Genomic DNA, 69747 nt, shown 5'->3' with positions numbered 1-69747 from the left:
GTGATGATCAGCCACTTATATCATGTAGAAAGCCCCCCCAAAAAAAAAAAAAAAAAAAAATCAATTCCATTCCAAATTATCTATTTTACTTTTGGTGGCAATACTTATGATAATAGGATTTTTTTTTTCTTCATTAATATTTATGCACTATTTTTCTAAAAAAATTTACAATAAAATATTATATATTTTTTTCACTTTTTATTACAATTTAAACATATAAAAAAAATTACTTTTTTATTAAAAAAAAAAAAAATCAAAACTTTATATTTATATATTGCATCAATACTTTCTAGTGCAATAATAAAGGCAAATCCATTTTCCAAACAAGGCCTAACCTTTCTTCATTGAACGAATTGGATCTCTTCAGCACCGGCTCAGCCACAACTCGGTCCTCACTCATGGACTCAACGATGCTCCCACTGAAGTACTCCTTCTCCTCCGCCTGCAAATTCCCGAACCTTGGATTCTCAGACATGTATCTGATCATATCCTCCTCCCCCACCATCACCGCGCTCTTGCATAGAACCCCTCTGTGAAGGCTGTCACTCTTCTTCACTGCCACCGGTTGCCTCAGACTCTGCGCGCTCTTTGATTTCGCAGCCGCTGAGCCACCGCATGCAATGAGTTGGAGAAGGACCGAGTTCCGACTAGGTGCCGACTCGTTCGCAACTGGGTTGCCAGCTTCGAATCGTTTGGAGTTGTTGCCGCGCTGGCTGCCAACCGGGTCACCGTCTTCGACGACTCGTTTGGAATTGCTGTTGCTTTGGTTGGCTTTGTCAGAGTCTGTGGAGGATATTGTGGATGGCGGGGAAGACTCGTTCAGAGACAACTCGGCCGGGTTTTTCCGGATTTCGGGTTGTCGGGTCTCGTTGTCTTCGATTTCGTCGGTGGATACCCCTCTGGAGCAGCGAGACTGGGGTGTGGTGGAGCTGGTGTAGCTTATTTTTTCTCCATCTTCGAATTCTTCCCCTTCTTCGTATTCTTCAAATTCTTGGTCTAGTTGTTTTCGCTTCGAGTGATAATTTGGTTCTTGAATTTGCTGAATTTCTTGCATGTTGCTAATTTGAATCTGCTGGAATCTCTCTGCATAAAACATCAAACAATCAGCTAACAATCAGCAAAATCCCGAACACACAGTTATGAAAACGAGAAATTAATGGTTTGTTTGGAGACTGACCAGAGCAGCCTTCGACAAGTTCAGAGCCTTTAAGCACAAATTCAGCTCCTTCTGCCGGGTAGATTATGTCATTCTCTGCCAAATCGTTCCACACATACCCGCTCTTATAGCTCCTGAAAAAAGCATAACTTTTAGCCAAACTATAAACTACAAAGAAAGAACATTAACAAAGAGATAATATAAAATGTGTACCTTTTGCAAGACCAGGAATAAAGGGAGGGCATGCCTTTGCCTCTGAGCACCGTAAGCCGTTCCATTACATCTATTTCAGAAGAAAAACATAACGGTAACAAAAAGGGTAATGACAGGTAACTAAAACAGAGCAGTCAATAATTTTGGTTTTACCTCTTAAACGGAGAGGCTGATTGGGTAAATGGGTGACTTCCATGTAATGGGGATGCTCGAGATGGCCATTTCTTGAAAGGTAGTAAACAACTTGGACTTTTTTGATGGGTTTGACCCTTTGTTGCTGCTGCTGCTGCTGCTGCATCATGTAAACTTTGACCCTGTCTGGACTGGTTTCTCTGGCTCTTCTGGATCGAACGTCCATATTCTTCTTTCTCCTTCTTGGTGGTTGAGAGAAGTTGAGGAACCCCACCCACAATCCTCTTAAATTACCATATAAAAGAAAAAGGTTGGGGACAAAGAAGGGTATATGTAGGAAGAGAGACAAGGCCTCAAAAGGCGTAAAAATTACTTTGGATGCTTTTGAAAATATGGTAATGTGGAGAGAGAGAGAGAGAGAGAGAGAGAGAGTGTGATATATTTTCATTTGACTTTGGTTAGCTCTGATCCCGAATTGAGACAAAAAAAAAAAAAAAAAAAAAGAATCAAACCGCTTTGCAACCAACGTCGGAGCGCTCAACGTTCGAGGAAGTAAAAAAAAAACCTTCTTTCATATTCATTGTTCAATGCCTTTTTCATACCTTTTTTTGGAATTTAGAGTCTTGCTGCTTGCACCAGCTCATCAGCTGATCTTTTTCTTATCTTCTTTTTCATTTTTTATTGTTTTTGCTTCTTTTTCATTGCATTGATGTTGTGATATCACGAGCTTTGATTTGATAAGCTGGAGCAAGTCAGGTGATCAGATTGACAGCAAGGACGATGAAGCAAAAATATTTGAATTTGATCCATTTTAGAGTTTTATGGTAACTTTTTTTTTTTAATATTAATAAAAATTAATTGATGTGATAAAAATATAAAAATAAATTCAAACTTTTTTATAAAAAAGTTTGTTTGATAATAAAATAAATAAAAGAAGGAAGAGTGTGTTGCCAAACATAGCCAAATTGTTTTAATTGATCATATGCAATGAGTAGATGCTAAATTTGATTCGGGATGTACAAATTAACAGAGGTATGGAAAAGAAAAAAAAAATTAGGGTCAAATCAACAAATTTAAAACTTAAATATGTTTTAGTACGGAAGGTTGGAGAGGGAATGATCTTCCTTCGGTCCGTCACGAAAAGATACACATGTATACTTAGAGCATTTACATCTAGCTTAACAAATATTTAGCTAAAGAATTAATCTAATACTGCTTGCAACAAAGGTTTTGGATTTCAATGAGCTGCCTAATGATCGAATAGTTCCTTTAATTTGGTATCAACCAAATTCCAAGTGAAGAGCAGCTGCGTGGTGGTAGCAATTAAGGCAAATTATAGTGCGACAAGGGAATGAGAAGATCAATAGTTAGGAGAAGTTATTGAAACACATGAAGGTTGCATTCTTTCCCCATAATTATGTGAGAACCAAGAACCAACAATTGCAGAATCTCAGGCAATGAGCATGGTCAGTGATGATTATACGACAGAGTTCTACAATTTAGTGGTACTTGTGAATTTGGTGGAGTTAGATGATCAATTGGTCTTGAGGTATCTTGGATGTATGTGACAAAAAATTTAAAGATTATTTGAACTTTTTGGATCCTATTAATGTTTTCAAAGGGCCTTACACTAAGAGCAGACGTTGTCTAGGAGTCCTTTAGGACTGATAGGAGGAGGAGGAGGAGATAGTGAAGGGTTAAGTTAAAATTTTTTTTTTTCTATTTTAACTACCTATTTTTTCAAAACACCTACATGGAGTTCATCATTTTAGTTATCCACTTTTACTTTTTCATTTTAAATATTATTTATTTATCAACTTTTCTTATTCTTAAGGAAGAAATAGAACAAAATTGTTCTTTTATTAATATAACTAAGGATTTGTTGAGCTACAATGTTCAGCAAATCTGCTAAGCACTGTAGTAGTTCAACAAATTTTTAATTTTGTTGAGTTGGATGTGGAGCATTTTTTGATATTAAGCTAGCTAAAATAGTTAAAAAGTTATTTTGTTAATCTCAATGTGAATGCTCTAATCCCACACCCCTAATCCACCACCAACGCATGAGAGGGCAGCCAAATGTACAAGTGTACAACCTAACAAGACGGCAACGACTAGCGCACCATCACATTGCTCTAAATGTGATGAACTCATAGAATGATGGATGACCAAAATGGAAAATGCCTATTTATTGAATCTGAAAATTTTGTGGATGATACATTGGTTGAATTTGACCTAGGGCTTGAATTTGATGATGAGGAGGCCATTGATGAAGAGCTTGTTTGTGGAGATGAGAAGTTTTTTGTTGGTTATTAGGAGGTCATGCTTTACACCCCATAAACTGAAAGGGGAGACTCGAGGCGTAACGTCTTTCAATTTATTTTTTTTTAGAGGAAAGTTTATATATCCCTATCAAATTACTATTTAATTGACAATATTTTTACTAAATTTTCAATTAGGATAATGTTCCTCTCAAACTACAAAAAATTGTCAATATCCCATAGTGACGAAAATATCCTTAATAAAAGTAAAATTAATCTTTAAAAATAAATTTAAAAAAAAAAAACTAAAAAAACTAAAACTAAAAATATTTTTTAAAAAAATGAAAAAAGTGTTGTGGGAATTTCTTTTTTTTTTTTTTAAAGAAAAATGGGGTTTTTTTTTTCCAAATTAATAAAAGTATTTTTGTCTTATTGACAAAAGGATAGGGTCATTATTATCTTTCTGCTGGGCTCGGAGGAACTTTATCAATTTTTTAATAGTTTTAGAGGATATTATCCCAATTAAAAATTTGAAAGAGACATTAATAATTATGTAAGTTTGAGGAAGGTACGTATGTATGTGGACTTTTTTTTTTTTAATTTTTTTTATATATATGTAAATTTCTATAGAGTGATGAGTATAATAGCACAGAACAATTTCTTTCAATTGTTTACTTGTTTGTGTTTTTTTCTTCTAGATCTTCATTGATATGATATTACAAATTTTTCATGAGTCTTTATAATCAAGTTATACCATTTACCTTCTAACATAAAGCATATATACTGTCATCATTTGATCAAGAGGAGGTTTTTTCCCGTTAAATAAAAGGACAATAATTAATAGGGCAAATAGGTCCATAAGTTGAATGATTATGAATCTATGATTATGCCTTTACCTTTCGTAGATGGACGACTTATTGATTTATCGTCCATTACAATTTACAAAGCACCAAATAGATATGGTTCCTCCTCGAATCTACTTGTTTTTATATATATGCCCCCCACCCCCATTGACAATATTTCAAAATGATACAAAAACAACCTTAATTAAAAGCAAATGAAAAGGAAACATCAAGCTTTCGTCCTCGAATATTATAGAGCTGGATATATGTTGGACTCTTGTGCTCTTGTCTTTTTTTTTTTTTTTTTTTTGTTTCCTTTTTGAATCTGAATTTTCTCCTTGACCCGTTAGCAAACCTCCATGTCAACTGCAGCAGCACAAGTCCGATAAAAGCAGGAACATGTCTGAGTCCATTGGGTGTAAAACTGTCACGGATTTTGACTCCTCAAAGTTAATTAAAGGTATGTTCCGTCCAGCGGCAATATGGCATGTCTTTACCAACCCTAATAATTAGACTTTTTTATGCACGACATGCCTTTATTTTTGCTATACGTGAAACAAATATACAAATATAGTCCTAATTTCTTCTTCATACTTGAATGATTAAAGATGATATGATGCATTCGTCATTTACCAAGATATAAAAAAAGTGGTCTTTTATATATAACTTTTTTTTTTTAAAAAAAAAAAAACATTAATAAACATCTTTCAATACAAAACACTCATAAAAAAACACTCAAAACATCTTTCATCTTTTAAAGAAAATCGACAAAGTCAAGCCCCGAGACCGGGAGTGCTTCCCATTGGTTTTTGCTCATAAACCTGGCCCGCTAACCCTAACTATGTGTGTTTTATTGCAAATGTGCATAGCGTTCGAGATTCAACCATCTTTCACTTTTATATTGCGTCAAAATATATTTTAAACCCAAAACACAAAATACACCTCTTAAAACAAATATCAAAACAAACCCAAAATTCTTCAAAGATAAATCATAAGTTTAGAAGTATATGCAATAGAAATAGAACCCCTGCCCTAGACACAAACAGCTAGAAATTAACACCGACGTATATCTTCATATACCTTCAAGTAGAACAGAGGTATCCCATTATTGATATACGAGCCCTTAACCCATTTGAGTGCACAGCACACGCAAGAAATCTCGCAACCCAAAGCCCCTGGTTCAGGCTAAGGCTCATAGCTCTAACCTCCCTCATTAAGGGGGTCTGGAACTGACTCCCAACCCATGTATGGACAAAAACGTGTATGTAGTATTCTGCACGTGGATGGAGCAGTGAGCTAGGCACGAGAACTGAGCCTGAGTTCCTGACTGGTTTGTTGCAGTTGCCATCCGTAGGTCCGTCCCCAATGGGAAATCTTAGAAGGTGCCGTCAATTCACAAGCCTGCAGCTACTTCTTTCTCAGACCCCGCCTGCTTTTTACTGCACCATACACAAACACTACGTTTTCACCGATGCATGCACCCCCCATCGCTTTCCCCTCCTTAACTCTTTTCTTCATTATTGCTCCATCGGGCGTTTGTATATGAGTTTCAAATTATCTGTTAATCAATATCTGATTTATTTTATTAAATGAGCGAGCTTTTCCAATCTTAATCTATTAATTTTATTTTGAGTTTGTGTTAAGTTTGAGAAAACTGATGATTTAACATGGTATCAGAGTTAAAAGTTCTAAATTCGAACCTTCACTCCATCAAATGACCTCCCATTTAAATTAAATATTTTATGTGTTGGGTCTAACCTATTAAAATGAGAATTTGAACCCAAACGTGAGGAAAAATGTTAACTTAATGATTAAGTGAGAAAATTTACCTCTTCTTATCAACTTTGGAATAACTAGTAATTTAACAGTGAGTAGTGTAAAAAATTGCCATGCTCTTATGTCACATACGTGTAAAATATAAGATTATATAAATCAATCATAACCTAATTTATTTAATTAACTTATCAATCATAATATATTAACCTCAATGAGTTGACTCAAGTAATAAGAATTTTAAACTTTGTGATAGCTTCATGAGGTTTACGGTTTAAATCTCTTTGAATATAAATAATTTCTTGGAGTCGACCCGTCAACAAAGCCGGAATACACGAAAGAGAAATTTTCCATCATTAAAAAAACAGTCTTAATATATTAATTTTGTATTGGCATTATGTTAAATTAACAAATCGCATCAAAACTTTTCAACCTTACTATGTTTATCAGCCAAGACTCACGGATATTATTCTACCCCATATCCCACGCGCCGTCTAGCTCTCTGTATTGTACGAACGGTATTCTTGGAATTCCAAGTCCCAAGAGAGGTATATATACGGTGACGATTGGATAGTGTTCGTAGGTGGGGACCGAGGACCCCACTCGCTCTCAGAAACTGGCGGTGACAGCAGCGTGAACAACAGTGCTGTACAATAGCAACTGGACATTTAAGTCAACTGATGTTGAATCTTGCCTTTGGGGAGAAGGATCCTCTCCTCTATCCATTTATGACGTTAAAATAACGTCATAATAAAATTTATCATATTACTATGTTTATGGTTAAATACAATAAACAAATATAAAATTTTAATCATAAAATAACTTTGCTTTATTTATGATGTGGGACGATATTTACTTATATTTTTCATAAAATATATATATATATATATATATATATATATCAAAAAAAAAATATTAGAGCAGCGCCGCTTAATCATAATTTTATCCGTTCTCGGACAATGAAAGTACAAAAGAAAAGATTGTCACAATTCCCGCTGATTGTCAATTTTATATTAGGATTTTATTTTATTTTATTAGGACTTTATTTCCTTTCTGTAATAAGGTTAAATTTGCTTTAATTATTTTCCTTTCCTATTAGGATTAGATTTACTTTATCTACAAGTATTTCTCTTCTATAAATATACTTACTTATTTTGTAAAACTGAATTAATTGAATTATTATCAAATCAGAGAATTTTCTCTTAAATACTCTGCAAAGTTTTATCGTTCTTTTAGCCTGCGGGCTTGTTTTTATCTTTTTTGGTAGAAGACGAAGACGCTTCTCCTTACAGAATCAAAGACGCTGCTCTGTTTAGTCACCTTAGTCTTTTGCTACGTCAGTTGGTATCAGAGCAGGTTTTATCTTGATCATGGCCAATCAGCGCAACAATGACAAACTTCTCAAACAACGTCACTTGTAGGGGAGAGACTCTTTCGAGAGCCAAATTCATGAGGGTATCCGAGCCAGCATTATCCGGATTCGATGGCCAACTTATACTACAACTTCTATAATAACGCCGTTAATGAGAGAGATGTTGTTTCGAGATCCGATTACCAACAATACATCAAGCGATCAGAGGCTCCTTCGAGAGCCGAATTTCAAGAGTTTCGGCAGACAGTAATACAGGAGATACGCCAGATGTGGGAGACGTTGGAAAGCATGCAGATGGGTTCCCTTTGGAATTATAGGGATAGTGATGCCAAAGATGACTATGAGATCCGAGTGAAACCCGTTCAGTTTCCTTATGTTGACAAGTTCATTGACGATGATGCAAGTCTGATTCGACATCTCCGTAACCATATTCATAAATCTCCAAATAGGCACTCCGCCTATGAAGAGAATATTAATTATGGTGAAAGAAATGTGAAAGCTACTAATTTGGTTAAAAAAGTAGAGTTGCCGTCTGAGAAAAAATATGTACAGCCACAATCATTAGTTCCAACAAATACATCAATGGAAGAACAGCTATCGCCTCCTCCACTGCAAGTACAACTCATCACAATCACCACAAAAATTGATGATTTTTTTGAAGAAAACGGTGAAGTTGAAGATGACATCCATGAAGAAATCGTCGAAGGAATTTTTCTGGAAGTAGACAAAAAAGAAAAATCGTATCTTGGTGCTATCTATGTAGATTTCTCCAAATACTTTTCTTTGGAGGAGCTACACGTGTCATGTCCCAAAGAAAACTCGAGGACGAGTTTTTTTTCAAGTAGGGGTGTCTGATGTAGGACGATATTTACCTATATTTTCGATAAAAACGAAAATAAGAAAAATATCAAAAAATAATATTGGATCAGCGCCGCTTGATCATAATTTTATCTATTCTCAGACAATGGAAGTACATAAGGAAAGATTGTCATGATTCCCGCTGATTGTCAATTTTATATTAGAATTTTATTTTATTTTATTAGGACTTTATTTCATTTTCTTAATAAGGTTATATTTGCTTTAATTATTTTTCTTTCCTAATACGATTAGATTTACTTTCTCTACTATAAGTAAGTTTACTTTCTCTACAAGTATTTCTCTTCTATAAGTAGGCTTGCTTATTTTGTAAAACTAAATCAATTAAATTAGGGAATTTTCTCTCAAATACTCTGCAGAGTTTTATTTATTTTTTAACTTGCGGGCTTGTTTTTATCTTTTTTAATAAAAGATGAAGACACTTATCCTTGCAAAATCAAAAACATTACTATTTGATTAATTACCTTAGTCTTCCTTTACGTCAATTTCACTTAAAATCAGAGGGGTCACATTCTTGAGTTTTCTTAGATCATCAGGGAAGCAACTAGCAAGGGCCAAAGGTGTGATTTTTTTTAAAAAAATTTCCTATATTTAAAATAGAAAAGAAAATTTAAGGAAACTGCCCTTCTAATTTAATATTACAGCGAAATGTAAAAGTTTAGAGGTCGTAAAAAATTCCTTGGCAAAGTACAAAATGTTTCTTGAAATAATTGAATAACAATAATGCAGATGTGGTTGATTGTACTTGGATGCAACATGGGCCGTAGACTTGGGGAGTCATAGGTCCTAGGGATAGATTTTCTGGACTATAGGTTCGTCACTTCTTTGGGCTTTTCAAGATACGACTGTACTTGGATGCATTGTATTGGTGGTCCACATAAGAAGTATGAGAAAATTTGATATATATATATATATAATTAAAAAAAAAAAAAAGTAATTCTTGCCACGTAAGTTAAATTTTTTTTTTTTTTGGTTCATTTGTTTGATTCTCTATCATTTCTCAATATCATTTTTCAAAACTAATAGATATCAAACCACTGCCTTACCCTTTTCTTTATGATTTGTCTTACCCAAAAGGGACGTTTGGCCAAAAAAATTCCCTCAATAGGAGGGATTTTTTTTTTTTGACCAAGAAAATGAAACCTAATTTTGGCACATGCAATGGTTGAATTAATCTTCCACTGCTAATTAGTAATCCTTTCAAACAAAAATAATCATTGAAACCTGAGCCGCTTTCCACTGCATTGCTTTAAAAGATGTGTTTTGGTGTCATTCTCTTATATATTTATTGTCCATATTTTTTTTAAAAAAATCTATTACTAAATATGTGAAACTCACATGTAAACCGTATGGATTTAATGATGAATTTGCATATTTGTTGTATGGAGATGAACATGAGCGAAACCAGGATTTTTAGTGTAAGGAGACGAACATGTATAAATACATTAATACTTATAATTTCTCTAAATACATGCATTTGTGCGTATTTATGTAAAAGAAAAGCAAATGTTAGTTTTAATCTTTAGCCACTAAGTCAAACGGCCCATACCCACTAACCCACTAGGCTAGTATATGTGCATTTGTGTGTATTTACTATTTAGGTAAAAGAAAAGCAAATGTTAGCATTTGGAGTTAGTCGAATGCTGCAAAACAACTAAAACAAAAAATGAATTAGAATAAGACATAAAAGAACACAATAAAAAAGAAAGTTATCTAATTGTTTTTTTTTAAAAGAAAAAAATTAAAATTAAAAGTGTTGCATTTTAATTAGTACATTGGTTGAAAAAGACACGCCTAGTTCTCACGCTGCCAAATAAATTTCATACCTACCTCTTAAAACACACTAATTAATTTTAATATTATTATCTTTTATTTGTCCTTTTGTTTTTTATAGGTTTATTTTTTTTTATTTTTGTAAAGTCTTAGTGTTACTAGTCCTTTTTTTTTTTTTTTTTTTTGGGGACATGTCCGCACAAGAAAGGAGATGTAGATTCGAACTAGTGACATCCGCTTCATTAGGCGTGGTTCCTAGGGCTAAGCAAAAACCTGCCCAACCCAAAGACCCGACCCGGCCCGCCTGCCCCCCCACCCAGTGCGGGTTCAGTGTGTATTTTTGTGGGTTTGGGTTGAGAATATCCAACCTGTGCGGGGCGGGGGGGGGGGGGGGGTTTCGGGTTTACTAATATTTCTTATGTGGGTACCCGCCCCGACCCACTCCTACTCGCTCCTAAAACACAAAAAAGAAAAGTAGAAAACCCTAGACACTTAAGAGACCCATAACCCTTCGGCCTTTCTCCCTTTCACGGTTCACCCAGCCCTCAAGTCCTCAACACAGCCGTCAGCCGCATCGCACGACCGTCGACTACACCTCTCTCCCATCGGACCCATCTCACTCCCCGCACCGTACGCCCGTCGACCGCAGTCATCGCACCTCTTGATCTCCCATCGGACGGTCGGACCCATCTCACTCCCCGCATCACACAACCGCACCTTTCGATCTCCCATCGGACCCATCTCACTCTTGAGTCTCGCCTCTCGATCTCAGAAGGGTACTCTCTCTCTCTCTCTCTCTCTCTCTCTCTTTTCTGTTTGGTTATTGGGAAAGATGAAATGAAAGGAAAGAAAGAAATATTATCAAATGATTTCCTTTTCTGGGTAGTACTAGAAAATATATGAAGAAAGAATTGTTTATATTTTTTTTCTTTTCTTTCTTTTTGGTCGAGATAAATGTTAGAACTTAGATTTTCAAGAATCTGCTTCTTGTAATATTTCTCCCATACTTTTACTACATATATGTATTTCTATCATATTTTTAGTAATTAATTAATGTTTACATCAGCTCAAAATTTTAGTTATGGTTAATAGGTTTGAGTGTTTGACTCTCCAATATTAGAGTTCTTCAGATTATCAATGTAGATATCTTTTCTTGGATATACATATATGCAAATGCATGTGTGCATTTTCTGCATGCCTATTTTAAAACCATGTGATTGAGTGGTTTAGTTTGATGTCATGTGCTTGAATCAGGATTATGGTATCTGCTAGTCCATTGAGGTTCATGACTTGCTTTTCACTTTTGCCCTAGGAAACCTTAATGATTATGCCTAAAGCCTGTTTATGCAGGACATCTAAAACATTGACAGTTGATTACCATTTTTTTTCCCTCTTTTTGTGCTATGAGATGTCAATAAGAAATGCAGTAAATACTTGTAATATACACTAGTGGATATATATGGAAAAAGTTGTCTCTTTTATTCCATTACCTCTCTTCAATCAAGTGATTGAAATGTAGTGGGGCAGAAAAGTTTTCCTCTTCAATCCTAGAATGCTCCATGTAAAATGCACCCTTCTTCCTTGTCAATGCTTTAATTAAGATATAACTAATTGAGACTTCTCTATGCTAGAAAACTCTGATATGAGCTGTGAAATAAGTTCTGCAAAGGTCTGATTATGTTGGGTTTGATTTTCTTGTTAGGGTTTTATTTTGATAAGCAGTTTTTGTTAAGGATTCTTGTTAGTTGTTAATAATTTATGGCCGGATTATGTTGGGTTTGATTTTCTTGTTAGGGTTTTATTTTGATAAGCAATTTTTGTTAAGGATTCTTGTTAGTTGTTAATAATTTATGATCTGATTATGTAGTATTGATTTTTTTTTTTTCCCACTTATTGTAGACTTATGGATGGTCATTCAAGTAGTGCTATTGGTTCTAGTTCTGTGTCATCTATTCCTAACCCTAGTTCAGCTCTCCCACCAAAACCTATAAAATTTGAGCAAACATCAATGGTGTGAGAACATTTTACCAAGTTAGAGGGGGGGTGATCCTAAGGATCCTAAATCACAATGCAAGTATTGTAACAAATTGTTTAGTTGTCACATTAGAAAGCATGGTACAAATGCCATGCTTGGGCATTTGAGGAATACTTGCAAAAAATATCCTGGTAGGTTTGATAAAGATGATAAGTCACAATCAAAGTTAAGTTTTGAGAGTAAGAGGGAAGGCCAAATGGCAGTGGGAGAAGGATCTGTTGGTAATTTGGTAATTACTAAATACAATGTTGCGAAAATAAGGGAAGCAATTGCTAAGATGATAATTAAGGATGAGTTGCCATTTAGGTTTGTGGAAGGTGAAGGGTTTCGGGATTTCATGAATATAGTTGAGCCTAGGTTTTCAATTCATTCTCGTTATACTGTGATGAAGGATTGTGTTAAGCTCTCCATGTCTGAGAAGGAAAAGTTAAGGGCAATGTTTATGGCAAATGGGGTTCGGGTTTGTCTTACCACTGATACGTGGACTTCGATTCAAAACTTAATTACATGGTAATCACCTCTCATTTTGTTGATAGTGATTGGAATTTACACAAAAGAATTTTAAAATTTTGTTTAATTCCTAATCACAAAGCTGATATCATTGGGGAGAAGATTTTGTCGGCATGCTTGAGTGGGGTATTCGTAACATTTTCACTATCACAATTGACAATGCTTCTACCAATGATGGTTCTTTGGAGTTTGTGAAGAGGAGATAGTAATAAGGATGGCGCCATATTAGAGAGTCAGTTTATGCATATCAGGTGTTGTACACACATACTAAATCTTATTGTGACTAATGGTTTGAAAGAGGTTGATGAGTCCATTGTGAGGGTTAGAAGTCCAGTGAAGTATGTGAAGTCTTCACCTGCAAGATTTGACAAGTTTAAGGCTTGTATTGAAAGAGAACAACTTGATTTTAAGAGTTTGTTGTGTCTTGATGTTCTCACTAGATGGAACTCTACATATTTGATGTTGGAAGGTGCTGAAAAATGTCGAGCTGCTTTCCAACTTATGGAAGAGCTTGATAAGACCTTTAAGCCTACATTGACTAAGGAAAAGAATGAGAAAAATGGTTTGGGACCTCCTGCTTGTGCTGATTGGAGTCGTATTAAGATTTTGGAAAAAATATAAAAAAGCCCCCCAAACTACCAGCCGTTTTCGATTTAGCCCCCTGATGTTCCAAAAATCATAAAGTAGCCTCTCAAACTACCAAACTTTTGCATTTTGACCACTCCGTTAGTCAAAACCGTTAGTTTGGACCGAAACCACGGAACGACGCCGTTTTATTAGGGTTAAGTTACGAAAATGCCCTTGTGTATTTTTATTTATTTATTTATTTTTATATTTTTTAAGCAGGAGCAAAACGGCGCCGTTTTGCTTAGGGTTCCCTAACTCTAAGCAAAACGGCGCTGTTTTTGCTTAGGGTAGGAGTTGTATATTTTGATTTTCTTTTGTTTAGTCTCTCCTTCACTCAGCCTCTCACCCGGTCCCCTCCTTCACCCAGCCCCCCGCAAGACTGGCAAGCCGATCGTCGGCTTCCCGTTCACCCATGCCGTTTTGCTTAGGGTTCCTTGCTCCTGCTTTAAAAAAAAAAAAAATACACAAGGGCATTTTCGTAACTCAACCCTCATAAAACGGCGTCGTTTCGTGGTTTCCGTCCAGACTAACGGTTTTGACTAACGGAGTGGCCAAAATGCAAAAGTTTGGTAGTTTGGGAGGCTACTTTATGACTTTTGGAACATCAGAGGGCTAAATAGAAAACGGCTGGTAGTTTGGGGGGCTTTTTTATATTTTTCCCTAAGATTTTTCTCAAGTTTCTCAAACTTTTTTATGATGCAACAATTTGAATTTCGGGGTCTTTGCATTGTACTTCTAATATGTACTTTCAAGAAATTTGTAACATTCAAATACATTTACAAGAGTATATTGATAATGGTGATTATGTATTGAGCGCTATGGCAGAGAAGATATATGATGGCGAAGTACAATAAATATTGGGGGGATCTTGAGAACAATGATAGGGTTAACTTAATGATGTTTGTTGCGGTTATACTTGATCCACGAACCAAATTGGTGTCTTTAGAATATTGGTTCAAAGATGTTCTTGGTGTTGATAGATGTAATGAAATGAAGAAAAAATTAAAGTCAATCCTTAACAAATTATATGATCACTACAACTCCGGAGAGAGTTCATCTCAAGTTTTACATAGTAGTGGATTGCCTCAAGGTTCCTCAATGAAAATAGAAGAAAATGAAAATGCTAACCTCTACTTCATGAATAAGTTTCATAAGTACCTAACTTCTAAAAGTGATATTGAAAACAAATCGGAGATGGATCAATATTTGATGGAGGATGTTGAAAAAGCGAATGGGAATTTTGAAATTTTAAATTGGTGGAGGTGAACTCAACCAAATTCCCAATAGTTGCCAAAATAACACGAGATGTGTTAGCTATTCCTATTACAACAGTTGCTTCAGAGTCGGCTTTTAGGACCGGAGGACGTGTGTTGGATCCTTTTCGAAGTTCATTGGCCCCAAGTACGGTTGAAGCATTTATATGTTCACAAAATTGGTTAAGATCAAAGCCCCTAAATTCTGACTTAGATATGGTTGATGATACTGAAAGTTATAAGCTTGATTCAGGTCAATTTTTTCATCATTTATTCATTTTAGTTTGCTTAATATATTTTGTTATTTACAAATTTCATTTATTGGTTTCAATTGATATCGTAATGGTCTTTTTTTTTTTTCTTTTTTTTTCTTTTTTTTTTTTCATTCTTTGTAGAAGTAACTTTGAAAAACATCAGCATTTTACTTGAGGATGATTAGTGACTTGAAGTTGAAGTTGCATTTTGGACTTGAAGTTGAGGTTATGGATGATTAGTCATTTACTTTAAGTTGCATTTTGTTGGGTTTTGTTGCTTTTAGTTTGAATTGATGAATTTGTGTTGCTGCTTTGATGTAACTATAAACTATAGGTGTTAAGTAATTTTTCGGTTTGTTTTTTTCTTCATCTTTTTGAAGTTACTTGAGGATGATTAGTGACTTGAAGTTGAAGTTGCATTCTAGATGGTTAGTCATTTTACTTTAAGTTGCATTTTGTTAGGTTTTGTTGCTTTTAGTTTGAAGTAATGAATTTTTGTTGTTGCTTTGATGTAACTATAAATTATGGGTGTTAAGTAATTTTTTGGTTTGTTTTTTTCCTCATCTTTTTGAAGTTACTTGAGAATGATTAGTGACTTCACTGACTTGAAGTTGAAGTTGCATTCTAGACTTGAAGTTGAAGTTGTATTCTGGATGATTAGTCATTTTACTTGAAGTTGCATTTTGTTGGGTTTTGTTGCTTTTAGTTTGAAGTAATGAATTTTTGTTGTTGCTTTGACGTAACTATAAACTATGGGTGTTAAGTAATTTTTTTGTTTGTTTTTTTCCTCATCTTTTCAATAAAAAAAGAAAGCTAATCATATTTTTATGAAAGCCAAAATATCATTTTCGTGAAAGATTGAAAGCCAAAAAAAAAAAGCCAAAATATCATTAGAGGTGTAGCCTTTTAGGCTTAGACCCAACAAAAAGCCCATACTCTGGTTCAAAAAAAAAAAAAAAGCCCATATAGGTGTGGCCTAGCCCAAAAAATTGAATAAAAAAAATTAAAAAAATGCCATGCCAATAAACCCGACCCAACCCGCAAACCCGCAAGACTCGCAGCTGTTAAACCCGCACCACAAATACCCGACCCGCGCGGATCTTGGTCATTGAGCTCTAGTGGTGGGTTGGAAAATTCCAAACCTGCAAGGTGCAGGTCGGGTGAAAAAAAATCCGATACCCGACCCGACCCGTGCCCAGCCTTAGTGGTTCCAGCCAATTGAGCTACCTCTTGGGGATAGTGTTACTAGTTCTAAGAGTTCTGTCATCTACGATTATGAAGTTTCTGTAAAGCTTTTTTTTTTTTTTTTTTTTCTCTCTCTCTCTCTCTCTCTCTCTAGTTGCCTAGTTGACTAAGAGATGGCCTTTTTTGTTTTTTAGGGTTAATAACTTTTTTAGTACACCAGTTTTAATATTTTTATTTTTTCCTTCTTAGATTTTAAAACATAACAAATTTGGTACCTCATATATGGGAAAAGACGAAATCACTACTTCTGTTAGTTCCGTCAGTCCCAATTAACGGAAATCTACATCATCTACGTTTATATCGTGACATGTGTCCTAAAAATTTAAAATAATTAAAAAAATTAAACCTTTTTTTTTTTAAAAAAAAAAAAAAGGCGCTCTCAATACTCTTCCTCCTTCCTCTCTCCTTCTCCCTCGTCTACCCAACCCTCCTCCACCTCCTCACCGATCCTTTCCCCAAAAACACCCAAGTCCTCCTTCATGCCCACCCTTTTGATTTCCATACCCACCTCCATCATCATCATCAACAAGAGCCCATATTCTCCAACAACGAACTCCTTTATTTCCTCTGCTCCCTCTTCATCTGTGCCTTCTCTCTACTTGCCATCAGCTCCATCACCTTCAGTGTCTACCACGACTTCTATGGCCGACCCGTCAAGCTCATCTCCGCCATCAAGTCCGTGTTCACTTCCTTCTTTCCTCTATTGTTAGTAGTCATCATTTTCCAGGTAATCGTTTCTCTGATTTGTATTGCTTTTGGGCCTTTCCTGTTCTTGGTCGTGAGAGCGATGGAGCTTTTGGGGCATAAGGTTGAGTATTCTTCACCTTATTTTGTAACGTTTAGTGGGGTTTTGTTGGTTGCTTTGATTATGGTGTTTGTGTATTTGCAAGTCATTTGGTCCCTGGTTTCTGTGATGGTGGTGGTGGAATCGAGGTGGGGGTTCGAGCCATTGAGGTAGAGTGCGAGTTTGGTGAAGGGGATGAGAGGTGTTGCGCTTTCTTTGCTCTTGTTTTTTTGAGGGTTTTGCAGGGATTGTGGTGTGGACCGGTGCGGTTTCGGCCGTGGGATTGGATGGTGCAAGTGATGAGTGGAAGAGTTGGGCGTTTGTTGTGCAAATTGTGGTAACTTCCACTTTGCTTATTCTGTTGCTACTGCTTTACTATGCGGCGGCAAACATCCCCAAAAAGATCACTAGCAAAGTTCAAAACAACGGTCTTGATCTGGGTCTTACCGTACTTGGCTTGAATCAAATCTGTAACATCTTTGAGCTTGTCCGGATTCCGACCCACCAAGATTAGATTAATCCCTTTACGAGCCAATTGAAAAGCGAAAATGAGGGTGGCTCGACCAAAATGAGGTGGCTGGCCACCCATAGAATTTTCATTTTTTTTTTTTTGGGAAAAAATATAATTTTGCCCCCAAAACTAGAAGTCATTTTCATTTTAGCCCCATAATATTCAAAAAGTGATAAAGTAGCCTACCAAACTACTAACCAGTTGCAATTTGGTCACTTTGTTGGTCATTACCGTGAAATAGGATGAAAAATTCAATACTACGTCGTTTTGATAAGGTTAAATTACTAAAATACCATTTTGAAAAAAAAAATCAATTTAAAAAATGCCTCCCAAAATGACTTCGTTTTGAGGAAAAAAAAAAAAAAACGATGGCTCGCCGGCCACCCCATGGCCTATGGGATGGCCGGCGGGCAGCCACCCCAACAGGCCTGGGTGTGGCCGCCCAGCCACCCCTAAACCACCGTTTTTTTTTTTCCTCAAAACGACGTCGTTTTTGGGGGGCATTTTTTAAATTGATTTTTTTTTTTTTTTTTTTTCAAAAGGGCATTTAGTAACTTAACCTTGTCAAAACGACATAATATTGGCTTTTCCATCCTATTTGACGACAATGACAAACAGAGTGGTCAAATTGCAACTGGTTGATAGTTTGAGGGCTATTTTATCATTTTTTGAACATTAGGGGGATAAAATGAAAATAGCTGGTAGTTTGATGAACTAAATTATTTTTTTCCTTTTTTTTTTTTAGGTTTAATTTTTTTTATTTATTATTTTTCAATTATTTTTAATTTTTTTAGGACACGTGTCGCGATATAAACGTAGATAACGTGGACTTCCGTTAATTCGGACTGACGGAACTAACGGAGGTAGTAATTTCGTCTTTTCCCATATGTGAGGTACTAGATTTGTTATGTTTTAAAACTTGAAGGAGAAAAAATAAAAAGGTTAGAACCGAAGTACCAAAAAAGTTATTAACCATTTTTTTTTAAGTTAAAGCTACATATAAATGAAAATGTCATACCCCCGTGACCCATAACCGCCAGAATCATGAACACGCTTCACCCTCTCAACATAATCTTCAGGCAGTTCCTTTGTGGTGGAAGGAGCTGCATGTGAATGACAAGTGATAATCAGAAGGAAACCGGATGTTTTTTTTTTTTTAATGAATAGAAGGAATCCGGATGTAGCAGTACAAGAAAGCAAGTCCACAAACCTTTCAGGCAGAATGTGTCCATATGCATCACGGGCAGGATGTTGCTGCGGCTGAAACAGGGAGTCAAAGTTCCAGAAGCTGTAAATGAAACAGAGATGAGTATAAAAGTGCATTTGGCAAATTGGACCTTTCAAGTAACGAAATGTAATAACTAGAAACTTAGGGAAGAAAACATGAGAAGAAAAATTTGGCAGACGAAGCATAGAATGAAAGGAAAAAAAAAAACCTAGAATGCAAATTTGGTAATCTAAGTTCATTGCTCTGTTCAAAACACTTCTAAAGAATATATATTGGGTCTTGTTACGTTACTAAGAGAATATTTCTAAAAGGAGGTTGTGAAGGCTTTGAAAATTATGTTCAAAGACAAGTTCTTCTATGCACATTTAGGAATATATCATACAGCACCTTGTGTACCTCATCCACTGTTCAGAATTATAACACATTAAAATATGTTTTGATAATGCATTTTGTTGGGTCATGAACTAGCTTATCATTTATTGAGCAGTCCTTGGGCCCAGCCAGAAGAGGCCCAAGTCCGAGACCTGCTCAAAAGGCCCAAGCCCGAGACCTTCACAAGTGATCCGAGACGAGACCTTCTCAAGTGATCCGAGACGAGACCTTCACAAGTGATCCGAGACGAGACCTTCTCAAGTGATCCGAGACGAGACCTTCTCAAGTGATCCGAGACGAGACCTTCTCAAGTGATCCGAGACGAGACCTTCTCAAGTGATCCGAGACGAGACCTACTCAAGTGATCCGAGACGAGACCTACTCAAGTAATCCGAGACGAGGACTACTCATGAGATCCGAGACCTCCAATCCGAGGCAACCCCTAGCCGAGACCATAAAGTCCGAGAATAACTCAGGACATTTAAGTCACAGTAAAAGGGATAACTCTGATATCTTAAAAGATTACGAAGTTGATCCTCTGATCTCAAGTCGCTCAAATCGCGGAAGAACTAACAAACATGATCTTTTCATTCAAATGTTTGTTCAGCCGATATCAAGGGATAAGATTCCTTAATAAGTGGGAAATCAAATTCCCTCCAATGCCTATAAATACAAGTCATATGATCAAAGCAAAGGTAATCACAACTCTCATAATTTGAGCTCTATAGTTGTTACAAATATCCTTTCCCATTCTGACTTAGGCATCGGAGTGCCCACGCCGGCTCACCCCCGGTCACTTCGATCCTTCTTTCTTCTTTGTTGTGCAGTCAAACTGTTCGGAAGTTGGTTCAACTCAAACTCGGCAGGCGTGCCACGTCATCTTTTGGAAAACTGTGCATCAACAGTTTGGCGCCGTCTGTGGGAACTTCGATTTTCATCAGTTCTCTACTAATCTAAAATGGTGACTACCCGTTCCACTGCTGCAGCCTCCAACGCACCACCACCACCCGATCTAACCGAATTCATGAAGCAGATGTCTGAATCCATGAAGGCTCTGAAGAAGCAAAATGAAGACCTGGCTGTAAGGCTCACAGCTGCTGAGGGCCGTAATAGCCAGAGGGACCAAGAGCGAGAAAGAAGACGTGATGAACGGCGTGAAAAGGAAAGGCGAAGGGAAATTCGCCGTGGAAAGCGGACGGCTGGTTCGCACCGTGACGAAGAAGCAAGTTCAGTCCAAGCTAGCCATCATACTACTGTCCAGAATGAGGAGCACCATGAGCAGGAGAGGTCCCAGCACACGAGGCCTCGACAGGAACAACCCCATGGGCAAAATGAAGGCCAGATGAGTGCTGACATGGAGGATCTGAAGAAGAAGTACGAAGAGCTGACCCGTAAGTTGGCTGCAAGGGATGAGAAAACCCCTGCTTCGGGGTTCATGGATTACTTAGCTTCATGGATGCCTTCTCTGGTTACAACCAGATATATATGCATCCAGAGGACCGTGAAAAAACTGCGTTCATAACTGACCGAGGTTTGTACTGTTATAAGGTCATGCCCTTTGGTTTGAAGAACGCAGGGGCGACATACCAGAGGCTGGTAAACAAGATGTTTCGAGACCAGATCGGACGCAATATGGAAGTATACGTTGATGACATGCTAGTCAAGAGCGTGCTGCCACAGGACCACGCACTCGACCTGCAAGAGACGTTCACAACCTTGAAGAAGTATGGGATGAAGTTGAATCCCTCAAAGTGTGCATTCGGAGTTTCATCAGGAAAGTTCCTCGGTTACATGGTATCCAGCCGAGGAATAGAGGCCAATCCTCAAAAAATACAAGCTGTCTTGGATATGCAATCTCCGAAAAACTTGAAGCAGCTCCAGCAATTGACAGGAAGGGTAGCGGCACTAAATCGGTTCATATCACGGTCGACCGATAAGTGTCTTCCGTTTTTCAAAGTCTTGCGAAAGGCTTTTGAATGGACAGACGAATGTGAAGAAGCCTTCGGACAGCTGAAAAAATATCTGGTGAGCCCTCCTTTGCTGAGCCAGACAAAGGCAGGGGAGGTGCTATATTTGTATTTAGCTGTGTCTCAAACGGCAGTTAGTGCGGCATTAATCCGAGAAGAGGAAGGAATTCAAAAGCCTGTATACTTCACAAGCAGAGCTTTGAGGGGCGCTGAAGAAAGGTATCCCCAGATGGAAAAATTGGCTTTTGCCTTAATTATAGCATCCAGGAAGCTCCGACCCTACTTCCAAGCTCATACTATCCGAGTGTTGACTGAATACCCATTAAAGAAAGTACTAAGAAAGCTAGATCTGTCGGGAAGATTAGCTAACTGGGCCATTGAGCTGGGAGAATTCGATATTGAGTTTCTCCCTCGAAATTCCCTCAAAGGCCAGGCACTGGCTGATTTTCTAGCAGAATTCACTAATTTGCCAGACATCACCAGCTGGCCAAGTGATGAAACCTGGGTAGTTTATGTGGATGGATCATCTACGAAGAAGCATGGTGGAGCAGGGATAGTCATGATTACTCCCGATGGGGAAGAGTTATGTAGTGCATTGAAGTTGAAGTTCAAGACGACGAATAATGAGGCCGAGTACGAGGCAGTCTTGGCAGGACTCGGTTTAGCTCTTGAAATGGGAGCCAAAATTGTCGAAATACGAAGTGACTCCCAGGTTGTTGTAGGGCACATTAGAGGAGAATTCGAAGCCAAGGGAGACAAGATGAAGTTGTACTTAGCCAAAGTACAGGATTTGCAAACATTGTTCAGCAAATTTGATATTGTGAAAATTCCGAGACCAGAGAATGAAAAAGCAGACCAATTGGCCCGAATAGCCTCAACTGCTAATGGAGAGGTCACAACCGAGACTCCTATCCAAATTCTTCTACAGTCATCGGTTACCGAGACGGTGTCGGTCTCTACAGCCGAGACCATGCCTAATTGGCAACATGAAATCGTAGAATACCTGGAAAGAGGAGTACTTCCTTCAGATAAAAAGCTTGCTACCCGGTTGAAGATAAGAGCAGGAAGGTTTACAATGGTAAATGGAATCCTTTACAAGAGGGGTTTCTTGTTACCACTTTTGAAGTGCGTTTCAAAAGAAGAAGGGAGCTATATCCTTAGAGAAATCCACGAAGGGATTTGCGGAAGCCATGCGGGGGCTAGAATGTTGGCGCATAAAGCAGTCCGAGCGGGTTTCTATTGGCCCAACATGAGCAGGGACTCGGCAGAATTAGTCAAACATTGTGACAAATGCCAACGGTTCGCTAATATAACTCATCAACCTCCGGAAGACTTGAGTGCAATCTCTTCACCTTGGCCATTTTCTCAATGGGGGGTAGATATAGTAGGACCATTGCCTCGGAGCAAAGGAGGTTTAAGGTTTGCTGTTGTTGCTGTGGATTATTTCACTAAATGGGCAGAGGTCGAAGCCTTAGTGCATATCACAGCTAAGGCAATTGAGCGATTTTTATGGAAGAGCATCATATGCCGGTATGGTATTCCTCATGCTTTTGTCACAGATAATGGCAAGCAGTTCGATTGCGACACATTCCGAGCTTGGTGTGCCCAACTCCAGATAAGGAATTATTACTCGTCTCCAGGGCACCCCCAGGCTAATGGACAGGTGGAGGCTACCAACAAGACTATCTTCAAAATTTTGAAAAAGAAGCTGGGTGATCGGAAAGGAAACTGGGCAGAAGACCTTCCAGAAGTTTTGTGGGCATACCGAACAACCAAGCGAATTCCAACCGAAGAAACACCATATGCCTTAGCATTCGGAACTGAAGCAGTCATTCCAGCCGAGATAGGCTCAGGCAGCTATCGTGTAGAGACCTTCCGATCCGAGACTAATGACGAGGGTTTACAACTGCATTTGGACTTGCTTCAAGAAAAGCGGGATCGAGCCCAAATGGCTATGGCAGCATACCAGGCAAGGGTGACTCGGTATTTCAACAAGAAGGTCAAGCCTCGAACCTTCAAAATTGGAGATCTGGTCCTACGTAAGACTACTCTCGCAACCAAGGACCCAGCTGAGGGAAAGCTAACTCCTAATTGGGAAGGACCTTATAAGGTGATTGAGTGCAAACGAGCTGGAGCGTACCACTTGGAAGATTCCAGAGGTAAGGTTTTGCCAAGGCCTTGGAACGCTGAGCACCTTAAAAAGTATTATGTCTAAACACAGTGATATGTGATTTATTTGCCATTTCATTATTTTCATTTCAATGAATAAAAGCATCTCGGAGTTATGCAGTATACAAGGTACATATGTACAAATTAAATTACCAACTCGGATAAGTAATTGAACTTTCCGAGACCCAACTCGGAGAAGTAATTGAACTTTCCGAGACCCAACTCGGAGAAGTAATTGAACTTTCCGAGACCCAACTCGGATAAGTAATTGAACTTTCCGACGTGTGAGCCAGCATTAATGAAGCGATAGGGTCTCGGAATTTCAACCGACACCTGGAATGTCAAGAGTCAAAATTCCCCCTAATATTTGAAATTTGAATTTGAATGTACTCTCCAAGATTTGAAATTTAAATTTTGAATCTGAAGTTTAAATTTCAAATTTTGCCGCCTTATTATCCGGGACGGAGTCGGAAAGACGTTGACTGTCTTGGAATCTCTCTTAAGAAAAGCTGGCCTCGGTTCATTCCATCAAGACATGAAATTTCTTTAGTTCTACAAACTTCGAAATTGGGGGGTAACTGTTGGGTCATGAACTAGCTTATCATTTATTGAGCAGTCCTTGGGCCCAGCCAGAAGAGGCCCAAGTCCGAGACCTGCTCAAAAGGCCCAAGCCCGAGACCTTCACAAGTGATCCGAGACGAGACCTTCTCAAGTGATCCGAGACGAGACCTTCACAAGTGATCCGAGACGAGACCTTCTCAAGTGATCCGAGACGAGACCTTCTCAAGTGATCCGAGACGAGACCTTCTCAAGTGATCCGAGACGAGACCTTCTCAAGTGATCCGAGACGAGACCTTCTCAAGTGATCCGAGACGAGACCTACTCAAGTGATCCGAGACGAGACCTACTCAAGTAATCCGAGACGAGGACTACTCATGAGATCCGAGACCTCCAATCCGAGGCAACCCCTAGCCGAGACCATAAAGTCCGAGAATAACTCAGGACATTTAAGTCACAGTAAAAGGGATAACTCTGATATCTTAAAAGATTACGAAGTTGATCCTCTGATCTCAAGTCGCTCAAATCGCGGAAGAACTAACAAACATGATCTTTTCATTCAAATGTTTGTTCAGCCGATATCAAGGGATAAGATTCCTTAATAAGTGGGAAATCAAATTCCCTCCAATGCCTATAAATACAAGTCATATGATCAAAGCAAAGGTAATCACAACTCTCATAATTTGAGCTCTATAGTTGTTACAAATATCCTTTCCCATTCTGACTTAGGCATCGGAGTGCCCACGCCGGCTCACCCCCGGTCACTTCGATCCTTCTTTCTTCTTTGTTGTGCAGTCAAACTGTTCGGAAGTTGGTTCAACTCAAACTCGGCAGGCGTGCCACGTCATCTTTTGGAAAACTGTGCATCAACACATTTCATGTACCACCTAAGTCCTTGAGTTACTAACACGAAATTCAACTTCGGAATGACCAGATAAAGATACAAATCCAGAACCTCTTATTACAAGCGCAAATTAACAGTTTAAATTTGCAATGAGAGAAGGCAAGAACAAGTACCTGCTTTCAACAAATCTGTCTGTAGGCATCTCCTCAAACCTGCAGCCAATAGAATACCCAACAAAATAAAAAGGTCAAACTTAATAACAGACGGTACTGAAAACCTTGTTGGACCCTTATAAGGACATCATATATATATATATATATATATATAGGCTTTTAGAAATGCTTTGGGCTGCAATAGGCCCCCAAGGTATGCTGTAGGTCCGCCGCCCCCATTGACATGTGGCACGTAACATCAACTTTATAAGGTACTGTTCATAATAAAAAAATAAAAATAAAATAATAATTGATATATAAAAGTAAAAAAATTGTATTAGAAAGTGAAAAAATTTTGTTTTATAATATTTTTTATTTTATTTGAATAGTAGTAAAAAAAAAATAATATGATATAAAAAATGAATGATGTGATATAAAAAAATGAGAATATTTTGATGTTGAATTTTTTTTTTTAAAAAAAAATGAGGTGAATATATAGTGTGTGGAAGTGTAACGTTGTTTATCAAACACTACCTTCGATTCTTGGTCGATTGAGCCTTATGCAAAAATATCTAAATTTCATGTTTTTTATTATGTTTTTCATATTGATCCGTCCCATCTCTTTTGCTCTTTAACTTTCTTTTCTAATTATTTTGGTCTTTTTCTTATTTATCATATTGTTGTCCTTGAGGACAAAGATCCTCTTCATTTGAACAGAAGGTACTTTTTTAAAAAATAAAAAATAAAAAAAATAACAATATTTTTTCTTCAGAATAATGACCATTTAAAAAAAAAATGACTATTTTTCTGAAGAAAAATACCATTTTTTTTTTAAAAAAAAACAATACTAAATAAAAAAAGGATTACATAGGATGTTATTGCTTCATTTTATTTATTTATTTTTTAAAATGACCACATAAGAGAAAAATTGGGCCAAAGTTGTGTCTCTATCATTCCTCTAATTTTATAGACTGAATTTGAAGAAATTTTTTCTGTCCGATTAGGTCCCAAGTAGAAGAAGAAGATTAATAGCATTTTGTGAATCTTAGAAATTCAATAGTGGATTTGAAAAAAATATAGATGGAGATGGATAAAAGATGCATAAGAGATGAACAAATATCATTTTTCAAAACTAAGAGCACTAACAATAAATGAGCCAAATGGTACTTTTATCTGAAATAGCTAATCAGATTTGTAAAAAAAACTCACATTGGATTAGCCAAAATAAATGCTACATGTAGTAGCACTATTTAGGGGAGACATTTTATTTTATCTTACTATTTCTCTTCTACCTCTCTTTTTCCAAAATTTTCTCCTATTATTTCTTTCTCCACGTCTCTTTTTTCCAAAAAGTTATGATCTTTAGAAAAACTACAATCCTTATTAAAAATAAAAATAAATAAAATTTAAATGATATTGATAAAAAAAAAAAAAAAAGATAATCGGATGTATGGTGTCTTTTAGAACTTATTAGCTAAACTAGATAAAGTAGGTTTTGATTAACCATTTTGCATAAAAATATACATAAACCATTGTGAATGCTCTAATAGATATCAAACCGCTTCCTTATCCCTTTCCTTATGATTTGTCTTACCCAAAAAGGACGTTTGGCCAAAAATTCCCTCAGTAGGAGGGATTTTTTTTTTTACCAAGAAAATGAAACCTAATTTTGGCACATGCAATGGTTGAATAAATCTTGCACCGCTAATTAGTAATCCTTTCAAACAAAAACAAGCACAAAAGTTTATACTTTCCATTACAATTCCATTTTCTTGGTCTCTCTAATCATATGCAAAGATTTCCGGCCTAAACACGTTTTATATGGCGAAATCCTTTAAGAATTGAATGCTTACTCAAACAATATTATGGCTTGTTACCAAAAATCCATGCCATTTCACCTACCCATTACATCCCTTAAATGATATGCCGTTTTGGCCTAATTCCCTTGTTGGGGGTAACCTAGAAAATCAATTGTCAAACCTAATTTTCAATCATTGAGGAGGGCTAACCAAGAAAATCAACTATCAATCAATGAATCATGAGCCAAATCGACGATTAAATATATGAGACTCACATGTAAGCGGATTTAATGATGAATTTGCATATTTGTTGTATGTAGGGGTGTTCAAACGGGGCGGTTATAACTGATCCGTCAACCGTTAATCGCTTATAACCGCTAACCACTTTATTAGGTAGTTATTAAAAATCGCTAACTACCTAGGGGGTAGGGCGAGATGGTTATAACCGCTAACTGCCTTCATTTATATATATATAACTTCCAGAACAACGTCATTTTGGTGTTAAACATGACTATGTATGTGAATTATGAAATATATAATGTGGTATGTAATGTTTTGGGCCAAGTCTTATTCAAAAACATTGGTTGTCCCAAAAAATAGGTATATCCCTTAAAATAAGCCCAAAAAATAAGCCAATTAAAGGCGCAAAACACTTAAAAAGCCCAAAAGCCAATATAAAAAAAGCCGTTATAAAATCGTCGGTTATTAGATTGAATAACCGCTAACTGCTAGTTATAAAATAACTACCAAAACGGTTGCGATTATTAAAAATTGATAATTGTCCAAAGCGGTTGCGGTTAGCGGTTATAGCCAATAACCGCTTGAACACCCCTAGTTGTATGGAGATGGATAAGACAGGTGCAGGAAAATAAAAACTAACATTTCTCTTGCTTTAATTACTAAATTTCGCAGTTGCCATCTACTGTTGTAGCATTAACAAACGTGTTAAAAATGTATTATGTACTAAGCTTTCTCAAGATCAACCTAAATCGTAAATCCAATACGTGGACTTAGACCATGTTCGAAATTGTGTCGAAAAATAGAGAGATTTTGTCTATAGCAAAAGCTTGAAAGAGCTTTTTAAAAAAATTCTCATTTTCAACTCACTACAAAAAAAACCATTTTTTCCTGACATGAGTTTCCTGACGTGTTCTAGTGTCCGACACGTCAGAAAATTTTTCTGACGGGTCGTTTCTGATGCGTGTCGAGTGTCAGAAACGTAGGTGTCAGGAAAAAAAATTTCCTGACGTGTGACTAGGCAACACGTCAGAAAATTCTGACGTGTTACCCACTCACACGTCAGAAAATTTTTCTGACGTTGCATTTTTGCCACGTCAGAATTTTTCTGACGTGTCAAAAATGACACGTCAGAAAATTTTCTGACGTGTCATTTCTGCCACGTCAGAAAATTTTCTGACGTGGTAGTTCTGACACACGTCAGAAAATTAAAAAATGAAATAAAAATTAATTAATTTCTTTTTTTAATTTTTTTTTTCTGGAATTTTTAATTATTAATTAATTAAATTATTATTTTTTGAATTCCTCTGCACGCACGGCAGCTCCCTCACGCTGCCGTACGTGCAGATCTGTGTTTCTCGAGAAACACAGATCAATCTGATCTGCACGAGGAATTCTGGAGAAAATTAAAAAATCTGATCTGCAACAAGGTGAGAGCTGGAGAAAATTTTCTCCAGCTCTCATTTTTCTTTCTCTCTCTTCTAATTTTCTCTTCTTCTTCCTCTTCTTCTTCTGATCTTCTCCTTTTGTTTTTTTTTCTTCTGCTTCTCCTCTTCTTCTCTTCTCCCTTTCTTTTTCTTTTGCAGCTTCTCCTCTTCTTCTCTTATCCCTTTCTTTTTCTTTTGCAGCTTCTCCTCTTCTTCTCTTCTCCCTTTCTTTTTCTTTTTCTTTTTCTTCTTCTCTTCTTCTCTTCTTCTGATCTTCTCCCTTTCTTTTTCTTTTTCTTTTTCTTCTTCTCTTCTCCGGCCTTTTCTTTTTCTTCTCCTTCTTCGGCTTTCTTCAATCTGTGGACAGAAGGGAGATATATTGAGAGAGTGGGAAAAACAAATGAGGAGGCATGGCGCGCTGGGGAAAGACAAGATAAAAAACAAAAAAATTCAAACGCCCGCCAGGATGGCTCGAGGAAATTTCTGAAAATTTCCTGACGTGCCAGGTGTTGCACGTCAGAAATTTCTGACGTGCTACACCTGGCACGTCAGGAAATCACTCTAAAAAAAATTATTTGAAAAAAAAATTATCTGCACATATATATATAATAATATATTTAAATATATTTTCTGACGTGGTGAATTACCACGTCAGAAAATGCTGACGTGGCACAACGCCACGTCAGAATTTTCTGACGTGGCAATTCACCACGTCAGAATTTTCTGACGTGGCAGTCCGACACGTCAGAATTTTTCTGACGTGGTAACTTTTGCCACGTCAGAAAATAAATAATTTTTAAATATTTAAAATCGTTAAAATTTTCCAGACGTTCCAATTTTTAGCACGTCAGAATTTTCTGACGTGTCAAAACAGACACGTCAGAAAATTCTGACGTGCCACTGTTCACATGTCAGAAAATTATTTTCTGACGTTTTAAAATTCACCCGTCAGAAAATTGCTGACGTGGCAAAAAAACTTATACTGTAGCCACGTCAGAAAATGTCATTTTTTTTGTAGTGACTTTTCTCCTAAACACAGTTTTAAGCTTTTTAGAGTAAACAAGTCAAAAAAAAAAAAAAAAAAAAAAAAGTTTTTTTTACCAAACGGACCTTTTTTGCTGTTTACACACTAATTTTCAATTGGATTGCTACTTAAACGACACGGTGTTATAATTGCTACTTAGCCCAAAGTATAATACATTGCACCACCGACAAGTAAATGATGCCAGAGAAGGTTCCTGCATATTTCCGTTGACAAGATGCTGGAAGGTTCTGCTAAATGAATTGACCGCAAAAGAAGACACAAGCCATTGATTATTGAGTCATCTTCCCCCTCATAACCTCTTTGACCCGAAAGTTTGAATAGTCCATTCGATAAGATTTGGAAACATTTCAGTGTTAATGTTTGACATTTCCAAACAAGTTTGGCATCTATGCTATATATAAATTAACCTTTTACTTTTCTCAACAAGTGGGAAAAATGGCTTCCTGCTTTTATTTGAACCTTTATTTGGTTTTCTTCCTTTCATGTGTTCTATCTCCTTCCCTTGCACAGACTGCAAACTCCAATCTGCCATTTAAAGCTGTGAATCTAGGAGATTGGCTTCTTATTGAGGGATGGATGAAGCCTTCTCTCTTTGATGGAATTACCAACAAAGATCTTCTGGTATAGAGTTCTTTTCATAGTTCAATCTATTAGAATTGCAGACGTATAACTCTAATTTTGTTTGTCTATTTTTAAAGAATATATTATCTGTTATCACTGATTCTAACTCTTAATTTGATATTATGGCAGGATGGAACTCAAGTTCAATTCATGTCAACAAATCTGCAGAAGTATCTATCTGCAGAAAATGGTGGTGGAGCCACTGTGGTTTCCAACCGTCCCTCAGCCTCTGGTTGGGAAACTTTCAGGGTATGTTCTTCCAGACAATTTAGTATTTAAGCAAAACATAAATTTATACTCTTGCATTAATTGTTCATCGTCAATTCAACACTCCTGTGTCTTCAATAACATGATGCAGTTGTGGAGGGTCAGTGACTCATCTTTCAACTTTAAAGTGTTCAACAAGCAATTTGTAGGGTTGGCAAGCCAGGGAACCGAAGTAAGAGCAGATTCAAATGCACCTGGAAACTCTGAAACATTTGAGATCATCAGGAATGATGATGATCCAAACCGAGTTCGCATAAAGGCAACAAATGGGTTATTCCTTCAGGTACTAATTAAATTATTAAAATTTGATTTTTTCTTATAAACTTAATTAGCTTTTAAAATAAGTGGTGATTTAATAAATCGATGGCGAAATGCATCTTAAACCATATGAAAATAGTAGAAAACTTGGGATTATGTTAAATCCATTTGAAAGACAACTAATTGATTACTTTAAATCAGTCCACCAATTACATGATTATGGTGCTTCTATGTGTTTTAATTAGGCACAATCAGAAACACTGGTCACTGCTGATTATGGAGGCTCAGACTGGGAAGATAGTAATCCATCTGTCTTCAAAATGACAATCGTCAAGACCTTGCAAGGCGAATATCAAATCACGAATGGTTATGGCCCAGATAGAGCTCCTCAAGTCATGAGGGTATTGGATTAATATACTAAGATATGCATGTTAGTGAGTTCAGCAAATCCACATGTTAATATGTAAAATGTATATATCTTTGCTTCCCAGGATCACTGGAACACTTACATCACAGATGAGGATTTCAGATTCATGTCGTCAAATGGTCTGAATGCAGTGAGAATTCCAGTTGGGTGGTGGATTGCACAAGATCCAACACCACCAAAGCCATTTGTTGGGGGCTCTCTGCAAGCCTTGGACAATGCTTTCACATGGGCACAGTAAGTAGTACTACTCAATCATGTCATGAATACAAAAGGGATGATTATTAATATATGTTTTGGCTGCAAACTTGACTTATCCAGAACAAATATTGTAACATTACTGTAAAATGATTATTTCTCTGAAAAATAATGCAGGAAATATGGGATGAAAGTAATTGTTGACCTACATGCAGTTCAAGGATCCCAAAATGGAAATGAACACAGTGGGGCAAGAGACGGATATCAGGAATGGGGAGCTTCAAATATACAGGATACAGTAGCAGTCATAGACTTCCTAGCACAAAGGTTTAGTAAATTAAATTTCACTCTTACCATGATAAATTTCTACTTATCCTATAAGTTTTGGTTGATAAGAAAGAGATAAATTTTTCTAACACGCGGGCTCAAAAGAATTCAAATTCAGAACTACTGCTCTGAGAAGTGAGATTGGTGATTTAGCGTGACATATGTTTGGATGTTTCATAAGACGACAGGCCTTGTTTTTGTGCAGATATGCCAACAATCCAAGTCTTGCAGCAATAGAGTTAATGAATGAACCTGTTGCACCAGGTGTCACTCTAGACGACCTTAAAAACTATTACCAAGCAGGCTATGATGCTGTGCGGAAGTACACTTCAAGTGCTTATGTGATCCTCTCAAACCGACTGGGAGAAGCTGATCCAAAGGAGCTACTCTCATTTGCTGGAAACCTGAATCTGGCAGTCATTGACGTGCATTACTACAATCTCTTTTCCGACATGTTTAACAACATGGATGTGCAACAGAACATCGATTACATCAACAATCAGAGAGCCTCGGACCTCCAAACTGTGACAACTTCCAATGGCCCCCTCACCTTTGTTGGTATGTGCAGTAAACATTTAATTAATGCTCATGATCTTAAAATATATATAGTTTCATAATCTACATGTGGTTGGGGGGGATTTTGCAGGGGAATGGACTGCAGAATTTGCAAAAGGTGGAGCATCAATGGAAGACTACCAGAGATTTGCAAATGCTCAAATACAAGTCTACGGGCGTGCCACTTTTGGATGGGCCTACTGGGCTTACAAATGTGCAGCGCAACACTGGAGCCTCAAGTGGATGATTGAAAACAACTATATAAAGCTCTAGATTCCTAGCTATGATGACTGCTATAGTAGTTTCACTATTACGATTTTAAATAATACCAAACCTTAGCTTAATTAGGTCATGATAATGCCTTGTACACCAAGAAATTAGGTGCAAGTTTAATATCATATTAATTATTTGCGTCAAGAATTCACTGTTGTAGCTTTCTTATACGTACTGGGGCATAGGAGTACGATCCTATGATTTTAGAAATTAGGCTGGAAGGTTTCCACAAGATTTGGACCACATGTTAAAGCCAAAATTACATGATCTTGACATGCAGCCATGCAGGGACGGACCTAGGATTTTTAGTGTTGGGGGGTGTAAAATTAAATTATCTTGAGGGAATTCTTAGAAACAAAAACCAAACACAATAGGTGTTAGTCGAATGCTGCAAAACAATTAAAACAAAAAATGAATTAGAATAAGAAATGAAAGAACACAATAAAAAAGAATTTATCTAATTTTTTTTTATAAAAATTTTTTTTTAAAAAAAATTAAAAGTGTTGCATTTTAATTAGTACATCGATTGAAAAAGACACGCCTAGTTCTCAAGCTGCCAAATAAATTTCATGCCTACCTCTTAAAACACTAATTAATTTCAATATTATTATCTTTTATTTGTCCTTTTGTTTTTTATACCCTTTTTTTTTAAAAAAAAAAATTTAATTTTTAATTTTTAATTTTTTTTGTAAAGTCTTAGTGTTACTAGTTCTAAGAGTTCTGTCATCTATGATTATAAAGTTTCTATATGGTCTTTTTTTTTTTTTAGTTGCCTAGTTGATTAGGAGATGGCCTTTTTTTTTTTTTTTTTATAGGGGGGTTAGTAATTTTTTTGGTACCTTGGTTTTAACATTTTTTTTTTTTTCTAGGTTTTAAAACATGACAAATTTAGTACCTCACATATGGGAAAAGACGAAATCATTATCTCCGTTAGTTTTCATCAGTCTTAATTAACGAAAGTCCACGTCATCTACGTTTATATAGCGACACGTGTCCTAAAAAAAAAAAAAAAAAGTGAAAATTATGTAGAGCCACCCCCAGAAGCCATGTGGGTGGCTTCAACATTTATCTTAATCAAGTTCTTCAACAGCTCATCATCCACTTCGTGGAAATACCTGGCATAAGGGTACGACATCCCAACGTTGTTGATCACAACTCCAACATCCAACCCTTCAATGGCTTCGCTAATCCTCTGAACACCCGCGGAAAGATCACCAGCAAAGTCCACAACAATGGTCTTGATCTGGTCTTACCGTACATGGCTTCAATCGAATCCGAAACATCTTTGAGTTTGTTTGGATTCTGATCCACCAAGATTAGATTAATCACTTTACGAGCCAATTGAAAAGCGAAACCCTTGCCAATACCGTCAATGGGTCCGGTAACGAGTGCCCAGGACCCGTACTTCTTGAGATTCTTAGCGGGTCTGAGAAAATTGACGTAGACCCATTTGAAGAAGGTGAGAGCAAACTTAAGAGCCAAGAGAGAGAACCCCAAGTGAAAAGAACAAGAACCCAGAACGGCTGACCTTTGAGCAATGAGCAGAGTTGCATGTTGGAGAGAGCGTGCTTTTGCTTTGGATTTGAGAGGGAATGGTGGAATGAAATGGGTTTTATAGGGAGAGATTAATCACCGTGACTCACAAGAGATTCAGTGGATTCGAGATTGCTACAGTTGTTTGCATAAGGCCTCCGGGGGGTGGCTTGACTGCCCCCAACTTACAGGGTGTGGCCGAAGCCACCCCGATGGCCGAGCCCAAGGCCAAAATGGGGTCGCCGCCACCCAATAGAATTTTCACTCTTTTTTTTTTTTTTAAGGTTTAATTTTTATTATTATTATTATTATTATTATTATTATTATTTTAATTTTTAGGACATGTGTCACGATATAAACGTAGATGACATGGACTTCTGTTAATTGGAACTAACGGAAACTAACAAAGGTAGTGATTTCATCTTTTTCCATATGTGAAGTATTAGATTTGTCATGTTTTAAAACTTATAAGGAAAAAAATAAAAACTTTAAAACCAAAGTACCAAAAAAGTTATTAACCATTTTTTTTAAAAAAAAATTAAATTACAGCTGGGGGTGAAGACCTTGTGGAGCCCTTTTAAGGACATAATATATATATATATATATATATATATATATATATAAAAGTCCACATACCCCCTCAAACTACTACCCAATTGATAAATGTCTCCAACAAACTTTTAATTACCCCCTCAAACTATTACCCAATTGACAATGTCCCCAACAAACTTTTAATTGTGACAATTTCCCCCCAAACTACCAAAAAGTGTTAATGTTTTCCCCAATGGCGAAACTACCCTTAGTAAAATAAAAAAAAAAAAATACTAAAACTTCTAGAAAAGACCTAAACCTAAAAAAAATTAAAAAATTTTTAAAAAAAAAATCCAAAGGGTGGCAAATTTAAAATTTTAAAAAAAAATTAAAAATAAAAATAAAAATTTCTGTTTTTAAAAAAATTAACAATTTTCGTTTAAGAAAATAAAAATTTTCTTTTCTAAAACAAATTTTTTTTTTTATAAAAAAAATGTTTCTTTTAAATTAAAATTTCTGTTTAAAGAAAAAATCGTTTTTAAAAAAATAAAAAACTGGTTTAAAAAAAATTAAAAATTTTCATTTAAAAATATATTTTTTTTATAAAAAAAATCTTTCTTTTTTAATTAAATTTTTCCTTTTTTCTTTTAAATAAAAATTTATTTTTTGAATTTATAGGGGTATTTTTGTCTTATTGATAATAGATAGGGGCATTTTCATCTTTTTGCTAGTCTTAGGAGGGACATTGACAATATTTTAGTAGTTTGGGGGGAATATTGTCACAATTGAAAGTTTGATGGTACATTGTTAATTGGGTGGTATATGGACTTTACCTTATATATACATAAATTACAAAAGGCTTTTAGAGATGGCAAAACGGGTCGGAGGGTCGACTCATTTATAACCTGTAATGACCCGTGACCAGTTTAAGGTAAATCCAAACATGACCCATTTAGTTAATAGCATCAAACCCGAACACGACACGATAAGTTCACGGGTCACCCAACACGACCCGGTTAACCCGTTTAGCTTTTTTTTTTTTTTTTTTGAAAATAAAAGTGATGAGTCGGGTCATAAACATGCCGATTGACCAGTTTATTAAAATATGACCGGTTTATGACCCAAACCAGTTAAGGATTTAAAAAAAAAAAAAAAAAATTGTCTGGCGGGTCTCACCCACAGGTGACCCACGACACGACCCATTAAGAGCAAAATAAACGAGTCGACCCATTTATGACCCAAATCTAGTAATTTCGTGTCGTGTTCGTGTCAGGTTGTAGGGTCGTGTCAAAATTGCCAGCCCTAGTTGCCATAGACCCCCAAGGTATGTTGTAGGTTCGCCGCCCCTATTGACATGTGGCTTTGATTCTTGGTGATTGAGCCTTGTGCAAAAAAATCTTAATTTCATGTTTTTTTATTATGTTTTTCATATCGATCGGTCCTATCGCTTTAGGTCTTTAACTTTATTTTCTAATTATTTTGGTATTTTTCTTATTTATCATATTGTTGTCCTCGATGACAAAGATCCTCTCAATTTGAATGGAAGATGATTAAGTTAGTTTTATTTATAAAAATAAAATTGTCCTTTCGCATTTTTTGGACAATTTTTCGCTTCAAATAAAACTAATTATATCCCCTCTAGTTCATTAGAACCGGAGAGGATCCTAATTCGTCGTCGGTGTATATTTTATTTGTTTTCCTTAATTTTTAATATCATAATATCCCTAAATTCATATTTTGTTCTCGGGCAATGCAATCAATCAAGATTATGCAAAAATTTAAAAACAAATCATGCAACAGCAAACTATAAATATGAAACCACAAAGCAATAAAGATCAACCATACATCAACACCCAAGATTTTGTTGACTAAGTAGAAAATGATGTCTTAACAATAAGATAACATGTGCTTAATTAGCATTTGGAAGTGTTTTATGGTTATTAAGGAAATGACACAAATTTCTTCCAAACATTTCCTTCAACCTACTCTAATAAGTGCCAAATATTATCTAACATGTTTGAGTTTTTCAAAAATTAATGTTTGGGTTCTAGATCCGGATCTTCTCCGGTCCAAAATGGACTAGAGAGTATCCAGTTCATGGTTAGGAAATCCTAGGGCCACAAATGGAACACGTGTCCTACTAATTAAAAAAAAAAAAGTTATTTAGAATTAAAAAAAAATTAAAATAATAAAATAATAAAAACAATAATTTGGTGACTGGCCACCCCATCTTGGTCATAGGGGGTGGCCGGTTTATAGGGTTTGGCCCTTGAGGGTGGCTAAATCACCCCCAAGGCCCATGGGGTGGCTTCGGCCACACCAAACCGGCCCTTGGGGGTGGTTCGGCCACCCTCAAGGGCCAAACCCTATAATTTATTTATTATTATTATTATTATTTAATTTGGCCCTTGAGAAGGGCCATGGGGTGGCCGGCCACTACATATGGCCAAGATGGGGTTAGCCACCCCATGGGTCTTGAGGGTGTTCCGGCCACCCTCAAGGGTCAAGCCCTATAATTTTTTTATTTTTTTAATTTGGCCCTTGGGAAGGGCCATGGTGTGGCCGGCTACTCCCTATGGCTAAGCCACCCCATTATTTTATTATTATTATTTTATTATTTTATTATTTATTATTATTTTTAATTTTAAATAATATTTTATTATTATTTTTAGGGTAAATATATTATAAGTCCCTGAGTCAACTCACCAAAACTAAAAAATCTCTAAGTTTTTTTTTGACTTTTTACTCCCTAGGTCAATCGAAATGCTAATAAAATTCATATCGTAAAAATTGTGTAACCGCCGTTAGTCCCAATCAACACACATCGTTTTGCTACATCAGCATAGTAATTTTTTTTATTAATTTAATTTAAAAATGAAATATTTAAAAAAAAAATTGAATGGGTGGCCAACGGTGGGGCTGCCACCCTTGGCCACCCCCAACCCCTATGGGGTGGCTTCCGAGTTCTGGCCACCCCTAACCACCCAAAGGGTGGCCGCGAGCCACCCTATGGGTGGTTTGGGGTGGCCTGCAAGCCACCCCTAAACCCTAGGGGTGGCTCACGGCCACCCCATAGTTGGTGTGCGAGCCACCCCTAACCACCCAAGGGGTGGCTGCGAGCCACCCCATAGGGGTTGGGGGGTGGCCAGGGGTGGCAGCCCCACTGCTGGCCACCCCTTCAATATATATTTTTTTAATATTTAATTTTAGAATTAAATTAATAAGAAATTACTATGCTGGTGTGGCAAACGGTGCGTTTTGACTGGGACTAACAGTGGTTACACAATTTTGACAGTAGGAATTTTATTGGCATTTCGATTGACCAAGCGAGTAAAAAGTCAAAAAAAAAAAAAACCTAGAGATTTTTTAGTTTTGGCGGATTAACTCAGGAACTTATAATATATTTATCATTATTTTTAATTAGTAGGATATGTGTCCATTTGTGGCTGTAGGATTTCTTAAACAATCCTAACCCTGAACTAGATATTCTCCAGTCCAAAATGGACCGGAGAGGATCCCGATCTTTGGGTTCCTAGGTTAATAGAATAACAATGAATGACTATTAAGAATATTAAAGAACTAACACAAATTTCCTTCTGGTTTGGAGGAAATTTCATTCAACTTACTCTAATAACTGCCAAGTGTTATCTAACATGTTTGAATTTATCAAAAATCAATGTTTGGGACCACTCCTCATGAAACGGAGGTCACTGGTTCGAATCTTCCCTCCCCCTCTTGTGCGGACATGTCTTAACTGTAATTTATTGTCATTCTACTAACCTAGGAACCCAAACATTGATTTTTTAGAAACTTAAAACATGTTAGATGATACTTGACACTTAATAGAGTATGTTGAAAGAAATTTTCTTCAAATTGATTTGGAGGAAATTTGTGTCCTTAAATTAATCATATGAGAGATGATACTTAAAGAAAATTTTCTCTGAAAATGGTTAGAAAGAAATTTCCTTCAAATTAATTTAGAAGAAATTTGTGTCCTTAAATAAAACATTTGAGAGATGACAATTGACCCTTAGAAAAAATTTTCTCTGGTTTGAAAGAAATTTGTGAAAAAGGATACTCAAGAGAGTATAAAATGCATCTTTAGCACAACTAGTCGTACTTGTTGAACTACGTCACTCACTTGCACCCACTTCGAACGCTCTGCTCTCAGCTCTGTTTTCTCCGTCTAGGAAAAGAAATGTCAGCTGCCTCCAATTCCCTCCTCTCTCATACTCTTTCTCAATCTCTGATCAAACCCAGAAGGCTCTCACAGTCCCCAATCTCTCTTTTTCTCTCTGTACCTCGTTTTCTTTCTCTTCAATCCAACCAGCGGTTCAGTTCCATCGCATTCTGTTCTCTAGATGGACTAAACAACACCAACCAAGACATACCCATTGAAAAACGTATGTTTTTTTCTTGCATTTCTGTTTTCACATAACAAATCTTCGTTTTGAAAAAAAAAATAAAAATTATCGGTTTTTGCAGAATACCCAGCATTTCCTGCGGTCATAGATATTAATCAGATACGTGAAATTCTGCCCCACAGGTGGGTCTTTCTCAAATAGTTGTTTGTTTGTGTGTGTGTGTTTTATGTTTTCGCGTTTTCTTTGTTTTAGGATGTTGTTTTTGGTTGGTGTTGTAGGTTTCCGTTTCTGTTCGTGGATAGAGTGATTGAGTACAATCCTGGGGTTTCAGCTGTTGCTATAAAGAATGTGACTATAAATGATAACTTCTTTCCTGGGCACTTCCCTGAGAGGCCTATTATGCCTGGTGTTCTCATGGTTGAGGTATTGATCATTTTCCAATAATTCTTTTGCTTTGTACTTATCAAATTTACTTTCATCACTTGACTATGGTATGCTTCTGGTTCTGGATATTAAAGGATGTTGTAGATTCTATTAGTTAATCCTTGGCCAGTATCTCTTTCATAAATAAGTATCTGCCCATTGGGATCGTTTCAACTGCCTGATTTCATGTTCTCAGGTTAATTTTGAATGTTGGGCTGTATTGGGGTTACTCTTTTAAGTATTCGTATTTTTTTAAATAAGCATCACCTTCAATATTTAAGAGGATTTTGTGCGTAAGAATTATAATTGGTTGGTTAAGTTGGAGAAGTGCGTTTGAGATGTTTGCTTATTGTTAACTACAGATTTTCTTATTGGGGAAACTTGACCAATTTTGTATTAAGATGGTGAAGTGTGCTAGCTATGCTTAATACCGTATCAACCAAAATGTTGGGTCCTGTAAAATCAGCTTACCAACCTTGAGACATTGAGAGGGATGAATGGCAATACCTAAAAAGATAGAAAAGGAATGAATGAATGCAATTCAAGCTAGAGTTATCATCGAGGGCAAGAAAAGACAAATTTGTCTAAAGGATTTTGTGAGTTATTGAAGACCAACAATTGCTCCAAGTCATCTTTAAAGGTTTACAAATGCAATTGCTGGTGAAGAGCCATAATATTTATGGTTCAATAGAAATTTTTGCCTGGACTAAATTGAAAAGGAAAGAGGAAAGATGATTCATTTAACTGAACTCAAGCAGTTGGATATAAGGCTATGCGAAGTTGGAATTTGTTGATTTCTCTTTCTTCCCCTGTAAGCAAAGTGCAAAGGTTTCCATTTTCTTGTCCAAGCCAAAGGAAAACAAGTACTCTGATTTGGAATTCTACAACCCCTTTCTCCTTCTTGCTTTTAGATTTTGTGCTAGGAAGACAACCTTTCTGTGTTCTAGAGCATATGTCCTTTAACTTATTTAAATTAATGCATTAGCTATGATCTAAGGAATGTTTATATATTGAAACCATAGGAAGATTAATACTATTCTTAAAGTGGGATAGGAGGAAGCATATCTTGTGGGTGGAGTGCCACATTAGGCTTGGAATATAACATGCTAGTTTAGATTTCAAAGTGTTGGGGAGATAACACTTTTGAAATCTCTGAGTAAGGCCTCAATATAACAATTTGGGACACTACTTAATCCAAAAGCTTAAACTTATAAGTTTAGGCCCAACAATGTTATATTAACCATTTACTTTTCTGACTACTACCCGATGTACTAGCATATCAGTGTTAATTCTCATGGATATACTCGGAAGACTTTAAAGATGGCTTTAATATAATGTGCTGGGAAGTTGATTCACCTAAAAGCTTAAGTTTGTGGGTTTGAGTCCAATAATGTATATTAATCACTCACTTTTGTGATTACTATCAGCTGTGGGACTTTACTTACACTAGCATCCATACTCGATCACAAGTTTTTTCAGAAACATGAATTCTTAGCATGCTAATCTAGTTCTTGGTTCATGTGTTTGGACCTTATGGTAAAAAAGGGAACTTAAAAATGCCTTGCAGTAGAAAAGTTTCTTCACTTCCTTGATGTTGGCTGCAAGACTTTGGCCTTGTTGTGATGCACCTATGAAAGATTGATTTGCTGTTCTTATGTGTGCTACTTGGCCATTTCATTCATCAATTTCAAGATTTATTCTATAGGGTCCACATGCCATGACTAAATTTTATTTTGTTGTTTGTTTTTAAAATGTGATTGTTCGTACCAATAGTTAACATTTTTTTTGTTGCAAAATCATGTTTTTCGTTACTAAGAAAAATTTAATAATATTGAAAGTATTTTAAACAAATCATGAGGATATTGCTATATATTTCTTTTGCTTTTTTTTTTTTTTGTGGTCGGTGGCTATAGAGAAGATCCTTACCTTAGACAATCTTTGAAAGCAACACATCATTGTGGTTGATTTGTGTGTTATGTGCAAAAAGAATGGGGAGTCTATGGGCCACATTCTCCTTCATTGTGAGGTTGCTTGTGCTCTAGAATGTTTTCTTTAATTGGTTCGGGTTGTCTTGGGTTATGCCTAGAGGCTAGATGGGTAGTCAATGTGTTTGCTTGTTGGTGGACTGCCGGTAGTACGCGGAGTGGTGTTGTATGGAAGATGGTGTCATTGTGTCTTTTGTGGTGTCTTTGGAGGGGAAGCAATGATAGATGTTTTGAGGATTGCAAAAGGACGTCGGAGGAGTTGAAATCTTTTTTCTTCAACACTTTGCATCTTTGGACAGCTGCTTTTATTTCTCCTTTAGTGGTTAGTTATTTTGAGTTTCCTGTTCTTTTTGCTACTAATTCCTAGTTGACTTCTTTTGTATACTTCCTGTACATGGAGGCACCTTACACTTTTAATGATATTTTGTTTATTTATAACAAAAAATATTTCTCTAGCTTTATGCATACAATCAGATAATTTTCATGTTTACAAATAATAGAACTCCTCTTATATTTAATATTGTAATTTTAACCCTTCCTAATTCAAGGCACCAACAATAACCATAATTTTTCATTTCAAGTGACAACTAATCCCATTGGCATCGACTCATTACAGCTAAATGTAGTCCTTTCTCATATTTATTGCTACATAATAGCCTCACTAACAATAGCACGAATTCATCACCAAATGATACCTTCTACCTGATTTTGTGCCTTGAAAACTATTATGTACTTTGCTTTTTACCTAATTTACCTTGTTGTCATATATTCTACCATACTCTCACTATATATATATATATATATATATATATATATATATTATGAATGATCATTTTTGTTATGAGGAGAAGCAAAGCTCGCATACACGAAAAGTATACAAGAGAAGCCACCACCCTAATGTGGTCGAAAATCTAAAAAGTTAACAAGATATACATGATTAGAGGAAGAAAAATTTGGAACAAATGTTACAGCCCAATCTAAAAGATTTCAACATAAAACCTATAACAGAATCGTACTTGGGCTAATGGCCTACTAAAATAACATAAAACCCAAAATAAAAATACTATAACCAGCCTGAAAAATAAACAATAAAACAAATTCCCCATAATTTCTCTTTATTTTTATAACACTATATATTCTCTATTTTTTATTTATTTATTTTGTATTTTCTTAAGTGGGATGTTACAATGGAATCCTAAGCGCCCACATATTTTCCTATCAATTAAACACCAAATAACGTATCAAAACAGCCATAAATTCACAAATAAGCCCTTGTTTAGAATTTTCCAGCAACCTATTTGCTTCAAGAAATAGTTCTCTTACCTTATGCCCCATAGTTTCAAAATTCTAGTCAATTTTCGAAACCAAACCCTTTCTTCTAAACTTCTAATCCTAAATCCACAATTTTTTACAACTTCAAGAAAATAACGACATGTAAACAATTATGCTACATGATGTTGGTCTAGTTATGGAGAAATCTCAGAAATTTTGATTGCTCCATAAATCAGTTATATTCTGTACACGGAAAGGTAAGCTTGATGATGGGTAAATGGCATATTTTGAGTCTCCCTACCCACTACTTTCCTTTGTCTTCCTCCCTATGTTCAGTTGCCAATAAATGCAAACTATAGGATTGATGTTGTAGTGACTTGGATATTAAAGTAATTAGAACTTGGATTTATGTGTGCTTGGCAGGGGAATTATCATTAGATGAGCATGCGTAAACTGAAGAGAAACTAAAAGACCAATGGAAAGTGTTGTTACATCAGATGTTCTGCAGGCAAATTGAGTGAGGAAACTATTGAATACAATAGCTAGATAATTTCTGCATAGAAAGCATTTCATGTCTATGAATATCTCAGAAGAAATTGAATACAGTGTTGAAAGAAGTAGGACATTCTGGTATGGGGATTTTGGGTTAAGGAATGTTGGTAACCAGGTTTTTTGAGATATTTATAAAATTTTAATTCATGTTGGCAATCTAGAGCAGTTCTGCTTACACTGGAGTAACTAAGACAGGCCCTTGGATTTGGAGAGTGGAAGAATAATTGAGACTATTTGACTGATTTAGTAGGCCATTTAGAGCAGATCCTTGCCAGATAATATAAATGAATTTGGAAAATCAGAAATGCCAATTGTAAATTTTCCAATAATATTGTTCTATACTTCTTCTTTGAAGATTTAGAGCTTCACGTCGTCAGCAACTTTTTTCTGGAAATATCGGCCTTTTCCCCTTTCTTTAACTTTTCCCGTGTTGCTTTAATATAGGACTATATTGTAGAAACTTTATTATGATCATCATTTTGTTTCTTAATACAGGAAGTGGGCAAAGCATCTATTTGTCTTCTCCTTAAGTGTCGTTGCTTGGTATTTTCTTTATTAAGTTTCATTTCTTGGTGTCATACAACAAAGCTTTTACCACCCTTTTGAAGTTCATCAATTGCAAAACAGTAACCTTGTCTTCTTCCACTATTTCATCTCTCCTAGTTTTTATGTACTTTAACCATCCCATCTCTCCTACCAATGTTGTGCATAAACAAGTGTGTATGTTTGAGGTTGAATATTGATTTTTAGCATAGAAAGAGGGTGTCTGAGAGGGAGACCTCTCTGTAAGCTGAAATGTGAGGACCATGAACACAGACACAGGTGTTGCCATCACTTGGAACAAGGTTGTGGTACAGGGTCCGAGAGACCTCTCCATAAGCTGAAATTTGAGTACCATAAACCCAGACATGGGTATTGCTATCACTTGGAACAAGGTTCTGGTACATGGTTTAGTCTTAGATGTACTTGTTTGTTATCAGATCTTTGGGGTTAAGAGGATAGTCATATTGATTGATAAACAAACATGGTCCCTTTATCCTTCTATTTCTCCGGCGAACCCACTGTGCAGGGTAAGGGAGGTTCTTTTTCTATGGCGGGTGATTCTGTTTCTCCGGTGGGGGCTTATGCTTCTTTGGCGACGGAGGAAGCTCCTGTTAAGACTGATAGGCACCCTGCACCAGCGAAAGGTTTGATCCGACGGGGGTTTTTAGGGTCGAGAATCCGCCTATGGTGAAGGTGGCATCCTCGTCAATTCAGGGTTCTAAGGATGACAGTTCCCATGGGGCGGCTAAGCTGGGTATGAGACTTCGCCAACCTTATCCTCGCATGACGAAGAGTGGTATTCCTATTTATTCCCGTCTCCAAGTCTCAACTAGGGTATTCCCAGAGAGTGAAGGATAAGATAGCTAAGCAGCTGCATAAGAATAAGAACAATAAGTTGCTAGCCGAGGTTGTGGCAGAAATTCCAGTGGAGTGGGTGGAGGGCTATTCCAAGGTGGTGCTCGATGTGGTGAAGTTTGCTTCCATTGTGGGTTTGCTTGTGGAGGTGACGAGAAAAGTCTTTTGAATATTTTTTCAGTCATTGAAGAGGAGCGGGAGCCCAAAAATGAAGTTATTGCTCCAAAGGTCAAGGGGAAGAGGGAGCTCAAAAATTTGGAATGCTCCATTAATTTTGAGGCTAGAGGCCGTGACTCTAGTACGGTCAATTGTATTTAGGGTTTTGGGGCATAAGGTTTCTTTAGGATTCTTTGGTTTTTAGGGTTTTCTTTTTGTGGGTTTTTGTATGGGTTTTTCTTGGTATACTTTCTATGTACTTAGAGGCACATTGTGCTTTTTTTTGATATATACATCATTAAAAAAAATTGGATGGGTCTTAGACATTAAACCTAGAACATTTTTTTTTTGTTTTGTTTTGTTTTTTATAAGTAAAGGAAATTTTATTGAAAGATTAAGGTGTCCTTAAGTACACAAGTAGTATACAACAACACCTAACAAGAGCAAGCACAAGAAAAACCCCAACAACACAACCAAAAACCCACGAAAAAGCAAGTCCTCAAACCCAAACCCACAAAACACCAAAAGCTCTCAACCTAACACACTCACGCTAAAAAGCGTGAGCCTTGCCTTTTCCATGCCTAGAGGAGGCATGTTAAGCTGGTCCACTTATTCTATTGAAAACATGGTCCTCTTAAACCTGACTGTTAAGCTGTGTCCCATACTTGACAGCAACAGAAAAATGTTCCTTCATTTTCCTTAAAAGAATTATTTGTGTCAAAAAACTTCTACATAGTATTATTTCGATATTTGTGTTACTATTTATAGTTCTTACTCATAAACCTAAAGTTGACATAGATGACAGTGGTTGATTAATATTTTAGATTCGTAGAAAGACATACTGTAGCAGTGACTTCTGTCTAGATTTTTGGGAGTTGCCGTATTTGACACCTTGTGTCTGTTCTGAAACATGATAACCACTGATCATAGCTTTGAACTTATTTCAGATGGCATGCTTTCTGCTTGTACATCTTCTGCTCTCTCTCATTTGGAATTATTTTTGAGTGGCATGACTCTATTGCTGAGGTTAACATGGTACAATAAACTGCTGCTCTTCTTCTGGTTTTTGGATCTAAAGAACTTGAGCAGCTATGGATACTGAAACTAATTTTGAATAACCTGCCACAATAAGGAGTGTGTTGTTTTTGTTTTTGTTTTTTTCTTTTCTTTTGCTTTTTTTTCCACTCTTTTGAGTGAGAGGTATAGTTTCCATCTTACGTCTAAGTAAATTATATATATGATTGGCTGCTTCTTTTAATCTTTCACTAGGATCATAGTTGATTTCTGGTGATCTTGGCCAGACCATTTAGATTTGTATGCCTCCATTTATTGGAGTTTCACGTGAACCATGATACAAACACTTTAGCTTAGTACTAATGAAAATGCGGTTGTTGGGTACAGGCAATGGCCCAAGTTGGAGGTCTGGTTATGCTGCAGCCCGAAGTGGGAGGCTCCCGCGAAAATTTCTTCTTTGCAGGAATTGATAAAGTGAGGTTTCGGAAGCCGGTGATCGCCGGAGACACTTTGGTTATGAGAATGACACTTGTTAAGCTGCAAAAGCGGTTTGGCATAGCAAAGATGGAAGGGAAAGCATATGTTGGAGGTGAGGTGGTCTGTGAGGGAGAGTTCTTGATGGCTACAGGGAGCGGCTGATGTGCCCATTTTGTAATGCTTCTGTTTCTCATTTGCCTCGTCACATGTCGTTTCTTCGTTTCCTTTTACCTTTTTTGTTGCTCCTCTTCTGAATTGAAACTCCACGGCTTCCAAATTTTGAAGTCATTGCATTTGATTATCGTTACATGTGGACTTCATTGAGATGTGTAAATTTCTTTTGGTACTAAAGGCTCAGCATTGAAAACTTTTTGCACTCTTTGGCACATTTTCTCTCCTTTACAAGATATACATTGTTAATACAGCGACTACCCACAACCAACCCGCAATACAGGAATCCTGCAAGACAATCAAAGGTTAGAGTGATGCGCCGTTGGGGGTTGCGACACCACCTCCAATGTTTAAGTCATGAACGAGGAACATTAAGTGGGTCAGCCCACGGGTGAAGGGCTAGATGGGCCCATTCCATACATAAAATGAACTTTTTTTCCCCTCAAAATAGGCCATCTTCGTTGTCTGCTAAGAAACAAGAAACAGAATCAACGTAGTGCACTATTAGTGTTGAGCAGCCAACTACCCTGAAGACAAACTTGTGGGCTTCGGTGCATTAACAAATAACAATACAAGTCAATATACTCCTGTCATTTACCTGTTAGGACATATGGCAAAGCTATTATTATTGTTGTTGTTATTATTATTATTCAAGACAATGGTGCTAGTATGGTTGGTTCCTTCTTAGCAATTATTATTGTCCATTCAAATGCACCAAACTTGAGGTACGATGGACTTCCTCTCAGCAGATTGAAAATGTAGATGAAATATTAACATCTCATAGAAATAAATTAAGGAATACGAATATTGTCCATAGCTTAAAAAAAAAAAAAAAAAAAAAAAAAAAGCGAACTTCCATTTAATTAATTAGGGAAAAGATTCCGCTATTGAAGATAGGAGTTGACTCAGCCCCTCCATCGCCGAAAAAAAAAAAAAAAAAAAAAAAAAAAAAAAAACTAAGGTTGAGTCATAAAGCATATACTAGCTTGTTCACCAACAATATCCCAGGACTCCTTAAATTACTTTAGGGCCTCTTTAGGTGTGTGTTTGAGAGTCTAAGAGTATATTTAACATCCAAAAAGTTCGTTTGAAAAAAAAAAATAAAAAAATTGAAAGCGCTTTTAAGGGTCAAAAAACCAAAAAATGACCAAAATGCACTTTCAGTAAAAGCTTAAAAACGAAGTTTTTGCCAAAAAGCGTTTTTTATTTAAAAGCTTTATTTCAAAAACACAATTTCAAACATGCTCTAAGAGTGAAATTTGTGTTTGCGTGTTGGGTTCGAGTCGTATGAAATCTCAACTCGACTTATTTAATTAAACGGATTAGATTCCTCAATCTTAACCTGCTAATTTTGTGTTGGATTTGTGGCTTATGCCAAAAATTACCATTCTAAATGTCACGTATCAAGTTTGAGTCGTATTAAGTCATAAAAATAAGATTATATTATCAATCTTATTCAATCTCATTTAATTAAACGAATCAAATTTTTTAACTTGTATTGAGTTTGTGAGTTGTCTCATATTTATACATTAGACAATGGATGATGACACTCTTTCAGAGCTCCTAGAAGAATTGAAGAAGAAGAGGAGGAGGAGGAGGTGAGGAGTAAAAGCAAAAAGGTGGTAGAAAGTGAAAATAGGTGCGGGGGTCCATGTTTTGCCTCCCAATTATGTGCGTGATGAGTGCATGAGGGTTAAGTTTGCCCCATAATCTGTAGTGGGAGTCGATGGCATGAGGGACTGTGTCCTTTATGCAGCCATCATGGCCCCCCCTTCTCCATCCCTTCTTTTAAGGTGGTAGGAAACATCAATTATTACTACTCACTCAAATTCAAAACATCTTTCTCTACAACCACACACCTGTTAACCCTTTTCTGCCCCCTCTTCGTATCTTGTATTTCTCTCTATACTCATTACTCAGCAACTACTCTACCAACACAGCAACACTACTCGAGCTTAAGGGTAAAAACTGTTCTTTCTTTCTTTCTTTCTTTCTTTTTACCATGCCATTCACCTAAGCATCTTTGATAGGTTTCCATGGTAAAAAAGAGATTAATCCATCTGTTGAAGCAATTTTTTCGACCGTCGGACCAACGACAACTCACTTGCAAAACAAGAGAAAGAGTTATCGAAAATTGTTGTCCTGGAGAACTAGAGAAGCTTTCAATTCTTAAGTTATAACTTAAGAACTAGAATTATTACTAATTAGTAATAATTCTTCAATAGAAACTGAATGGAAAGTGGGAGAAGTGAGAGAATTAATTCGGGCTATACAGTATATCTGGGCTGAGCGTGAAAATGCAATTATTTTTTATGTAGTGGGAGTTATTCTCCATGTAGTAAGTTTGTGCAGTTATCTTCAATGTAGTGGGACCGATAAGAAATGATGAATTTAATAATTTAATTTATATTCTAACACTATTGCTTACATGTGAACTCAAACTCTTCTTTTATAAGGCAGGCCCTTAAAATTTAATTGAAATGATTGGTGAATTGACAGAGACAAAATTTGAACGTCACTTATCTCAAAAATTTAATAAATTTAATCATTTAATTTATATTATAACAATAGTATTATTATCCAAAGAGATATTTGTGTGCTCAGCATGTCAAATGTAGAGGATAAATTCATGTGTACGTGATACATATTTTGATAGATTTATATATATGAAATTTTGTGAAATAGTTTGTCAGAAAAGTATGTATTTTAATATAAAGGATTCATAGGTACAAGTGTGGGTCTGATTTAAGGGCTTAATGTAATTGGTTTAACAATAAGTAATCACAATGATAGGACAAAGTTTATCATTAAAGAAGAATAAAACCAAATAAAAAAAAATTCAAAGGTAGAAAAGGATGGAGACTATGCTCGGGAGGATTTGACACCTGTATATATGATTTGGAGCATAATATGTTGGTGGGTCCATCACATGACGCACCTACATGCCCCGATTGGTTTGGTTTATCATGTTTAAAAAAAAAAAAAAAAAAAACAATTTCACTATTCAAATATTTTTTTTTTCTTCCATATATTTATATTTTGAATTATGAGAAGAAACTACAGAAAATGGGGGCCACAGGGGCCCATTAATTGACAGAAAGTGCACATAATTGATGCTGAAAATATTTCTATAAACAAATAAAAATGAAGAAAAATGCAGAAAATGAATCACCACTAGCAGTGAGCAGGCTGCCGGTTTATCTTCTTCTTTCTTTATTTATTTGTAATGGATGTTATCACTTTCATCTCTTACACTCAATTTACAACCTCACATTTTCCCTATGCATTTCTGTATAGGATGATAAAATGAATTCACATAATTAATGCTGAGATATATGTTAGGAAGTAGAAACCGATCGATTGATGCAAGTTGGGCTTCATTTTCTTGTTTTTTCACATGCATGGCAACCACTTGAGCATGGTTCAAATTATAAATATATTATAATTTTCAACAACAACAAAAATAATATATAAAATATATTATAAATATATTCATATGCGTAATGTTATAGTTTTTTTTTTTTTTTTTAAAAAAAAAAGCAAATTTTTCGCTACAAGTTTATAATAAAGGAGTAACAATAGCGCTTCATGGTAATTATAAATAATGTATAATTATTAGTGAGCGTTAGAAATATGCACCATAATAAAACTGGGTAAAATTTATGCTTGTTTAGTTTAAAGTTCTTGATCGAATGTTTGATGCAAGTCAAACACCTAGGTTATGTGTTCGTCTAATTAAAGTCATCAATGGTGGTATTATAAGTGTGGACTATGCTCCAAGCCACAGAGAATTGATGACATTCATAATAAAAATAGTGAAACTAAGTCGCCCATAATCTGTTGACGTAAGAGAGCATATGATAAAGGGTGCATTCAGATAAGGAAGTGACAAAAGTATGTGCACGTGGGACCATGTCACGATCTGACACTAATCTGTAGGTATTCCATATGATCGACAAATGGCATGGGAAATTTTTTTTGGTACCAATGGTAATAATGTATAATTGGAAATCTTATTGACCACTATTATATATATAGTGTGCTCAAATAAGGGATGAAAGCTTGTGTGTGGGTGATTACACTATAAAAATGTACACTCTCAACTATACAATTGTCTCCCATGGGTGGTAAGGCATAGAAACAACCCTTTCAAGGATTGCTTCTCTTGATTGAGTTGCAACTATTGGAAAATGAAAGAATGTAGTGTGTCTTCAATCTTGATTCATTCAAAAACTTCTCAGGACGTTTCCCATGTAATCAATACCTAAAGGCAATTATTTATTACCAATACTACACATTTTTCTTTGTTTTCATTTCCCTTCATAAACGTTTTATTATCAAAGCCATTGGTAGTAATAGGTTGATTAGATTTTGGATTCAATTCCTTTTTTCAGGAAAAATAATTATATAAAAAAACAAAATCTAGAAGGTCCATATATTTGTTAAAATTATTGTTTCCTGTCTTTGTTTTTTCTTCTCAAAACATAAACATTAACAAATAACTCAAACACAAAACACTCTTAAAAACGTAAATAGTTTCGAAAAACTTCACTTACCTCTCTCTTGATCTTTCATTAATTTTGCAATAATACCTTTAAACTTTAGTAAGTGTCAATTTTGAGTTACCGTCTTTCGGAAGTTTGCATTAATGTTAACTTTCCCGTCCAAATTGAGTGTTAAATCTTAATGGAGGAAGTTAAATCTCCAAAATACCCCCATCCAAATCGAATGAATTTTTGTAATTTTGTAAACATCTTCGGAGTATTTTAGGAATTTTACTCATGAAATCATTTAATTCAATGAGAATTTTGATTGCAAAAGTGATGAAAAATCAAGGGTACTGATCATAAGTGAACTTTTTTCAATTAGTTTTTACCTTCATAACACGTCAAAACACTTTTTCAAACCCAAAACAAAAAATACCACCCAAAACATATTAACATACAAAACTATATAATAATAAAAAATTGTTATTTAAACTCTTTTTCTCATCCATTTTAATCAGTTGTAATATAAAAATCAGAATCACATGAGAGAGAGAGAGAGAGAGAGAGAGAGAGAGGTTTTTGAGTGGTGGGGTAATCCTTTTTTTCTCCCGTACAAATGCCCTAAGAGTTTGGAACAGAATTTTACCATATCACGAATAAGTGCCAGACATCTGCTGCTATGAAAAAAAAAAAAAAAAAAAGTGACAGACATGATACATCGATCTCTCACTCTCATCTACTAAAGAGAAAAAGGCATCTCTCATGGCTGTCCAACCATTTGGCCACTTAAACACACTGTTTCTTGTCCACCCTCCATCTCCCTCAACATGTTAAAAATGTGTGAGTTTGTCCACATTGCTTATGTATGAAAATCTCTTTTTCTTGGCTTTTATATATGTACTATCAAACCATTCAATAAAAACAAAATGTAGTTTATAAGCCTTTAGTGTGTGAATATAAACTATATGCCGAACCACTATAATATCTACGTCTTTTGATTCTCTCTTTCATTTATTTCATATTATACCGTATATATTATGAATTTTTTCATCGTATCAAAGCCGAAAAAAGAGACTAGTCTCATACATAATCAATATGGGACAAACTTACATATCCTCTAACACAACCCTCTTCTCACTCTCTCACCTTTCTTCTTCTCCTTCCACCAAAAATGCTCACCGGCCAGCTCTCAGAAAACATACCCTTTTCTACGATGTCATCACCACCACTTCATGCTAAGAAAAAAATAAATGGGGGGTGGGGTGGGGTCAAATAATAGTTCCAAATTCCAATCCATGCTACCTTTATTATGTCATTTGTTACTATGATTATTATTTTATATTATAATATATAAAACCTAATTACGTCATAGCCCAAGGTGTGCACTCCACCTAGCTTGAATATCATTTTAATTAGTTTATCTTTTAATTAATATATGGTAGACAGTATCAGTCGACCAGTTCATCATTGGACCCCTAATGCCCTTCAATATTTCTGAAATGTGAACATAATTTAGACTAATTCGACTTGGAAAACCACCACCCAATTGGCCTAAACAAACTTAATTACTTTGGTTTAATGGTTTGAACAAATCAAGAAATGTTGGACAACTTTGAGAAACAATTTAGATTAAAAAAATCGTGGCATATGAACCAATAATAATAATAATAATAATCAAATTGATATGCTGTAAAGTTGACTCCTTTTGGAACATTTACCGTATTATGGGATTTAAGCACGGTTCTTAATTATAGTAAAAATGTGGGGCCAACTATTGGGGTGCACAATTATGAATTATGTGCCTTCGACCCCTCAAAGAGTTATCCAAAAAGGACCTCTTCGATCATGGGGTTTATCCATGTGTTAAGACAGAGTTTCAATGCCATCCAAATTCCATGAAACTAAGAATCCAATCAAATTTGGATTCAACTCTCAGAGAATTCTTTTTTCTTTTTCTTTTTTTCCTTCTCATTTTGTCGTTAAATTTGGATTTGATATGATGAAAGCATAATTATCTTTTCATGGAATGTAGGTTTGATAAAAATTTTATCCTTTAAAAAATAGAGTAATGTTATTTGGGAAATGTTAAAGGCCCAACTATTTTGCCCAATAAATATTCAACTTTTGCCTTCTTTTGTAATTGAAAAAAAAAAATTAAAAAAAAAAATGTCTGGAGCAGTAATATCTATTTTTGGTATTTTTAAAAAAAATGAAAATTGGTATTTTTCATTTTTTAAAAAATTTCAAAAAAAAAAAAGAATGACCAAAAATAAATATAATTGCTTCAGACATTTTTTTTTTTTTTTTTAAAAAAAAAAAAATTACAAAAGAAGGCAAAAATTGGACATTTGTTGAACAAAATAGTTGAGTTTCTATCATCCCTCATGTTATTTAACCGAGATATGCTAGAATCTAATAAAAACTTTACCCATAAAAGTCCATGTGGCAAAATGCCACATCATCTTCTTTTTGTTTGATTTTTTTTCTCTCCACAAAAAAATATGATGTGACATCTTGCCACTTGGATTTTTATGAGCAAAATGTGAAATTTTTATTAAATTTTAGCGTTTCTCTATTTAACCATACAAGTAGATGATATGGTAGTAAAAGTACGTTAACATTTGAATAGTACTAAAAATCAGGATTGTTCACTGTGACATTATCTTAAGTGCCGATTAACTTTTGAATTTTTTTAATAAATATTGATTTAAGGGTTGATGGACATTATCGGAACAGGATTCCCTCCAGTTCATTTGTATTGGATAACATCTAATTATTTATCGAGAATCCTAATTCGACATTATCACATGCATTATCACTAGAATAAGAGAGGAGTATACATACGTTTTAAAAAAATATTGGACCTTGGTAATTATGGTTTTTCTTAACACCAAATTATAATATAACCTGGACCCAACTAAATATGTAATAAAAAGAAAAAGAAAAGCTAAAGAAATAAAGAAATAAAATAAAGCCAAATTAAAAAATTAAAAAAAGAAAAAAGAAAAAAGAAAAAGAAGAAGACAAGAAGAGCATTAAAAGGGTAGAAGAAGCGTGATGTGGACTTCTTGTACTTGGTGCCTGCAAGCAACGGCCCAGATCAGCTCTCAGCCTCCTCGCATTCCGTTTATCTTCACGCCCACCTTCCATTCTCACTCCCTCAGTCCTCTCACTCTCTCTCTCTCTCTCTCTCGCTCTCTGTGTTTTTGTCCATAGTAGAGAAGAAGATGTTGCTTGGGAAGCGTCCACGCCCTCCAATCAAGAGAACAGCGAGCATGTCTGGGATCACCGTCGATCCTACCGTCTTGGAACCTCAGGAACCGTCCGATGAGTATACAACAGCTGCGGGCCCAGCAGAAGGGCCCGTAGCTCACAACATGAACTTCGTTCCCAATGGAGGATACGACCAACGTTTGTCGCCGATGACGTCACCGAGATCGATCCAGAGGAGGAACTCCGGTGATCATTTCATCGACACCGCTCACTTTCTTCACACGTGCGGCCTCTGTAAACGTCGCCTGGCACCTGGCCGTGACATCTACATGTATAGGTATATTTTTTTGCTTTTCTCTTTTCCAACCTTTATCACAAAACTTTAGTTTTATCGTTGAGATCTTGTTGAAGAGTTTTGTTATCCCCACCTTAAATGATTCCTTTAATTCCGTTGTTCAAGATTTGTATACATGCCAATTAATTACAGCATCTATCCTTTATAGACAAGAATCTTGTGAAAAATAAAATCTCAACTCGGGAAAATTCTATATTGATTCATATAATAAAATAAAAAATGTTTCTCGAATCTCAGACTTTTATTATTTCTATGTTACTTCCCTGTGTGTGTGTGTCTCTCTCTCTCTGAGTTTGATTTCTTAATTGTATGACAGATTATAGTATTAGGGTTCGTGTTGGTTGCATTACTTTAATGATTTTTGTTTTTTTTGTTTTTTGTTGTTTTTGGTGAATAATATTTACAGGGGGGATACGGCGTTTTGTAGTTTAGAGTGCAGGGAGCAACAGATGAAGCAAGACGAGAGAAAAGAGAAGTGCACCGTGGCGTCAAAGAAAGACGGCCGCCACGGGTCACCTTCCACGGCGTCGGCCAAGGCGTCGAGCAAGAGCGAGACGGTGGCCGCCGCTTAAAAGGAAGAGGTAGTGGAGAGATCGATAACGGCGAGCTTGAAAGATATATATATATATATATATATATATATATGTATAGAGAGAGAGAGAGAGAGAGAGGGAGACATCAATGCAATCCATCTTCTCCTCCATTTCCCCCCGTAATTATCTACGTGAATACACGTTAATAATCCAACGGTTACTAATGTATAAAATTGTACAAAAAGGCTTCAGTGCTGTTATCGATCTTTGTATGGTGGCTAATGTTAGCAGATCCTGCTCCTTTCAAATGGAATTCTCACATCCATACACACACAAACTTTCTTCCATTTTCTCCCCTTTACTTGAGAGTTTGTTCTTCATCATATGTGGAAATTTACGCCAATTCGGTTCTGAATTCGAGTTCAAACTTTTGAGATAAAAAGTGATTTAACATGCACAGTTTTTGAATTCTGGTCCTGACTTTTCGGTACATAGTACTAGAACGATTAATTTAGCTTTATTTTAATTAAATATTGGACGTGTAATAATTGGCAATATTTCTAAAGTCTTGCAAGATATCATTTTTTTTTTTTAGCAAATACAAACAAAAGGGAATGGTTATATAAGAGAATCCTTCCCACTATTAATTCTAATGGAAGATAAGATGGAAGTAGAATTGAGAATGCTTCAAAACACGCAACGTTGGTAGCAGCCCACTTGGTGAAGTGGTGCGCACGAAAGTTTGCACTTCTAGAAACTTTTGTAGCATTCCAAACTTAAAAATGCTGAAGTTTTAACTGAATATCGGCGATGATTGGAGCAATAGTCCATTCGGTGAAGAGATTCTGATTGTTAATAGCTAAGATGGAAACCAAAAAGTCACCCTCAATCAACAAATTGTTGCAGCCTTGTAAAATAGCAAGATCAATCCCTGTAAAAGCAGCCATGGATTTTTCCTAGCTTGTTCACGTCAGTGAAAAGCAATTTTTTGGTAAATGCAGAGATAATATCACCCGATAAGTTGCTTAAGACAGCAGCAATGACTGAAAAATAAGCATCAGTAGCAACATCAAAATTAATCTTCATAGCACCTGTAGGAAGAGGATGCCAAATAGATTGAGCAAATAAATGAAGATGCTTTGCAAGATATCAATTGAGTAGAAAGATATGGAAACTTTATTGAGAGTGAATCCTAGCAAGCACCTGCAACTTTATTTCTCTTGGAGTTGAAAATGGCATTTACGACTCTGAAAGAGAAATGGCCCCTCCACTTGAAAGAAGATAGACATTTTAACGTTGGTACGACGTCGGTCGGTGATGCAAATCCCTTTGAACAAATTAATCTTGTGGCTCCTAGCTTTCTTCTTTATAAGTATTTAATGACGGTCCATGCACTTTAAAATTGGTCCCAACTTTTGGCACTTTTTTCTTTCACTAGTCTCCAACCTCACAAACTTATCTGTACTTGCAAAATCTACTGACAGCTGCTTAATTCTGGTCTACAAAAAATAAATAAAAACAAAATGATGGTCATCTTCATTTTTACAAATTTACTTTTCTTTTTCTTTTTTTCAAAAATATATTTCATCTATTTTGTAATTACGCTATAAAACTTTAAAAAGTAATATCGAAGCTTCAAATATTACCATTGTGTATGTCAAATTAGACTTTTTTTTTTTTTTTTCATTTTTCTCCTAAAACACCGTTGAAGTTACTAATAAATAAAATTAAAAATATATACAAAATAATCATTTGAAAAAGAAAAAAAAAATTGAGGGGGCTAATATAAAAAGGGCCACGACCCTTTTTAGTGTATTTAGTTTTTTATTTTTTTATAAATAAATTTAAGGATATTTTTAGAAGAAAAAAAAAAAAAAGTCTAATTTGATGTAGTGATATGGAAGGTCCTAATGTTACTTTTTAAAATTTAGAGGTGTAAATGTAAAATGAGTGATAATTCAGAGTCGAAGTGTATTTTTATTTTTTTTCCTTTTGTTTTTGTTTTTATAAATGAGTAGGAATAAGTATAAAAAACGGCATAATTACAAAACATAAACTACAACATTCAAATCACAAAGATAAATCTAATCTCGACACTCCATAAGAAATTCTCGGAAACAGAGAAAATAATCGAAAGTACTGCCAACAAAATTGATTGTAGCAGCGTAGAATTGGGGTTTTTATTTTTTTCTTTAAGTCTTTCAAAACTTGGGTGTTTTTAATAGGAGTAAGAAAGAGCCGGAAAATCTGTGGCAGTGTCAGGTTGGCACGGACGTTCCAATTAAGAGTGAAAGGGATCCATTGATTTGGAGTTTTTTGTTGATTGATGGGGTAATATGCTTGAATGGGACCCTTGGCATGCACATAAAGTTGCCATCCTTTTTTGTCACTTCTTAGGTCTTACTCTCAGATCTACCCCTATTGGGCATTTCGGATTTAAGCAACTTAATTTATTACTAGTCAATTGAAGTGGGAGCATCATACAATTGCAAGATACAAGAGGAATTTTTTTTTTTTTTTTTTTAAGAAAAATTTACTTCATTTATAATTAGCTCATTATCGTATGTAAATGAACTAAGAGGTCTTTAAAGTATGCCAACAAACAATTTACTCTTTACAGTCAAGTTATGTTTACTAATTTAACAAATTTTATTGTGTGACACTTACTTAAATAAGACATATGTCATAATTTTATTGGCTCTAATGTTTCACGCTATCGGAATCTATTAAATCAGTGGACGAAATTTGGTTGTAAGGACTAAATTTTTTTTTTTTGGCATATATCAAGACCTTTGAATTCATTTTGATACCACATAGAACTAATTACAAACCAGGTAAAATACCTGAACGGATTTTACGGTTTTTTTTTCATGGTCGGATAACAATATTACAAGTAAAACATACCAGATGAATTGGAGTCAGTTCATATAGTACACTTGATGTTAGGTTCTGTAGAATTGCCTGAATTAAATTCAGGTTGGATGTGTATACATCATATAGTACAAAGGTTCAACCAGATTCAGTGCACCTTGACCCCCTACAGGAAATTCCTACCTCAGTTCATGATTGTAGTTGTTTGGGTTTCGATAAGATATCTTCAATAATATAAACTGATACGATAATAAACACATAATCAATGTTCAAACATATATATGAATACCACTATTGGTGGTGATTTGGTGGTCTTAAAGAAATTTTTATGAGATTGGACATGTAATAAGGTGTGTGTTCGACTCTCTGCAATAGAGAATCATTCACACAAACCTAATTAATATTAGCGGCTTTAAGTTTTACTGATACTCTGATAAGGTTGAGCCAGGTCCCTTCTGAGCAATTCCCAGTGGGTAGGTCTCCCTTGGTTACGCTCTTCTGTCAAATGTACTTTGTTTGTTAAAATTTTTGTGTTCTATCTTTCTATTTTTTCCACTTTTCAAAATAAAAAACATTAACAAACAATTCAAACACATAACACTCTTAAAAACAAAAAATTAAAACAGACATTTATGTCATATTAGAACATTTTTTCAAACAAAAACAAAAAACAAAAAATACCCGTAAAGCATGGCTCTTCCGATCTATCCTTTGACCGCCTACCTCCGCCTCTGCCCTCCTTTGCTCCAGTGTCCCTTCGGTTTGGGTTTCTTGTAGTTTTTTTGTTAGTCTTTTTTTTTTTTTATGTAGTTATGTGTAAGTAGTCTCCCTGTTTTTGTGATGTATTTTGGGTAGAGACTCGGTTTTTGGCTTTGTTTTGGTATGCTTTGATATTTGTTCTGCTGCTGTGTGTTGCTATTATGGTCAAGAAATGTCTCTCCTTTGCAATTGTGGTTATTAGATTCTCTAACAGTAAAATTATCCATGCTGCAATCACGTGTCTCTCGTTTGCCGCTACCTTTGGTAAACCCTAAGCTGCATTTCAAGCTGTTCAAGATTGTACTTTTGTTTCTCTATTTCTTTTATTATTTGCCTTATTTGTAGTGCACTTTATTGTGCACATTATGTACTTCGATGGGCAGCTTTCAACTTTTGGGTTCGGAAGCATTTTTAACTGGTCTCTCATTCTCTACTAAATTTGGATCAAGAATGAGAATAACCCACCTTATGTACCATTTTCCTTATTTGATTAGGAAAAAAAAAGAGCCCTAAATTCTATGGCAATGTATAAGTTGGGATTTGGATGAAATCCATGTTGAAAAAATAGTAGAGAAAATGGGTGCTGCACAGTGTACAACACCTCATAAAGCAGAAGTCATTAGTTCAAATCTCATTCTTTATTTCCCTCCTCTTGTATCAATATGTCAAAAAAAAAATCACAAGTTTCATGATAATTTATAATTCTCTCCAAATAGCACCGAATAAACATTATGATATATATGCACAACTTGATAGCATAATTGAGAGATGACATCACTTATTTACTTTTTCCCTATATTTATATAAATCCTTTTAAGTGCCATATTTTTCAGATCAATCTCAAGCATGACTTCATTTATAAAGATCGTTGATTTCCCTTTCTAACTTTGCTGTATGATTTGCATAGAAAAGAACTTTACAAAAGTTTTATTTATTTATTTATTTATTTATTTATTTTTATTTAATACTTGAATAAATTAGCAGTCTTGTTTAGTGGATTAATGATGGTGGCCACTCTGCATTGATGAAAGAAATAACAATTAAAAAAAAAAAAAAACGAAAACAAAAACAAAAGCATGCCCTAGTATTGTGATAGTAGAACAGCTTCATGATGGACAATGCTTATCAAACAAACAGAAGAGCTACTACAACATTACAAAGAAAAAAGTCATTTCAATTTTATATTTTAAGCCCAGTGGAATCAGTCAATTTATAAACTATAGGGAGATCATTTCTTTCAGCTGCGTTATTATATTGAAACCAAATCTTGTACATCAAAACTCCAAAGATTTGCTGTGATTTTTCTAATGCAGTCAATGGCCCTCCACTTGGCCCACTACCGGGGCCAATAAGGCAGGCCAGGACAGGCAATGAAATTTTTTCACCTACTCTCTTTAATATGACGGATATGCAAGTTTTGACACGATTTGAAAATCTGATATGAATTCAACACGAAATGTTTAAGAGATCTAACTCATTTGATCAAATGAGTCGAATTATAGTTGACACATATGCTCTTATATACATGTCTCGATATAACCCGAACCGGATGTTACTAAAAATTTGAAAAATGGGAGGCTTCTTTTTATGTTCCCGGGAGTGGGAGGATAGTGTTTGTTTTATGGTTGCTTTGAAAAGTTTTATAGGGTTAAATGTTGGGGTTTTGGGGGTCAGCAAAGCTTCCTGCCGAGTAAAGGAATGGGCTTAATTAATTGCCACTAATCAATTGCTAACTTTTATCACACATCATATTTTCAATTTATAACATACTTTCTGATCTCAACAATGATTTGAGCAAGTGGAAGCTCACATAGATTATAATTCAAAGAAATGTAGTCCATTTTTATGCATAATTTATTATCTACTTTTATGTTTTTTGTCTCGTTTGTTAAGGAAGAACAACATCAACCTGCTTGATTGATTAAGTGATTAATTTGGAATATTTAATTATGAATCTCTATTCTTGATATTTGATTTGTAATCTATTGAATCTTAGTCAACCTTCATTATTTATAATCTCATAGATACCTTCTGCAACTACTTGTACTATATTTATCAACTACTTGTACTATATTTATAGTTTAACACGTACTAATGTGAGGTTGCAAGTTAGAGGTCTTCACCAGGATTTGGGTTGTGGAGTGAAAACTCATAGGTAGTTTTATTAATTGTAGCTCGGATCATTATTTTTGATATGCATTCTGCTATTTTATTCACAATTAATTACAAATTAACTAATTTGAGAAGTACTGTGAGTAACTCTCCAAGTTAATTATTCTAATTAATTATTTTCTGCATTTTGCTGTTTTGGAGGAAGGAAAATGGGTAGGATATTTGTTGGAGTTTTTGACGTACAAGTGAGATTTTTTGAGTGGTTGAAGGGGTTTTTGAGTGTTGATCCTTGAGGCCTGAGGGAGACTTGTGTTTCGGAGCATGGGAAAAAATCATAACTTTGGGGATGAAAAATTGGATTTTTGTGCCTGCCATGGGCTGATGGGCCTCCTCTTTCCTTGGACCTGTACCACCATATTGAGCAGGCCTACATGGGCCAGCCATCTAATTTTACAAACAGTTCCGAGTATTTCTTTTAAGTATTTTTTTTTTTTTTAAGTATTTTGTAATATATAGCATCATTACCCTTTATACTTAAAAAAACTCATAGGTAGTTTTTTTAAGTATTTTATTTTTAGGAAAAAAAAAAAAAACAAAAACAAAAGATAATATAATTATAAAGGGTAATGATGCTATATATTACACCCTTATCCCCTTTCTAATATATATATATATATATATGAAACTATTGCCGACCATAAAGTGATAATGCAGATGGCATCCAATGCCAAGGGGCCAAGGGCACATAAATGTAGTTCACCGAAACGACAGGGCATTGAAACGTAGAGTTCTGTGCGTCTGCAAACGAAAAGGACTTGATTAATTATGTCTATTCAATAAAGTTTGAAAATAACTACAAAAGATGGAGATGCGGGGTATCGATCCCCGTACCTCTCGCATGCTAAGCGAGCGCTCTACCATCTGAGCTACATCCCCAGATGGCTTTAGACGTTTCTTCTTTAATATTGACTCTACAGAATCAGCCTTCTTCTTTCGTGGTTTCTATGGGCATTTGTTTCTGTTTCTGCCTTCTGGTGGTAGTTATTGTTTGCAAAGTTCCAACGAACCAACTTAAAACTCTTTCACTGCTTAAAATAATTTAAATTTAAATTGAAACTCTCCATTTTTTAAACGATCCGTAAATTTAACATGAACTCAACATTAAAGTAGCAAAGTTAGAGTTTAGTATAATTGGGTTCAAATTACTATTGGATCAACCTGTCAATCCCGAATTATCCCATTGATAACCCATTTGACATATTTATAAAATAAGAAAAATAAATGAGAAATAAGAATCAATACACCTATAGATTTCACAGTAAAGAACACATTTATTTCCAGAATTTTGCATTCCCAAAACATGGCCCATATTCTCGTAAAGAAAGCATACTTGGGTTAATCATGGGCTTTCCCACTTTTTAATTTTTCTTAACAAAAATTATAAAAAGATAAAGGGGAAAAGACGGAATTCTTGATCCACATATTTTTACTACAACTACTATACAACTATGATGACGTGACAGTAAAAACTCAGCCTTTAGACCAGTAGGAGCTTTATAAAAGAAAAAATAATGATTGATTTTCAATGCCGCATTATCTCAATTGTATAGTAAATATACATCAGTGTACTAAATAACGCCCACCCACTAAACATGGAAGCATCTTGCATGTGAAGGGTAGAGCAATAATGGGCTCTTACTTAGAGAGACATTTTTGGGGTCCCGATTCCCGTCCGTGACAATCGTGTGCATGAAATAAGGGTATGTACAAGATTCTCCCATTTTTGAGCAATCTGAGTTACGTCATGGAAAAGAGCCTCAACCTCAATTGTTTCATCTTCTAATTTCATACCTCACTCCCCCACCTACTCAATCCCTGAGAATCATGTTTTGATTCTTCTCTTTTATAAATGGAACTCTCTCATCCACTACTCTCATTGCATTCTACTATACATTGCCGTATTGGGAAAAATACAAGTGAGGTATGAAATTAGAAGATGAAACAATTGAGGCATCTTCCTTTGAAGCTCTCTCCCATGATGAAACTCTGATTGCCCAAAAATGGGGGATCTTGTACCCATATTTCTGTCACTGGACCCCAAAAATGTCTTAATTAAGAACCCCATAATTGCTCTACCCTTCACATGCAAGATGCTTCCATGGTTAGGTCAAGATATGTCTCAATCTTTTTATGAAACCCTTGCTAGAAGTGACAAGTGGTATTCACGTGTCAGGTTCGAATCGTATCATGTTGTCAGGCAAGAAATGTGTATACTAAGATGATCATTGGATCTCAATAATTCAACCTCAACGGAAAAAAGGTTCAAGAGGACCAATGTCTTACATGCCCCGTGTGGACCTAAGTCCTTCATATATATGTCTACGTTCCACAATTTATGAGTACCCCACACATTTGACAGTGCATTGAGGAAAGAGCTAGGACCATTGAACCTTTATCCCTCCCTATGGCCCTCCTTTGTTTTAGAATATAAAAATTTATATCCCTTGCCTTGTAGTAGACGAATATGATTCAATCTCAATGCATTCGATGCATTTGGTTCTTTTATAAAGCAAAAAACCAAATAAAATATATGTCTAAATTACTTCCTTCCAAAATAGGAGTTGCAGAATTGCTAGTATATATATCACAGAAGAAGAGTAAAGGAGAAGCAACGCTGGACTAGACTTCACAAGACAACATTACAACTAATCCTTATGTAATTCTCTATTTCCAACACAAAAGAGTTGCTTTCTCCAGAATGAGCTAAAGCAACAGGGCCACAGATGAGGGGGCCTTTGCAAAAGATAAAATTAACAACTTCCAGACATAGAATGCTACACATAATCTTCTCACACCAACATTAACCTCAAACATATAGACTTAGGGGGATGATCCCTCAACTTCCATGAACCGATCTCGCATCAATCCCTCCCTGTAATTCACTTGTATTCCAAAATCATGTTGTTCTCAGGAGCCAATCCAACGCAAGCCCTCAGTATGTTCTCAAGCATAGCCCGCTGCTTTGACAGAGCATTCACCACTGGCGTGCCAGGTGGAACCTGTTTTTACCAACCCAACATCATCATTAGTTATGCACTTCCTTAATGACCAAAAGTATTACTGCATGAGAATCAAACTTTCATGATTCGTATGATACCAACTATATGATAAACTACCATTTATGAGACAGCGAAAGCATGCAACTTTATCTGTCCCATCACTTTCCCTCACTTTCATTAAGAACCCAGTAAGATACATAAATGATTCTGCAGTCAAAGGTAATTTTCCCATTTGGCTTTTCTTTCCTTCTTTTTCTTTGTATTATTAAGAATCGAACCTAAGGTGTTATACACTTGGTTCAGAAGTATACAAAGATATGCATATATAATAACTTAAGGAATCTTTTTGATTTTGGACAAAGTATGATCACTTACAAGTGGAGCCTTGGTGAGGTAACTGAGAATAGTAGCCACAGGGTGGAATGAGTGAAACTTGCCCTGCAAAATAAACCCCACACAATAATTTAGTACATATCTCTCCGTGTGTGTTTCCTAGTGTTAACATTAAATTTATTATTTTTAATCAGCTTAAACTTTTGAGATAAATGGGATAAATGGCGAGTATTAGAGTTAAGTTTTGAATTCGAATTTTGTCTCCGTCATTTACTAAAACTTTTATTGATGGGGAGTTTGAACCTACGACTAAGAAGTGTTAAAATATAATTTCAGCTTAAGCTTTAGGGATAGGCGACGATTTAACTCGTAGGGTGCTAATTGATAATGTTTCATTGATGAACACATATACCTCTCCATCAGCTTTGAGCTGGATACGGGAGCTGAGCTCAGCAAGAAGCACCAAATCTAGGATGATGGGAGCAGCCAACAGGGAGTCCTCACAGGTGTTGTGGAGCACTATGGTATTCGTCCCACCCATGAAGATTTCTGAGGTGTACTCGTCCATGGCTCTCTTGCTATCCCCAACGTAGGGCACATACTGAAAAAGACAAGCACCATACCACACCATTCGTGTGAGAACAAAGCCAAGCAAATCAAAGCCAGAGAGCTACAGAGTACTATTAAATTACCTTGATGACCACGACATGGTCAGGATGCTCGCCAGGCCCATAAAGGATGGCGTTGCTGGAGACCATGTCATCAACAACATTGCTCTTGGAGATTTCTTTGGAGCGGAAAGTTTGTGGTGCTGAGAGATTCATGCCGTCATTGTTTCCCAGATGGTTGTAGCTCACTATGGATGTTGGCTGCCATCACCACCACCACATACAAACTTTACATTTATACAACCAATTTTATTTTTCTCCTTTTCTAGAAAAAGTTTCAAAAGTTGCAATATAAAATTTATTCTCAGCCATACAAATAATAAAATATCATGTCATCATAGAGTAATCTGATTACTTAGTAGTTAGTACTAACAAAAAAGAATTAAAAAAGAAGAAGCAAAAACAGATAAGAAAAAGATTTGCTATGTGTACCTTAATGCCAGCCCCAACAAGGAAATCGACCAACACAGATTTCATCTTGGTCTGACCACTCTTGAAGTCATCCCCGCCAATCAAACTGTTCCTCTGAATAGCCAAATCAATCAGCCCTGAAAATAACAAAAGCAAAGTTACAAACTTCTTTAATTAGTACAATCAAACCCCTCAAGATTATTTACCTAAATGAGGGAAAAGGAAAAAAGAAAAAGACTATTAAGCTTAAAAACCTGGAACAAAAGTGTTCTGAGGGCTTCCGTTGATAAAAGGAATATTCTCAAGAATACAAGCCAAGGCATACAAGGTGGAAGGAGATATCTCAGCCTCATTCTTGTCCAAAGAAGCGAAGAGGCTTTCTATGGTGTCGTTTAGCCCCACAATCACATTACTGTACCTCTCTGTGTTGGCAGTCCACAGCACAACCACCTTATCCACCTTACTTGCCTCCTTAAACTCCCTAGTTAGCACATAAAAGTAGTAATAAGCACAAAATCATTTTTTTTCTCTCTCAAACAAGGCTTCTTTTTAATGATTAGACATAGCACTACCTGATATCTTTGATGATTTGTTGGACTTGTTCTTTCTTGGTCCCTTTGATCACGTTGTTGGCACGTGCACCTTGGTTAGCAGCAATAAAATCAGGGTCGTAGATTCCAGGGAGTGGGACCATGGATTCCATGTAGGGCCTCAATTGCTTCTGCAGATCAATGTCCAGGACCTTGGCCCTAGCCATTGCATCTGCAATGTTCATGTCACTAATATCCCATCCCCCAAACACAATGTCATCTGGGTTCACCTGCCAAAAAATACATAAAAAATTATCATTAAAATGTGGATATTAAAAGGATTTTAGAGTTTACAGAATACAATAAGATAAAATTTGGGTACCATAGGGAGCAGGCTCTTGAAAGGAGCATAGATCTCCTCCCCATTGAAAGACCCAACTCGAATTGTCGATGCTTGGGTTAGCGAGCCAAAATAATTGGCTTGTTGCACTTTGTCCTTGGTTGCCCAGGAGATTCCTCTGAGAATCGTGAAGACCCACATATTGGAATTAATTTATTATATTAATTCATCCAAAAAAATAAATGAATAAAAAATTGTTTAAAGAACATTTTCATGCGAACAACACAATGGTACCCACAACATGTTTGGTTTTAATTCTGAAACAGTATGACAATATATAACTAGCGTAAAATGAAGAAACTCACTCTCGGTTGGCAATTACCCCAGCAGTGAGGGTTGAACCGTTGTTTCCTCCCCATCCCACAAGCATAACCCTACCAACAGAAATGGTGAATACGAAAGAAGAAATGAATCAAAATCAAAATCAAAATTTTAAGACTGACCCAGAAAAAATAGATATAAAATCAATCATTTAAAAATGTTCCTTTTTTTTATTTTCTTTTTTCCCAAAAACATAAAAAGTGGAGGATTTGGATGCAAACCCTAGTTTAGGGACATGGGTATCGGTCTTGAATTCATATTTAACACTCTTGGGCTTGACAATCCACTGATAGGTGCCATTTCTGTTCTCATGGACAAGCTCAGTGGTCTCGTAGTTGTACACAGAGTGAATCTCATTCTGTGTGTATTTAACGTTAGGACTCTCTACCTTAAAGCTCTCAATGAACATTTTTCCCAACAGCAAATGGGAGAAGACTTAAAAACAACGACGCAGAGAAGAGGACTTCGAAACAGGAGGAAGAAGAAAAGAAGATTATTGTAGAGATTTCCTCCTCTTCTCTCAATCTTAATCCTTGTGCTCCTCCATTTTGCTCCAATGAAGTGTATATATAGGGAAAAATTTGACTCTGTAGCTACACGTGGCGCAGAGTCAGTGGGCATGGGGAAACACATGGAGCAGCTTGGCCATGCATAAGAACACATCCTTTTTCACCGGGTTTCACTGCCACTTGACCGCACGTATGGGATAACACGTGAAAACTGTAGATGAGCTTACACGTGGCGCAATCAGGGCGGAATCAGGGAGGGCATTTTTGGGTTTTTGTTGGATATGAGATCTGCGTGGGGTCTAGGCTGTCTAGCCTTCCCAGTTCTAGGAAGGTACTCGAAGGAGAGAGGATAGAGACGGTGATTAGCGAATGGACCGATGAAGACACTCGCTAGTACGCGCGTCGAAGCACCCTGAAAGGCTGTCGGTTTGTTTCGCACCGATTGGTCCTGTAAGAGACACGTGGGTGGTCACTGATTCGGACTTCGATGGAGAGCATCTTTTAACCGCCATGTAGGTCCACCTGTGACCGTTTTAACTGTACCCTGTCACCTAGTGGAATGTCGTTTCTCCCGTGTGTGTGTGTATGTGTTTTTTTTTTTTTTTTAAATGGAGAATTTATTTACGGGAGACTCTCTATTTAGGTGCTTAGCTTAAAACTTAAAACGCAACAGAATAATTAGACGTGTCTTTTGGTGCGTGACGACTTTGACTTTGTCCAAAGAAATCAATATTTAAGCACATTTGATACATTACTTTATTGTTTAGGCATATAAACTTTGTTTAATGAATAATATTCGTTCTTCATATTTATTTATCACATATATATTTTATTTTAAGTAATTTTTTATTTTTTTAAGTGAAAAAAGTCATTTAAAATATGATAAATGTTTCACTCTCACTTCCACACTTTTAAATGCACTCTCATTAATTTTTAAGGGGTAGCTCAATTGATTGGGAATCACGTCTCATGAAGTGATGGTCGTTAGTTCAAATCTACATCTCCACTTTCTTCCTTTCCAACTGCAAACATGTTAAAAAAAAAAAAAAATGCTTGGTTGCAATAAAAAGTTTATCTTTTGGCAATTTCAATCCTAGGTGGCATAACCCATTTTAATTTTTTATTATTTTTAAAATCAAAATTTATTAATTTTAAAATCAAAATAAATAAATTAAAAAATAAAAATGAGTGGTTGGCCATCCCAAAGGGGGTGGCCGACCACCCCAGTTGAGCCTTAGGGGTGGCCGAGCCACCCCCTAAGGGCCATGGGGGTGGCCGGCCAAACCCACCAAACCCATTAATTTTTTTTCTTTTTTCTTTTTGGCCCTTGGGGGACCTCTTTTTATTTTTTAATTTTTTATCATTTTAATTTTGATTTTAAAATTAATAGATTTTAAATAATAAAAAATTAAAATGGGTCATACCACCTAAGATTAAAATTGCCAAAAGATTGACTTTTTATTGCAAGCAAGCATTTCGCCCAAAAAAAATACACTCTTCTTGATGTGGCACTAAAAATCATTACTAATTAAATTCAATAGTAATTCATTTGATATATATATATATATATATATATATATATATGACATGAACGTTAAGTGTAATAATAAATGTAAAAAAGTAGCATTATGTCAATTATGTGTATTTTAAGGTAAATAAGACAATTAAGAGCATCTCTGGCAGTAAGATCTATTTTACCTAGTCAAAAAACATAATTCTCTATTTTAGCTACTCATTTTTTAATACCGACTCCAACAAATTATTTATTTCATTCTCTATTTTTTTTTTAAATATTATTGTTTAATCTTTCTTTATTTTTATTTTTTTTTCACTTTTCTGTCTCTCTCTCTCTCTCTCACTCTTCCCTCTCAGCCCAAACCCAAACCCAAACCTCTCATGACCAGCTATTTCCTTTCAACCCAAACCCCCAATGGCCAACTCTGCAATTAGCTCTCTCTCTCTCTCTCACTCACTCTCGCTCTGCCTCTTCCCTTTCAACCCAAACCCAAACCTCCCATGACCAACTATTTCCTCTTAACCCAAACCCCCCATGGCCAACTCTGCAATTAACGCTCTCTCTCTCTCTCTCTCTCTCTCTCTCTTTCGCTTTGCTACTCAATTTTTTTTAGGGAGTTTTTAGTTATTCAAAGGACTTTAATTTGTGTCATAGATTCATGAACAGAGAAGAGAGAGAAACATTGAGGGAGAGAGAGAAGAGAGAGAAAATAATATATAAATAATATTATATTCAACAATTTAGTGTGTTACGGTGAATAATAGCAATATGAAGCTATTCATTGTAGCAATTAAGGTATAATAGCTAATATGAAGCTATTCTGTTGAAGCTAAAATAAGAGTAAAAATAACTAAATGTAGTTAATATCTCCATTTTAGCTACACTACTAGAGAGGTTATAAATGCGCATAAAAATGGTGCAGATGCATTTTGTTTTGGGAAGGTAGCAAAAACTTGTTTGGGATTGTATTCGATAGCTTAAAAAGTTGTGCTAAATAAAAATTGATATGTTTGGTAAAAAAAATTTAAAACTACTCATTTGAAGCTTCTACCAAAAAATTTAAAAGTAAAAACTTTTTTTTTTTTTACTTAGAAATTCTATTTGCAAACTGAATTCAAACATGTTTTACATATGGATTACAAACTCATTGTGCTGTGTGTTAAAATTAAATTATATAGGCAGTAGATATGGCATACAGATTCATTGAACTCTCTAAAAACGAAATAATGTACGTTGTTGACCACTGCCACTTTTTATCTTCTTCCTCCAAGGGAATTTGTCCTCTTCGATAAAGTGTAACATCTTTTTCTGCATACAGATAACAACAGATCTCCCTCCCAGCATCTACCTTAAAGTCGAAAGAAATTATAATGCAGAAATATAAGTAAATATAAGAGAGACAAAATTAAGGTAGTTAGGTAATATATCTACATCCACACACTAAAGTCCTATAAACTAC

The 69747-nt window shown here is 35.8% G+C and overlaps 5 protein-coding genes, 1 non-coding gene and 2 pseudogenes across 6 annotated transcripts in view; 4 read left to right on the top strand and 4 right to left on the bottom strand.

Annotated features, from left to right (window-relative positions):
• LOC132166164 (UPSTREAM OF FLC protein (DUF966)) overlaps positions 1-1898 on the bottom strand; it is a 2738-nt gene extending 840 nt beyond the window's left edge. The window contains exons 1-4 of the mRNA XM_059576938.2: positions 1523-1898; positions 1370-1439; positions 1178-1290; positions 336-1083 (exon numbers count right to left, since the gene is read on the bottom strand). Of these exons, the coding sequence (XP_059432921.2) occupies positions 336-1083; positions 1178-1290; positions 1370-1439; positions 1523-1727 (1136 nt within the window). The 5' untranslated portion in view covers positions 1728-1898. The remainder of the gene's footprint in view (positions 1-335; positions 1084-1177; positions 1291-1369; positions 1440-1522) is intronic.
• A 14643-nt stretch (positions 1899-16541) lies between these two features.
• On the top strand, positions 16542-17617 carry LOC148583160 (uncharacterized; annotated as a pseudogene).
• Positions 17618-29660: 12043 nt separating this feature from the next.
• LOC132166701 (putative glucan 1,3-beta-glucosidase A) lies at positions 29661-32489 on the top strand. The gene is made up of 8 exons (XM_059577570.2): positions 29661-30033; positions 30163-30282; positions 30392-30583; positions 30804-30959; positions 31050-31219; positions 31358-31507; positions 31713-32065; positions 32154-32489. Exons 1-8 carry the CDS (start codon positions 29848-29850, stop codon positions 32333-32335), a joined length of 1509 nt encoding a protein of 502 aa, XP_059433553.2. The 5' UTR covers positions 29661-29847; the 3' UTR covers positions 32336-32489.
• An 867-nt stretch (positions 32490-33356) lies between these two features.
• Positions 33357-33888, bottom strand: LOC132165920 (very-long-chain 3-oxoacyl-CoA reductase 1 pseudogene; annotated as a pseudogene).
• A 4642-nt stretch (positions 33889-38530) lies between these two features.
• LOC132166182 (uncharacterized) lies at positions 38531-46421 on the top strand. The gene is made up of 4 exons (XM_059576959.2): positions 38531-38802; positions 38885-38945; positions 39042-39186; positions 45951-46421. The coding sequence occupies exons 1-4, from the start codon at positions 38598-38600 to the stop codon at positions 46200-46202; spliced, it is 663 nt and encodes a 220-aa protein (XP_059432942.2). The 5' UTR covers positions 38531-38597; the 3' UTR covers positions 46203-46421.
• Positions 46422-53846: 7425 nt separating this feature from the next.
• LOC132166318 (FCS-Like Zinc finger 5) lies at positions 53847-55128 on the top strand. Its single transcript, XM_059577116.2, has 2 exons — positions 53847-54248; positions 54673-55128. Exons 1-2 carry the CDS (start codon positions 53926-53928, stop codon positions 54836-54838), a joined length of 489 nt encoding a protein of 162 aa, XP_059433099.2. The 5' UTR covers positions 53847-53925; the 3' UTR covers positions 54839-55128.
• Positions 55129-61404: 6276 nt separating this feature from the next.
• Positions 61405-61477, bottom strand: TRNAA-AGC (transfer RNA alanine (anticodon AGC)). Its single transcript has one exon. It is a non-coding gene; the product is annotated as a tRNA-Ala (tRNA).
• A 1643-nt stretch (positions 61478-63120) lies between these two features.
• LOC132165345 (inositol-3-phosphate synthase) lies at positions 63121-66799 on the bottom strand. Its single transcript, XM_059575866.2, has 10 exons — positions 66485-66799; positions 66248-66316; positions 65925-66060; positions 65585-65832; positions 65267-65493; positions 65034-65149; positions 64626-64802; positions 64346-64534; positions 63976-64038; positions 63121-63600 (listed from the first exon to the last, which is right to left on the bottom strand). The coding sequence occupies exons 1-10, from the start codon at positions 66670-66672 to the stop codon at positions 63481-63483; spliced, it is 1533 nt and encodes a 510-aa protein (XP_059431849.2). The 5' UTR covers positions 66673-66799; the 3' UTR covers positions 63121-63480.
• Between the last annotated feature and the right edge of the window lie 2948 nt (positions 66800-69747).

This window comes from Corylus avellana, chromosome 11 (genome assembly GCF_965113065.1).
Source record: "Corylus avellana chromosome 11, dhCorAvel1.hap1.2, whole genome shotgun sequence".
Classification (NCBI taxonomy): domain Eukaryota; kingdom Viridiplantae; phylum Streptophyta; class Magnoliopsida; order Fagales; family Betulaceae; genus Corylus; species Corylus avellana.
The sequence above is the reverse complement of the archived record's forward strand: the minus strand, read 5'-3'. Positions and strand labels throughout refer to the sequence as shown.

Bases quoted from the DNA above. Each gene is read 5' to 3' on its own strand.
- LOC132166701 (XM_059577570.2), top strand. From the start codon at position 29,848: ATGGCTTCCTGCTTTTATTTGAACCTTTATTTGGTTTTCTTCCTTTCA. The intron at 30,584-30,803 runs GTACTAATTAAA...TGTTTTAATTAG, and splicing joins CAAATGGGTTATTCCTTCAG to GCACAATCAGAAACACTGGT. The intron at 31,508-31,712 runs GTTTAGTAAATT...GTTTTTGTGCAG, and splicing joins ATAGACTTCCTAGCACAAAG to ATATGCCAACAATCCAAGTC.
- LOC132166182 (XM_059576959.2), top strand. From the start codon at position 38,598: ATGTCAGCTGCCTCCAATTCCCTCCTCTCTCATACTCTTTCTCAATCT. The intron at 38,803-38,884 runs GTATGTTTTTTT...CGGTTTTTGCAG, and splicing joins AGACATACCCATTGAAAAAC to AATACCCAGCATTTCCTGCG. The intron at 39,187-45,950 runs GTATTGATCATT...TGTTGGGTACAG, and splicing joins CTGGTGTTCTCATGGTTGAG to GCAATGGCCCAAGTTGGAGG.
- LOC132166318 (XM_059577116.2), top strand. From the start codon at position 53,926: ATGTTGCTTGGGAAGCGTCCACGCCCTCCAATCAAGAGAACAGCGAGC. The intron at 54,249-54,672 runs GTATATTTTTTT...TAATATTTACAG, and splicing joins CGTGACATCTACATGTATAG to GGGGGATACGGCGTTTTGTA.
- LOC132165345 (XM_059575866.2), bottom strand. From the start codon at position 66,672: ATGTTCATTGAGAGCTTTAAGGTAGAGAGTCCTAACGTTAAATACACA. The intron at 66,061-66,247 runs GTGAGTTTCTTC...CACGATTCTCAG, and splicing joins GGGGTAATTGCCAACCGAGA to AGGAATCTCCTGGGCAACCA. The intron at 64,535-64,625 runs GTAATTTAATAG...TGTCTTTTTCAG, and splicing joins ACCATGTCGTGGTCATCAAG to TATGTGCCCTACGTTGGGGA.